Here is a 62100-nt window from a genome sequence, read left to right on the forward strand (position 1 = left end):
CTATTTAGAAGTATGTTTTTAAAAGTTTCTTTGAGGAGAAGAATCTGGGCTCAGCCCCGGATGATTAACGGTCCAGCTAACGCCCCTGGGTGTACCTAATAAACTGCCAACTAGGTGTTTATAAAACAAGTTACATATTTACATGTTAACCCTTTCTAATCCCAGTAAAAATGTATATTCTTATAAACTCGTGCTCAGACCAGCATCTTCTAAAACAACCTCGATTCATGACGCTGGTCCTGACAGCTCAAGGCAACACTCCTGGAGATTTCACATGCATGGAATAGATTACACACCTCACCTGTAATAGGCTTAAAGCTTTAGGCTAAACACCTGTGTGTGTGTGTGTTTATGGGTGTGTGTGGAAGCAAGAGAACCAGCACAACCGCACCTGACACAGGTGGGGCCCTGATGCCTGTCCACAAGCCTGTTTCATAGCTAATGTAGTTTCAGTAAAGAAAGGAAGGCAGTGAGTCAACACAGAGCTATTCTAATCTGAAGACTGTGGAATCCTTTATTGCCAAATTTTCATCCTGTTGATCTGAAACTTGTGCAATCATGTAGGACAGACATGACATTGATGTTTCACAATTGATACAAAGAGGAAAATACAGTCCATGTGCTTGCATTATTATTATTATTATTATTATTATTATTATTATTATTATTATTATTATTATTATTATTATTTAGTAATTAATTAATAATTATTACTTAGTAACTATAATATTTTGTTATGTTGTTTTTTTCCCCTTCACCTTCCACTTTTTTGCCACTTAGGTATTAATTTAATGTTTGGCTAATATAATGCAGTAATATAAAATATAAAACATATTACAATGATTATAATGATTAAATTACAACAGTGTAAATTAATCCCAAAAAAAGGTTACCAAAAGTTACCAAATGTTTTGGAAATAAAGTTTTGTTTGATGAAGGTGCCTACTAATATCAAAAAATCCAAATGAGTCTACAGCAATTCAAGCCTAACTAAAGACCCTTGAGACTACCTAATTGTCTGAAGTGAGAACGCCTTAAAATCCAGAATAATCCAGATTATATATGTGCAATAGTTGGGACAAAAGCATTGAGAAGGCCTGCGCCATATCCACTTGTCAATGGCATCTATAGGCTTCTCTCTCTGACAACCAGCACAATGCGTGCTAGAGAACACAAGGCTTTCCATCCTGGGAGACCGACACTGGAATAAGAACAGATTTGAGGAATTAATCTTAGCGCGGGACTGAGGAGGACGCAGGCATTGTCCTCCTCCAGCACTCCTCACACTGAATAGAGCTCTGTGAAGGGAAAACAGCTGCTACCACTATGCTCATCTCTAGCTTCAGGGCTGTTCAGAGTACAGGCCATGGGTCAGCTATATGTTTTTGCCCTCAGTAAGTGAGAACTGTGTTAACAAGCAGAGAGCCAGAGTTCATGCTGGTTCATGAGAACTAACACAAATTCCAATACACAATGAACACAAATGCTATGCAGAAAAACATCCTGGAAATCTGACCATTGTAAACCATGGCTGTAACTGGCTATGAAGACAAGTTTTGTTGTTGTTGTTAACCCAATAATCAGGGAAGATTGGTTCTCTCCCATTGTGTATAGCTTTTAAGAGATGCTACGCTAACAGACAATATCTTGTTGAGAGATATTCAATGCACATCTGACATATAATATCAATGTTTGAGTTGGTAAGGATAAATGGCAGTTGGCAAAATGCACCCCTAACATTTTTTTTTTTTTTTTGCCATATGCCCTCATACAGCGCCATTTACATTTATACATCTGAGTAGTTGGGGGCCTTGTTCAAGGACCCAACAGAGGCTGTTTGGAGGTGCTGGGGTTTGAACTCGTGCTTTTCCCAGCAGTAGGCCAATGTCTTAACCACTGAGCTACCACTGCCACAGCGTGTTTGCTGTGGTAATGTTAGCTTTGGGAACATGTCAGTATACACTGAGGAGAAGAATTATCCTGGTTATGGATCTTTTTTTTTAGAAACAATATAGGTAGAATAATTGATTTTTAAGATGTTCTTAAATACCCAAAAGCTACAAAAATATCATAGGAACATCTCTTCACTCTTATCTTAATTAAAAAAGAGACTGGATTGGAATTTAATATATGATTGACTACACTATTTGGTAACATCCGTATGTCCTCCTGTCATTCCACCTAGCCGGCTAATAAACTGCTAGTAAACTAGCCTGCATTATCACAGGTACACGGAAATTGCATTTCACTGTATGGGTGGATTTTCACTGTTAGTTTCTCAATAAATTAACAGTATCTAAAAGCAATTTCTTTAGCAAACTTGTCAATCAATCACAGTTTTCCTCATCACTATCATTAGCTGCATTTACTAGTTAGCCAGCTAGCTTAATATGCAGGTCCTGTGATTAAAAGCTTACAACTTGAATCATTTGCATATCAGATGGGATTCAAAATCGTGAATTTAAAGCTGTGCTAACAAAAATAATTCAGCTGTAAGAATAAGACTATGTATTGAGTTCAAGGGTTCTTTGTTGTCTGATGTTATTCGTAATGTTCGTAATGTCTTTAACTGACATGGTTTGACTCAATAAACACATTTATTGGGGGTTTTTTTAGGGCTATTTCTATCCCGATATGAGTGGTCTCTTCCAGGATGACTCTACCCAATCTTCAGCACACAACGGCTCACTGAATGGTTTGATGAGCATAAAAAAGATGTGAATAATATGTTAGGATCACCAACTCTCAACCCAATTGAACACATCAATCCCTCCAGTACAGTTCCAGTGATTTGTAGAATCTACGTTAAGTTGCATTAAAGGTGATTTGGCAGCTTCGGTGGTGACTCAGACCTGACTAAGGTGTTGTTTTTTTTCCTTTATTTTGTCAGCCTCTGTAAATACATGTTGTGTGTTGAATCCTTGTCTGCACCTGAGCTATATTAGACATGTTTTATCATCCTGTACACCTGAGTAAAATGGAAACTGAAGTCAAATGAACTTGCAGGTGCAACACAAATTCGCCTGCCTCTTAAAGATACAGGCCACTGCGAAACAAGTAGAGTAGCAAGATGTCAGCAGGAATGGGAACATTTGCTTTACCACTTATATCGTACTACATAACACAATGATAAAATAAAATGCATATGCTGTTTAAGCTACTCTCGGAGTCAGAGATGGGGAAAGCAGAAAGCTGTGTGGGGAATTTAGCCTCTGTATCCTTCCCCGCTGGTCGTGACAGCTGCCTGGTAGCAGAGGTCTTTCCCTCCAAAACTTAGCCATTATGCCCCAGCTGTGAGCAGCTGGTCTCCACACACACACACACACACACACACACACACACACAAATACACATACACAGAGCCCTGTCCTCTGTTCATTCAGTCATACAATGGCAATGTGATGTAAATTAGTGAGAAACAAGAGGATTCACGTCATTCACCTTTTTGTAAAAAACAAAACAAAAAAACAAGTATGAATCACAGTTTATGTAAACAAATCAAGAGATTTATGCACAAGTCCACTATTATTCCACCATCTGGAACACTCAATAGATATTCATCACAGTGCAATAAATGAGTTTTGAAAAATAAGCCGCCTTATCTTTTACCCGACAACATCTCTCACATCTGCTCCTCTTAATATAGATATGAAAACATTTCATTCATTGGCATAGACTCTCAAAAAGCTAATGAGTAATTCTGTAGCTCCTCTCCAACCAGCTGTGAGGGTGTAAACACAGCCCGCTCTGTGATAGTGTTTATGACCCTCGCTCACACACTAATTACACACTCCAAACAGGCAGTTCCCATCCCAGAGGATGATGCACTCGCAGATTAACTATTAACTTCAAGAGGAAGAAAACTTGCCAGTGAGTCTGAGAAAGAACTAACGGATGAGAGCAGTGTTGGTAGGGGGCGGGGGTGGGGGGGGGGGGGCGGAAGAAAAGACTCCCGCATTATTAGATTTGCAACAAGCTGAAACACTGTCTCTCATTCATGTCCCCCGTCCACCCCACCCTATTTGTCCTCTCCCCTCCAAACGGTTTCTCTCCAGCCGAGTGGAAACTATCCGGCAGCACAATGGCCACTCTCTGAATGGAGCTCTGGCGTGCCACTGGTGCTCTGTCACCAGCAGATTGGGAGCTAATTAGAAGCCATTAAGAACCTTTGATAGTACGTGGGAGCCGGGCAAGAGGGGCTTGGAGAGTTATCTGTGTGTATGTAAGTGTAATGTGTGTGTGTGTGTGGGAAGCTGGCCTAGGGAAAGGCCACCGCTGGCAAGCTGTTGCTTATGTGAGAGCTCATAGGAGGGTCAGGTGGTTTGCTTTGGATGCACCAATATAGTAGAACCTTTATGTACTGTTACAGAGACTTTGATTGTCTTCTAGTGTTTGTGTTGTGTGAATGAAATGCAGTGAAAATGCTGGATCCAACATTGGATGACAGTTGAAAGACGAATTGGAAGACTGGACATGAGGCAGGAATTGCATAGAGCAGTTATTGGAAGAATAAATGAGATTCATATGAGCTCCTGGTCGTTCCGTTCTATTAAAATGACTGCTTGCAGTAACTATGAGCCAAAAGGATCCAGTTATCCACGTTATATTGTTGAGTGTTGATATATTGCTTATCAAAAAAACAAACAAAACTGTTTATTAATATAAATGAGACACACATGTAAAAATGTAGGTTTTTGCTAGGGTTATAACTAAATAGCAGTTTCTTAATTCATAAGATTAAGAAGAACATATTTACCAGCACCTCACACAAACTCAAATGAATAACTAATTAACTAAAAATGAAAATGAAAAAAACCCCCACCCCATTTCCAAAGCCCTCCATATCCACTTTAAACAGACATTCCTCCACTCAAGCACTGATTTGTATGCATGTTAGAGATGACACAGATCTGAACACTATTGCCTCTCACACTGAACGATGGGAACAGAGACGTCACTTTCCTGAACCAGTCAAAGAAGCAATGTGAGGTGTGGATTGCAAGGGTTTGACACAATAAACAATATTTCATTACTGATGTCTATCAAAGATGGAAGATGCACTGTCACGAACGTGACATTTATAGACAGTTATATAGCAGTGACTACTGTATGAATGACGCTTAAAGTCTCATAACTGAATTGTATCCCGTTACCACTGTATGTTTATGGTTTTATATGAGGTAGCTAGATACCTACTATAAATGTGCCAGATTTAATCAAATATTTCATCAATCAAAACACGGATACATGTACTTTATCATAAAGTATACCAGTACTTCTCAGAAGGAATACATAAAACTTCCTGGGGTTTTTTTTTGTTGGGTTTTTTTGTGCAACATTGCCCGATTAATTTTTATTTATTATCATTTCTTTAGATCTATAGACAGTTATATGACAGAGACTACTGTATGAATGATGGTAGAAGTCTCTCAACTGAATTTTACCACTGTAGGTTTACAATTTTATATGACATACCTTTATATTCCTTTAAATGTGCAATTATACTCCTCAAATATAAACCAATATTTCATCCATCAAAACAACTATGCATGTACAGGATCATAAATGATACCATTAAACTATTATATACTCAAAGGGAAAATTGAAACTTGCTGTTTTCTGTAACGTATCTATCTGAAAGTGTCTTGTGTGATAAAGTTTTACACGGTTCATATGTGTGAGGGGCATCAGCACTTCCATGCAATATGTTTCACTTTTTCTTTCTCCCCTCCCCTTGCCTTGATGTGGGGTAAACAGGCTCTGCCCAGTTCAGGCCAGCTGTGAAGGCTTATTGTTGGCTGTCGGTAGGAAGTGCTGATAGCTTGTGCAGCTGAACAAAAGGCTGACTGAGCGAGTGGAGGAGTGCTCCAGACTTGCCGGCTCCAGCACAGATTTCTCAAGCTGTGGTTCATCCTGTGTACTTGTGCTCTAACTAGAGTGCTCAGGCTGTAACTGGTCAGATCCCAAACCGTTAGCACGCCTCTGACAAAAAAATAAAAACCTTGTTGCATACTTGGAGAACGGCAAAATTCTAGTGCAACAATACACACAGCCTGAGTTTTCCTTCCTTTGCCCAGAATTCCATTAACTGGTATTTAGACTGTCAAGGAAGTAACATGCAGAAGAGCTGGTTACAATTATGATCAACTGATTATATCAGGCTATTGAATTAATTTAGCCCACCTAACGGTGTTACATGAGAAAAAAAAATTTTTGTGTAATGTTTACATGCATTTTATAGCTTCTTTAATTAGTCACCAGCATGTCCAATACATGTAACAGTTAAGTGAAAGAAAAACAACATCAATGATTGCCAGATGTGTAATCCGGTAAATTGTGTTTTTGCATGCTGATACAGTAGGTTAATACATTATACTCCGTCCATGTGCTATATACAGTCTATGGATGTTGTTGTTGTTGTTGTTGTTGTTTTGTCACTTTAGCTTCATAGGGAGTAGAGCATGGGCATGATCACTTCTGAATGGAAGCTCTCATTTCTATTGTAGTGCGCCTCCTCCCTGTGACCCAGCCTGTGACTCCTTCTGAGTGCTGCAGGCAAAAGAGAGAGAGAGAGAGAGAGAGAGAGAGAGAGAGAGAGAGAGAGAGAAGAAGAAGAAAAAAAGTTTTTCAAGAATTAATTTGGTGTTCTGCAAAAGCCAAGCAGTTATGCCTTCATGCATGCACAGTAACTACTTTAAGATTTGCTTTTGTTTTCTAATAAAGTTTTAAAATGATGCACGATAATAATAATAATAATAATAATAATAATAATAATAATAATAATAATAAAGCAATAAAAACAAACTATTTAAATTGCACTGGTTACATAGATTGCAAATTTATTTCAAATGTGGGTTTTTTTTAGGAAAAAACTAAAACTTTATATTAAGTGCGAGCAGAATGCAACATTGTGTGACGGAATGCAAAGAGCTGCACTTAACAAAGCATCTAAGCAGTTTTGAATGCATGATACTACTTGAAACTTCTTGCATGCATGAAACTACATTTTTTTCAGCCTATAAATGACATTTTCAGAAATTTTTATTTAAACAAAAAAACACACGCAGAGACTTTAAAACAGCTAAAATGTTTACTTAGTTTGCATGTGTATTCAAAAGTTCATTTATAAATGTAAAACGTTTTTAAAAACAACAACAAAAAAAAAAAACAATACTAAGCTTGTACAGAATCTTGTGTATCTTGTGTGGATGTCGAATGGAAATGTGCAAAGCATCTAAGCAATCACAATTTACATACGATAACTTTATAACATGCTACTTTTCCGAAAACGTATAAACTGCAATGGTTACTTAGCTTGCAGATTGATTTCAAAGTTATTTTAAAAAGCAAAAACTTTATACCAGGCTTGCACAGATGGAAGCCTTGTGTGATGGAATGCAAAGAGATCTCCTTATGAAAGCATCTAAACATTCATGCATGCATGATAACTTTATAATAAGCATATTATATAACTATTATTTATAATTTTGCACAAAAGCAACCTGTGAGAATTATGACAAATGGTTTTATTAAAAAATACTAAGCTCGTGCAGGATGCAACCTTGAACTGCCATGCATGCATAATAAATTTGTAATAAGATCATTTTCATGCAAGTTCAACTGCATTGGATAAAGGTTATTTTTAAAAGTAAAAACGTTATAGTAAGCTCGCGCAGAATGCAACCTGGTGTGATGGAATGCAAGATGTACTTATCAAAACAAAACAAAAAAAGACAAATGGGCAATTTTTTTTTTTTTTTTTTTTTTTGCTTCATTTGCTTCAAAGGTGCACTTTAGTGTTCTTTTCAGACTCGAAACTCTGCCTGTCTTCTTTTTTTCCGCACTGAAAGAGGCTCTTGAAGCGCTCAGGCCACAATGGCCGTTTTGCAGGTGCGCTGCGCGGTAATCGCATCAGAGGCTTTGGGTGATAAATGCTCACAGCCGGCTTGTTCTCAGGCTCGGCGCAGTGCAGGTGAATGGAGCGCGGCGGAGGGGGGGCGCGCCCCCGGTGTTTAGAGTCACTATGGAGACCGCCCGCGCGGCGCCAGCCTGACAGGCGTCAGAGAACGAATGAATGGGTGACGTCACGGGGCTGGCGCCCGGCAGTCTGCGGTGGCTTGTTTGGACAATCTGAGGAGAGAGAGAGAGAGAGAGAGAGAGAGAGAGAGAGAGAGAGAGAGGTGCCATATCACCGAGTACAGCCGGGCGCTCAAGGCGAAACACATGCAGGAACAGTGTGTGAAGGAATTTAAAGAGCTGTATCCAGGATTTTGGAACACAGATTTCAGTGTCCTACAAATTGAAATTCATGCAACCTTCCAATAGTTAACTGTATAACTATACTTGAGACAAAAATTAATTGATGCATAATAATAATAATAATAATAATAATAATAATAATAATAATGGTGGCTTAGTGGTTAGCACATTCACCTCACACTTCCAGGGTTTGGGGTTCGGTTCCCGTTGCTGCCCTGTGTGTGCGCGGAGTTTGCATGTTCTCCCTGTGCTGCGGGGGTTTCCTCTGTGTACTCCGGTTTCCTCCCCCAGTCCAAAGACATGCATGGTAGGCTGATTGGCATGTCCAAAGTGTCCGTAGTGTATGAATGGGTGTGTGAATGTGTATGTGATTGTGTGCCCTGCGATGGATTGGCACCCTGTCCAGGGTGTACCCAGCCTTGTGCCCGATGCTCCCTGGGATACGCTCCAGCTTCCCAGCGACCTAGTAGGATAAGCAGTATAGAAAATGGATGGATGGATGGTTAATAATAGTAGTAATAATAATAATACATTTTATTTATACTGCACTTTTCATTTGAAGCAAATGAAAGTGCTAGAATGTGTGTCGATGAATCAAAGGTGCATCTTTGTGTCTTGAGTATGTATTTAATTTTTATTTATTCATTTATTTATTTTACCTAGAAACGTGATTCTAAAATATATAATTGGACCTTAAAGGACTTTGTTGTAAAACCTAATTAAAGAAACACCACATCATGCACCTTCCCAGGTAAAAGATATTAAACATAGGCAACTGGTGGTCCAAAAAAATAAGTACCCTGAATGACACCACAAGATAAAATACAGTTTGGTACCTTTATTTCTGAGAGTGTATGAGCAATACATTACTCAGAGATATCAGTGATTTGGGTTAAGGATTGTTCTACCAAGGCCTGTTTCTAGACTGGCAGCTGTCTTTACATGTTATTGACATGTGTGCATACATATTAAACTGTAGCATGATCAGATGCATTGAACTAAAAAAAAAAGAGTCCCATCTATAAATTGAAATTATAGAAAGAAATCAAGAACTCTATCAATACCAATATCAATATCAATATATCATAGCGCATTAAGATTCACTGAGATCATGAAAAATCATGCAAAAGAGGAAAATTAACTATTTTATAAACAGGATGATTTTGTGTTATGTAGGCTATCTTTCAACAATTTGTAACAATATCTAGGATGGTTTCGTGTGAAAGTGTTGATGTTTGGTGGTAAAGTGAGCCCTCTGTACATTCTCATTCTCTCTCTCTCTCTCTCTCTCTCTCTCTCTCTCTACACCTGCAGAGTCTCGGGGCCACGGACAGCTGGATTTCCACACATCATCCGTAAAAGACACACATTTGTTTCCATTTGTAACACCATCCCTCCCCCCTCAAAACAGATTGTAAACTCGATAACCAGCGCCGCTCTGTGATTGGTCAGAAGAGCTGTAGACCTGACTTCCTATTAGTCCGCTGCTCAAAACACGCGCGTTGTGGCCACGCCCCGACGCGCTGGAACTGGATAAAAACCGGGCGGCGTCGCGCAAAGCGGCATGTGACGAACTGTCATCCTCGAAGATACTCTTCCCAACACTCTTAACCGAAAGGACTTACCAAGCAGCGAGAATGAAAGTTGTGGGACCTACATGCGCTCTGAAGAGCAAGGTCGGCGGAGACGAGGTAGTGCGCTGCCTGTCGGATCAGAGCCTGAGCATCTCCAAGTGCAAGCTGCCGCTGCTGGATGAGCACATGAGCGTCTTTCTGCAGGACATGAACAGCTGCTACAGCAAGCTCAAGGAGCTGGTGCCCACGCTGCCCGCCAACAAGAAGGCCAGCAAGGTGGAGATCCTTCAGCATGTCATCGACTACATCTGGGATCTTCAGGTGGAGCTGAACGAGCCAGGAAAGAAGAGCTCCACTCCGCGCAGCCCCCTCACGACTCTTAACGCAGAGCTCGGCAGCATCTCTGTCGAGGTACATATTCCACACGAGCTTTCATTGTAGTGTGGCTCATGTAATATATTAAGGAATTCAAACTTGTCTAATGAGAAGAAGGCAAAATGTCTAATCTTAAGTGTGTTTCCTTGCAGAATGGCTGCTCTGATGACAGAATTGCGTGCCGTTAAGAAGGAACACGCACCAGACCAACTCCAACTCCGGGTATCCACTTGGTGCACGTTAGAGCATCCCTGACCAAGCAAGAACCAAGAGTCCTGCTTCACTCCTGACGCACTGAACTATGTGTGGTGTATGGTGACTCACCCGGTGTACAGCAGACTGTGGTCAAATCTACGAGGACATTCCTCGGTCAAATCAGATATGAAATATGTCATGATCATAGATTCGTCATGTCTCATGTGGGGCTGCAACTTCAGCACAGATGGCTGTCTGCTGTGGAATCCACGGCACCGTTAACAACACGCAGCCAGATCCCCATGTCTGATGTTGTTGCAGTTTTCTTTTCTATTCTTTCGAGTTTTCTCTCCAATGCTTTTTATACGGTCACACCTTTAGAAAGTTTTATATTGTGTTTATAAAGCGTTGATTTTCTCAGATTGCTGAGCAAAAAACTAAAAAAACCCAGAATGTATTGTATATTACAATGGACGTCTTATTGTGTTTTTTACAATGTATATCTATCTGATGTTTTTTTTATTAAAACAAGACCAAAAAACCTTATTTCTGACTCGTGAATCGTTGTGTGTGTGTGTGTGTGTGTGTGTGTGTGTGTGTGTGTGTGTTCGGTAGAAATGATTAGGCTTAATAAGGTGTAATATGGACACTGATGACGTCATCCATTAGAAATGGTTATAAATCAGTTCTCAAGACTTTCCCTCACACACTAAACACACTTGTTTGTACGTCCACAGCGTTCAATGTTAAAAAAAAAATAGACTCAACCTTTAATCGAATGAAAAGAATGACAGCAATGAAGGGAAAGTCATTTTCATGCTGATCATACTCTACGATCAGACAAATGGCTGTCAAGTACAGCCTAAATGACGCAGAATCAGGGCATATAATATTGATTATTAAAAAGGAAATTGATGGTTGATTAATTACATTTCACGTGGATTAAAACCTATTTTCACACATTTTAATGATGATCTCAGTGTTACTGGTTAATCCTGTCGCTTTTACTATTTAAGGATGTTTTGGGGTCCGGGAGCGCGCGGGTTAAATGGGTTTCAGAGCGCAAAAGCGGATCGTTCTAAGATTTATTCGGTCTCCTCGGTGCAGTGTTTTCCCTCATTTCCCTGCGCAGCTGCACGCCTCGCCAGTGTGTGTGTGTGTGTGTGTGTGTGTGTGATTGTGTGATAGCTGTGTGCCAAGCGCAGGGAGGGAGGGGGGAGCGCGCAGACTGAGCGGCGCCGCGGCGCACCTGGGGAGCTTCAGGTTAAAGCGCGCCACATTCCAGCGCACACAGCTGATTGAAACATTAACAAACAGTAAAATCCACAAGAGCCCCGCGGCCGCAGATGCGCCAGGAAGACGGCCAAAAGGAGCTCTCAATCCCCCTCTGGACACTTTCTCACACACGACTATACAACGGATCTTTAAAAAAAAAAAAATTAAAAAAAAAAATAAAAAATATATATATATATATATATATATATATATATATATATATATATATATATATATATATATATATTCTATAAGTCGGCCTATTGTTTATTATTAATGCACCAGATGCACAGGCTAAATTCGACTCATTTGACCTCATCTAGAAGGCACGTGCATCTCCTAAATGAAATAATTTTTACTCCATACACACATCACTCCATACACTCTATAGGAAACAAAAGAGTTCTTTAAATGTTCATAGCTTGGAGCTCTCTCTCTCGCTCTCTCTCTCTCGCTCTCTCTCGCTCTCTCTCGCTCTCTCTCGCTCTCTCTCTCGCTCTCTCTCTGAGATAGGGGAAAACATTGTTTTAGCAACAAACCAGAGTTTTAACTTTTCTTCTGTGCACACAGACTTTATTAACCAAATAAAGATTTAAAGGGGGGGGGGGTCTAGGATTGTAGGGATGTACATAGAACCTTTAATGCTTCCAGCAGTGGAAGAGAGTACCCTTTAAAGGAAGACAATTTAATGGCTTGTTCACACAGGGGGAACAAATCATTAAAATGTTCATTGTATAATTAAGGGTTCTACTTCAAACTCTTTCTGCGTAGGCTTCAACAAGAACCTTAGAAGAAGCCTAGAAGAGGGTTTCCCTATCAGAAAGAGTTCTAAGTAAAACCTTTAATTATCCAATAAACATTTAAAGAAGATCTTCTAACACTAAACAAACCATTAACATGTCTTAACATAAGGGTCTTTAAATGTTTATTGGATAATTAAGGGTTCTACTCAGAACTCCTTATGATAGGGAAACACTCTTGTAGGCTTCTAACCTTTATTGGTTCCAGCAGAGGAAGAAAGTACCCTTTAAAATAAAACAATTTAATGGCTTGTTCACATTCAGGGAGGAAAAAAATAAGTCCTTTAAATGTTCATTGGAAAATTAAGGGTTCTACTTCTCTTTCTGGGTAGGCTACAAGAACCTTTAAGGTTTCTCTTATGTACAAGCTTACAAGAGTGTTTCCCGATCAGAATGCGTTCTAAGTAAAACCTTTAATTATTCTATCAAAAATTTAATGAATATCTTCTTCAAACACTGAACAAACCATTAAAAGGTCTTTTAAAGCGTCTTTTAATATTTATTGGATAATCAAGGGGTCTACTCAGAACCCTATATGATAGGCAAACACTCTTGTAGGCTTCTACATAGAATTTTTATGGGTTCCCCTAGAGGAACAGCTTAAGAACCCTTAAGTGGTCTAAATGTTCCAAGAATGCTGGTTTATCTCTTAGAAAACCCTCGAAAGTTCCATGTAGAAAACGACGACATGCCATTTCCTATCAACGAGGGTTCCAAGAAAAAACACTTTAGGAAGCTAAGAATCCTTAAGCACCCAAAGAAAGAGATGTAGTCATTTTAAGAATGTTAAATGTCTAATAGTTCACACATTTTCCCCAAATGATAACAATAATCATCCTTATGTACATGAAAAGTTGTATGCTACAATAGAAATTATGCTTTTGGTTTGTTTTTGGCGCCACCATGTGGCCATACACAAAAATTGACACACTTCCAACGCTGCAGTCAATGAATCATGTTTAAATATAAATTTTATTTACAACAATATCAACATCGAGGAAAAGAATAAATTGTATTGCGATTTACATCCGGTAAAACATCAGCTTATTCGCTCCCTTGTCCACATAAATTAATCAGAACATTGTGATTTCTCATTTCCAAATATTTAATTATGATCCAATGTATTCTACTTGAAAATAAAAGACAAAATAAATCAAAGATTTTCTGCCCAAAAATTTTTTTAGAATGATTGGAGAGAAAAGACTGATATGTTGAATGTTTGTCTGTTTTTTTTGTTTTTTTTTTGTTTTGTTTTTTGTTTTTTAAATCTCTATGAACTGGCCTTGAAATTAAAGAATTACATTGGTTGGGAACAGCATGTACAAAATCATAATGATAAGCTTATATGATATGTACCTTACACTCTGTTCATTCACACAGAAAGCCTACTGGTAAGGTTAAAATTTCAGCAAAGCAATGAAATATCTATATCTTTGGATTGTGCAATTTTTTTTAAAGGTAGATTTATGAAGACCCAGAGCTTAAAAGTGAAACCATAAAGGATAGTAACAGCTAGCTCACAGAGAAAGGCTGAGCAAATAACCGTCTTACTCAATTTCACCAACATGTCCATAAAATGTACAGATAAAAACACAAACATAAACCATGATGTCTTCTTAAATGTAACTGCTTAATCAGATACGATTTCTCCGGTTCATTTCCACAGAAAAGAAAAAAAGTGCCCTCCAAGAAAAAAACCAAACAAACAAAAAAACCAAATGGCTGTCATCACTGCAATACTGTAAAGAAAACGCGGCTAGATCAGAAAAAGATAAAAAATCTTTTAAAAATGTTTTCCCTTTGAGAAAGTTAAAATAGAATTAACACCCAAAGCAATATTGACCTAAAATATAATATGCTGGACCTCACGTGGGCCAAATCTGTGCAAAAATGTACAGTATATAATAAGGGCACATATGATACATTTGGAGCGTACAGCATGTACAAGTCGGTTCTTATTCACATATAAAACAAAAAGCCCAGTTAATACTGCAGTACCTTTTGCTCTGTTATTTTAATGGTGCACCATTTTAACATATATGGCATAGAGGAGAAGATTATTGCTCATAGCTGCATATAGTGTGGAATTGGAGCAGTCTGTCCTGAAAGCAAGGTTTCTGCTAAAACAGGTCTTGTCACCATGAAGGTCTTTTCTGAACATATACAGTCTTTAAATAAGGCTAGAATGAGCAAGACATATTGCAGATATTCTTTTCCTTATTAGACTTGTGATAAAGTGCATCCCCACCCAGCACCTGGGCAGTTCAACAGCGAGAGAAAATCACACCCTCTGGTGGTGAAGTACGGCATTACACTCACACAGCTTTGTATAAGAGCACGAGTTTGGCTGCAGTTCGACGGAGCGCTGCACGCAAACTCTATTTAGGGGTCACGCACGCACGCACGCTTCAGAGAGTATTAAAACACAGTGACGTGGACGAGTCCTCTGTCTCATGTCCAGGTTTTCCATTAGCTGGGCGGTGCCGTGTGTCTGCTCTTGGGGTTTGCTCAGAGTAATATGACTCTGCTCTGCTTTCCTCTCTCGCTGAAAAGGTGCCCTGCTTCAGTACTTCTGCAAAACATGCAATACAAAATCCAAGTTTGGTTAAGAATATAAAAAGGTGTCATACATTATTATTTTTGCTTGTTTGCTGAATATTTACTTTTAAATTCTACTACCATGGGCTATAATGAAAAATAAACTGGATAAAACACTCTCTCTCAATTAAAACTAAACAACTAAAAGGCTAATAATGCACACTGCTACTACTGTGTACCTGATCAGGACCCAATGGCATGCGACCCATGCCCACGGGGTTCATTCCCATCTGCCCTTGCATCGGCATCATCTGTCCTGGCCCATTCACTCCTCCCTGCATGGTTCCATTCATCATCATGCCCCCATACTGCGCTGGTGCCCCCTGCTGGGAGAACTGCTGCTGCTGCTGCTGAGGGTATGAACTAAAAAACAAAAACAACAAAAAAGTAAGGCAGGGAATTTATTTTAAGAGCTATATAGCTGTACTATCATATCAAATAATATATTGTTATTATAGCTTGCAAAGTGTTTAAGTTATTTAAAGAAATAAAAAATAAATGATTTTTATTTAAACAACAAACTGCAACTTTATATTACATAACAATAACATTACAATACAAAGAGAAAACAATTAGAGATAAAAGCTAAGCAAAAATACTATAGTTTGACAAAAATGATTAAAAATAAAACCAAATAACCAGACAAAGAAAAACAATTATATAAGTAGATCAGTAATATAAATAAAATTAGATAAAAACATTACACTAGAAAATAATAAATAAACATAGCTGTTATTAATATATACAGTTAAAAACATGTTAAACAAAATTAAAAGAAAAAAGTAACTTAAAACAAAAATATTATATCAGAAAAGAATTTCAAGATTAGAATCCAATTCTAAGATTGCTGTTATTGCTTTATTACTGCTATTCTTCTTCTTATTATTACTACTACTACTAATCATTATCAGAAGCAACTTAATGCAACAAAAAGGGGGGGGGGGGCAGACCCACATCATACACACAAAATATGTTTATTTTGTTATATTTTGCCACTCACTTGTTCATGGGCATGCCACCCTGCCCCCATCCCTTTATATCTGCTGCCTGGTACATGGGCCCACTCTGAGGGTGCTGTTGCATCATGGGATTCTGGGGGCCCCCGATACGTCCGGCCATCATATTAGGTGGGCTGTTGCCTGTGGCCATGAATGAAGGGTCACCCTGCTGGCCCATAGCTGTAATCACACCACAGAGGTGTTAATCAGTTTACACCACTCAAAAGAATATTAACATTATTTGGGTTTTCCAATAATTCACTTAGTTGTATAATAAAATCACAGTTAGGAACCATTTTCTTTTTAAAAAAAAAAATTGGTGTAACGATGCTGGATGTTAACTCACCATAGTTTCCTCCGTAGTTAAATGGCTGTTGGCCTGGCTGGTTCATGGCTGTTCCTCCCATGGGGCTGTCCATGCCAGTGGGAGCAGTGACATTGGGAGGGGGGCTGAAGCCTCCAGCTGCAGCTTGCTGCTGCTGCTGCTGCATCATCATCATCATCTGCCGCCTTCTCAGAGTAATCACCTCTCGATTTCGCTGAGCCACCATCTGAGCGTTCAGAAAACTAGTCTGAGAGAGAGAGAGAAGCAGTCAGTAAGTCAAACTTCAAGTCCATGTGTGTTTTTTTGTTTGTTTTTTTTTACTCTTAAGATTGTGTGTCTTGATGTGAATTTGTTTGGTGGGTGAGCAGTGAAATACCTGTCCTCCCATGCCAGGTTGCATCCCAGGCTGCATGCCAGACCTCACTCCAGGGTTTGCCACTGGTGCAGTCTCCATTTTCATCTGTATGACCTGTCGGCTCTGGTTCATAAACTGTACAATGACAATACAATGTCACTCAGGCATAATTCAACCTAATTCAGGCTAATTCTTGTGTTTAGAAGTTTGAGTAACCTGCCAGAACTAACTCGGGTATTGTGTTTCAGGAGATTTTTTTTTTTCTTTCATGGCAGTGTACAACACCGATACCAGCATGAGCTTGGCTGTGTTATAAACTTATAGCTTTAAACATTATTGCTTATAAACAATTATGATTATTACAAGACAGGTGTCTCGCTTTAAAATAGTTCAGAAAGAGATGCACAATATCTCGTATTCTCACCTGCTGTCCCTGAAGCCTCTGCTGAAGATGCAATCTGAGTGGCTGCTTAGCGTTCACCATGCGTGGACGCATCATGGGAGCACGAGGGTTAATTCCCATCATCCCACCCATCTGCTGCATCATCGGGTTAAATCCCGGTCCTGGATGGCCCTGTATGGGACCCGGGCCTGGGCCGGGACCAGGATTGGGACCAGGATTGGGACCAGGGCCGGGCCCATAGCCTCCCTGCATGCCCATGGAAGGTGGACCAGGATAACCTGCTCCATACAGGACCTTAGGATCCATACCCATGGACGAATCAGGAGATGGGCCTGGGAAAGCATCTGTAGGAGTTGCTGGTTGCTCTGTGCTTTGGCCCTGTGGGAAGAAAAGATTGAAGATTGCATTACATTTAAAATGCATCCTAAAAAGGATTCAGTGTTAACAAAACAGTATCAAATGTCTTGGGGTACATTCCAAAAATAGGGCAGAAGTGTAAACTAGAGCTGTGTGCTTATTTTAGTGTCTTAAACTATGTGGTGACACTGCCTATCAACCTATCAGAATGAGTCCATATAAAATGAATCTATTTCTGTTGTAACACAACAGATATGTAATGTCATTCCAACATCCCCCATTTCCGCCCAGTACATATCTACAAAACGGCATTCTTGTCAGACCTGGCCAACGAGGTCTGGGATCCCAAGTGCTCGGTCGATCTCCTCCAGGCCGAGGTTGTCTGTGTTGTTGAGGAGGGAGTCGAGCTGGTCAAGCAGAGCTCGCTCGTCACTCTGCCCTTCAGTGGTGGATGGAGGAGCAAGTAGGTCGTCCAGGGGGTTGCCAAACGGCAAGCTGAACACGTACATAAAAAAATTAAAAAAAACCTCACTGAATATAAGCGACGTGTACGTATACTAACGTACATGTACATATCCACAAGAGAAATACAGCTCATGTAGAAAGTAGTAGTTTAAGTAGATAGTGTTGTTACAGTACAGAAAGAACAACCTATAACACAGTTCATTAAGTTCATGCTTAGCCTCAGATACTTAACCCTTAAAGACTTAGATCTCTCCTGTATTTTGTTTTGTTTTTCTAACTTATTCTAGCACTCGGCATCAAGTGCCATATAACATTTTAAACAGGAGAACTTGAATTTTCAAATCTAGCTCATTTAAAGTCCCAATTTAAATTTTTTTGGTTGAGAATGGATGAATTATCCAGAATGTTTAGAAAAATTTTGGTGGTTTTTTTTTTTAGTTTTTTTTTTTTTATTGTGAACTCAAAAAAAAAAAAAAAAACCTCCTGAAGTTTGGATGTTTTTTCCTTTAGAAAGTTATACCTGGATGTTTCAAGACTTCCAAATGAAATTTTGTCTTCATCTAATATTCCATTAGCAAGTTATAGCCACTTATTACAATAATATTCTGCAGAACATGACAGAGTAACCATGTCATAACCGCATTCACTATGGAGCACCTGAACGTCCAACTGAGATAAAATGTGATATGACTGAAAAGCTGAGAATCTCCACTTTACGGGACATTTTAAAGCATACAGATTGGATTAGCGGTTCAGAAATTATTAAACATTTTAAAACAACAGTTATTTTTAGCCACGGGCAGTGGTTTCGGTCTTTGAGGGTTAAGGATCATTTCATGTACTAGTAATTGTACACATAGTTGAAAACATCAGGACAAACAGCATTTATATGGTCATCGGTTTAGACTAAAAAGTTTGTTTTCAGGAGTTCAGATCAGTTGGATGGTTCTTGGTTACATTGAGTGATGAGAATTACCAGACCGGAGTTCAAGACTAACGCAGTAACTAGTCCAAAATGCTCTATATGGATAACTGATAAAAGCTTCACCTGTTTGCATTAGGGGGTCCCTCCATGCCCATGCCACAGTCTGGCCATGATGGAGACTGAGGAGGATGTGGCTGTCCTCTGAATGTGTTCATCCCCACCTCATTTTGACCTACACACACACAAACAAAACACAAACATTCAATACACAGAATAACTCTATACAGATACTTATAATACAATATTATATAATTATATAATAGATCATTAATAGATAATTACAATAATTATATTCACTAGCCCACAGATGTTATACAATGCACAGATACTGTATATAAGCTTAACGACATACCCATATCCATTAATTGCTGCTGTAGCATGGATCTGGGTGTTGGTACACTATTTGACCTGTTCATCATGGGACCTCCCATCATTCCCTTGGGATTTGGATCCATGCCTGGACAACCCATACCGGGGTGCCCGTTAGAGCCCCCTGGACTGCCAACGGAGCCTGGCATCCTCCAATCACCTGGTCCCATCATAGGTGGCATCTGGTTCATGCCCATTTGCCTGTTAGGACCTCCTGTGGAAAGAGCAAACGATCAGGAGATGATGAGAAAAGACTTTCATGAAGCAAAAAGATATCAAGATATTGATATTAATATTAAATAACAAGATATTGATATTAAGATATCAAAATACTTAGTATTATTAAATCTTAGTAAAAGATAGGTAACCCTCTATTTAATGCGGAATTTCTCTCCTCACCCATGCCTATGTGGCTGTCCAAGCTCTCCTGTTTAATGAGAGATGAGGGGGCACTTCTCCTCCCTGTTCCTCTTGCCCCACTAAATGGTTTACTGTCCACAGATATTGCTCTCTGGAAGGGCACTCGAGGCCCGGGGCCCATCCCTACACCCTCACGATCTACAACAGTGAAAAGAAAAAAAAAATTAAATAAATGAGTTGGGTCAATCTGTGTACTGTTGAATACTTCAGACCTTCCAGTATTATTAACATCTCTTGTGGTTATCCGTTGTACACAGTGATACTGCAGAGCCAAGATCAGGTCTTACCATGTGCAGTATTGTTGGGTCCATTTCCTTTCTTATTCTCTCCATCTTTGCTTCCGGAATCAGGAAACATCCCAGAACCAGGTTTCAAGCCTCCTAGAATGCTCTCCAGGCTTTGCAACTGGAAGAACATAAACATTCAATGTATCTGTAAATATCATCAATGAATCAGCAATTGCTGTAAATATACAAGCTGCAATTAGATTAGTGTGTCAGGGCTGGGATCATGTGAAAGCCATTAAAAAGTTGTTCAGATATGAAGCATGCAGGGTCAGGTTAATTAATATGGCAGCGCATTGGATGAGGCAGGGTTCTGGCATGGTTTACCACTTCAGGTGTAAATTGGGCAGTAATTTATCATACATTTATCGATCATCACTGCATGTCACATACCTCATCAGGTGGCTCGATTTTGATCTTGCTATCCAGACTGCTGGAGTCCGTAGTTGTGGCTCCTACCGCACCAACCCCACGACCCTCCAGCTCATCCAGTCCTGGTTTGCCCTCAGTGCCAGTCTCCTTGGTATCGTCCTTGTTCAAAAGATAGTGGAGCAGAGCGTTCGGCTTCTTTGGACTGTGCTGCTCCTGTTTAACCTCCGACCCTACGCCCTCTGAGCCCTGGTGTTCTGAAGCAAGGCTAACCTTCCCCGTGGCCTCAGCTGTGATGCGCGCCACCTCGTCCGGCGTGTTGCCGTTCTGCAGGAGCTTGTGGAGGATCTTGTGTTTCTCCTGCAGCGAATGAGACGAGAGATGGCTACCCATGCAGCCCGTAGATGACACGCATCCTGAACCATGTTGCGCTGTCATGCCTCCTGATGAAGCAGATGATGATGAAGATACACCAGTGGAAGACGGGCTCATCATGCAACCTCCAGCCTCTTTTGAGTCAGCACCGATAGGAGTTGAAGCACGTCCAGGAGGGGGTGCGCCAGTTCCCATGGCAAGCTCTTCCGGTGGAGATGTAAGCAGCTGGAGTAGCTTCTTATGGCCCTTTCCTTCTGGACCCTTCCGCTGCACATCAGCTCCAGTCTGGCCATCTTTGTTGCACTGACTATCTGGCTTATCTGTTGAAGTTTCGGACACGTTCGCATGTTGCTGGTCCGTCCCTGTGCTAGGAGTACTAGCAGGGCTCTTTATTTCACCCGTATTAGGCCCTTTACTGGCGCCAGACTGGTTTGGTTGACCAGGCTGAGTGGTGTTGATGCTGGGTGAGCTGTCTGATTTGTGAGAAGGTGAGGTGAGAGTGGAGGGGAGGGAGGAGCCTACTCCCTCACTGATGGCCTGCAGGGCATTGAGGGAGCTGCTTGAGAAAGTGCTGCCACCAGAGGAGCTACTACTGCCAGTCATTCCAACAGGCCCCATAGGAGAATGCATACCTGTTAAAGATATATAGTAATACAAATAGCATAAGAAAATGTAATACTAGTAAAAAGCGCAATTCTCTTATTTAGTGGCAGTTGTAACTACATGATAAATACGGGAGACAGAGATGTGCATACATGTACTTGTAAAGCTCATACCTCCTGGTGAGAAGGGGCTAGCTCCCATCTTGGGGCTTCCTCGTATCCGTGGAGATCCCATGATGCTCTGCTGAGACGGGTTCATACCTGGGCTACCATGGGATGGACTGGTCATGCCCAGGCTATACCCTCCACTATGGAAGTGCTGTGGGTGCTGATTCATTCCGGGATGCCCCATCTGATTCATTTGACTCATAGGGTTAAGCTGATTCATCTGATTCATGGGGTTCATCTGGGTCATCTGATTCAATGAACCCATCTGATTCATTTGATTCATAGGAGTCATCTGATTCATTTGGTTCATCGGATTCATCGCATTCATCTGGTTCATCTGATTCATAGAGTTCAACTGGTTCATTTGATTCATCTGGTGCACTGAGTTCATCTGATTCATTCTGTTCCCAGGGCCATACATGGGGCCTCCTCTGGGTCCCATATGCCCCGGGTCATTCATGCCATAGCCTCTGGCATTGCCCATGCCTATCTGCCCACCAGGAGTCATATTCACTTGGGAATTATGGTTGGCACCACCCATTCCTTGGGAACGCATTACAGCTTGGTTTGGCCGGTAACCATTCTGTTCCCTAAAAGAGAAGGGGAAAAAAAAAAAAAAGAGTGGATGAGTAAGACCAGAGCAGGGTCTCAGTATGGGAACTACTGAACATAACAGCTATAAATCAATGCAGATCTGAATAAATTTGTACACCATCTATAATATGTCCAGTGAGTTAAGTGTATATTCCAGACGTACCCTAAAGTATGGGATCAATGGACAAGACACTAATGGAGGCTCTAATAAAGCTGCTGGCAAATAAATGGGCACAAGAGATATTAAGAGTAATCGTGTAAGAGGAAAGTGAACACTAAAGGCATGAGCTTCTCTAATATAGGAATGAAAGTGAAGTACACTGATGTCTGTACTAAAGGAATAAGGGAGGGGTAGCAATGAAGTACTTGAAGTCGCGCAAATAGCGTTTTAAATAATAAAATAAAATAAAAAAAGAAGCAATACCACTGCATTGACAATTTATGCACTCAAATGATTAATTCACCTAAACTAAAACAATTTAACCATTTAAAGGTTATGTCAGCAGAAGTGCACAAAAATGATCTATAAGAAATTACAATAAAGGAAATAAAGAGTGCAAACCTCTGCAGTAGGTGAGTAGAGAGGTAGCTGTGAGGATTGTTGGTATTTGGGTTTCGGCAGAGCTCGCTGCGTGTCTGCGCAGTTACTGGAGTTCCGTCAGAAAGGGAAAAGTGGTACAGTGGAGTCTCTGCTCGACCACGTATGCAAGCTAGAGAGAGAAATTCAGAGAATTAGTCATGATTCCAAGACAGGTAGGTTTGATACTTTCTACAGGGAACGCCAAGACAGTTCCTGTATGATGCATCAAATATCTAAAAATGCTACATCTTTAACTATACTTGGACCATGCAAAACATCTACTGAATACCCTTATACGTCAGCTACTTCCTGCTCTTAATGTTCATGTTTAAATGCAACTCTTGCACTGCAAAAGGTGAGAGGTTCTGAAAGATGTGCACTTACCCTCCTGGTAGTGTCGTTTACAGGACCAAGGCTGGCCTTCACTGTGATGTAAGAACATCTGCAAACACCTACGCACCAGATCCTCCCATCCGGGACGCATGGTGGTGTGTAAGGAGCTTTGCTGCTCGATCTCAATTAGCTTACCTGTTATTAAAAAAAAATACACATATAGATTTACGAGCAAAGCCATAACCTGATCCACGTGCCAATAACCACAGTTATGATACTGATACACATGAGAATACTGCAGCACCTTAAATTATACATGAATTACAGTAAGACCAGACATATGCTCACCCGAGAGCTCGTGCCTGGTGCTGAATCTCTCTGTGCGCTCCACTGCGGTCACTCTCCGTGCCACACAGATCATACAAGACTGCAGATCTGCACACACGACATGTACACTTAATCAGTTATCACTCAACGTACAGGACTGTGAGAAAGCGGACACTAAAAGTGCAGCCAATCGAGTAAATGTAAATGCTACAGGACCAGAGTAGTCTCCCTAACTCATTTAATTCATCTTGGAAACACTGGGAGTGGGAACACTCCATGAATGGAGTCACATGGTTTGTTTGAATGTACGATTTGTATTGTATTAGCAGAGATGATATTTAACATCATATGTGATCAACTGTATAGTTGTGATTTTGTGCGAGTCGTTAGGTGAATGTGTAGGTGTCTGAGTGGAGACGAACTGCACCTTCACCCTCCTCCATCATGGCTTTAGGCTGGGTAAGTGCAAAACATTGCATGGTCTCGTAACGTGGCCTTCCTGCTCCATCCTCTGCTCCAGGGCCTCCATAGCCAAACTTCACCAGCATCCGACAATTAAAGGTGTGGCTTTTCTGACGAGTGGCATCTCCAGTCCATGAAACACCATTCACACCTATACTCACACACACACGGAACATTATTCTGCATGGAAATTTCAAAGCTAAAAGTATATCAGTAAATGGAAAGATGTGTACCACTGGCTTTGGGCAGGTTTTTCTGCAGCTCTTCACGGTCCTCCTGATGCAGGATGTTATAGACACTGGTGTTGATCAGCTCCTCCTGCTTGTACTGCAGATACTGAGTCACATTGTCGGACACAAACACGATGCTTCCCTCTCGGTTCACCACAAAAAGGAAGCCATCCAATGCCTGAAAGAGAAAGAGGTTGAGGCAAAAAGGACATAAAAAGAGCCAAAAACATGTTAAGTAAATGTTCCAGTGATCTTGCTAACCTGCAACAGCAGAGGGCCCAGATGGTCTTTGTCGATGACCCCTTGACCCGTAGAGGACACGTCTGCCTTTTGGACATCATCATCGCCACATGAACCCTTTCCTGCAAAGAATCAGTACATATAACAATGAGCATGGTCAAGCAGCTGGTCATATCAATACATCATGAAAAGACCAAAAAATAAATAAATACTGTCATGCTCATTAACAGCAGCTCTATAATTAATTATAGACTCTGAGTTGGTTTGTTGGTGCTACGTGTATTTTCAAATGTTATCAATTCATTCATTACAAGATGATGAACCAATGTTCGAATCAAAATCCAAGCACTTGTATTTTTCCAAAAAATGATGTACTTTTACTGTCATCAATGTGATTGACATGCATCTGTTGCATGAAGTTGGTGTTGTACAACCACCACCAGATGGCAGCACTTTACAAAAACACTCACTAGGCTTTCAAGCCTTTTTTCCAGCAATTATCATGAAGAAAAAAAAAAACAACAAAAACAAATTAGTAATCAAAAGCATAGTGATCTACAGCTGCAGCAGAGTTGCCCTACCTTGCTCTTTAATCTGCCGGATCTGGCGTACTGTCTCTTTAAGGATGGCGCATTTGTCCGGTTTGACGTTGAAGTTATCGATGTCACTAAGGTTAGCTGAGATCAGCTCTGCAAGCTCCTCAATGTATTTACACTCCTGCTCTCTCCGACGCTTATCACACCTGGATAAAGACGTACATGTGCATTCAAAAAATTTATAAGATTGGTGTGATATTTTAGCTCATCACCACAAATTCTGATTCTCACACACACACACACACACACACACACACACTCTTACCCTAGTCCTGGTGTGTCACAAGTGGAGAGTTTACGTTTCCGGTCGTAGCCCAATGACTCCAGAGTTCTCTCCCCTGGTCCACTCATCTTCAACACATATCAGCACCTGGATACACACACACACACACACACACACACACACACACACACACACACACATTTAATTGTAAATTTGGAATGTAAATACTCAACAGAATTAACTCAGAATTAAGGAATCAAGGAAATGATCTAAGCGCATCAGTGTATGTGTGTGTGAATTAGGCAGCTTAGGTTTAAGTATTCCCACATTTAGCTGAAAGTAAGGAATGTTCCAGCTGAGCAAGACACCGCGCAAGCGTGTGTGTGTATACACTGATGATGACTGAATGAAGCAGGGCCCCAGGAGAAATGGGTCATCCCTCGTTCAGTGTGTGTGTGTGTGTGTGTGTGTGTGTGTGTGTGTGTGTGTGTGTGTTTGTTTCTCTGCAGTACCGACTCTCACAGAGGGTCAATACTCTCCCTCCGGAAGCTAGAGCACAGTGTGGATTCTCATAATGAGGCAAAGTCGAAGGGATCGATATCATTTAAAAGGTTTTGTGAAAGAAAGAAAAAACCAGGAACTGATGCTAAAGTGTGTATTTCAGGAGCCAAAAAAGGTTCGCAATTTTTCCAGTCTAAGGAAATGATATACACTAAAGCTTTTATTCTGTTTAACAGCTCGAAAAAGCACTGCAAGACCACACGCCTGCAAGATCACCGCACAGGCTCGTATTACACATACACACTCTGATTCCCCGATTCTGTTGTTTACTACTGTTCTCATCACACACGTCTTTTTCCCTCCCTCCATCTCACTATTGCGCACAATTCTCCCTCTGCTCTTTTTCTCTCACCTGCACATCTTCACTTCCCACTGCAGAATCTTTCTGACAACAGCTCATTCTCTTGCTTTATATTGTCCTCAATCTGCTCTTTGTATTAGGGTCATCAGCACAAATTTCAGTACTTGATAAAATTATAAGAAACGCCTAATATTTAGATTTCACGTTTGCTGTGGAAAACAGACATACATTATTTACTATTATTTACTATCAATTAAATATACTTTCTGTGGTTCAAACTGAAATAGTGCTTTATTTTGCATATACACTAGGCAGGTTCTACACTTTCATTATGTTATACCCTTTGTAGTTAGCACATACAGCAAATTGGAATTCAGCCTGTCTTAGAGAGGTCACATTCTTCCTGGAGTTGCATAACAACTGAAAAATCCAGCTACGCATCAGTGATAAGGAAACGTTAATGTGGATAATTTTTTTTTTTTTTATTGAATTTGAAACCTTTTATAAATAATAAAACTCTGATTTTTGCCTATGTGACTAAAGCGACTTTCGCAGTTTGGTTACTGCTTCATTAAAGTCCCCGTGACGTACCCTGAAACCCGCAGCATTATTCGATGTGTTCACGTAATTTCCACTGAAACAGGATGTCAGGGCGGGACATATCGAGTGGCTCCTCCCTCATTTAAAATAGCCAATAGCGTTTATCTTACCCCACAGCTGGGGCTAAGCCGTTGTAGACAGTACCATGGATTTTTATAACCGGGGGGGGGGGCGGGGCGCACTTCTAGAGATTGTAGAGAGCATTTGATTAGACAGAAAATCTGATGAGAAGCTGAAGTGCAGAATGATGTCATCAAAATTGCTGATCCGTATTGGTGATGGAGAGAGACTGTACATTTCGAATGCCTATATCTTCTAGATGTGAATTTTGTCATTGTTTTGGAGCACACTAGGTTATAGATAACCTTAAGGTTGACATATTCATACTAAAACTCATAACTCAATATTGATTTCATTGAGACTTTAATATTCAAATACTAAATATTGTAAGCAATTTATGAAAGGAATCTGACAGTCCCTAGTCTATATCCATTCATCCTTCTCTCGCTATCTAGCCTGGCTTTTTGTGTGTGTGTGTGTGTGTGTGTGTGTGTGTGTGTGTGTGTGTATATATATGTGTGTTAGCATAGCCTTGCCTCGTGAATGACCCCCCTCCGAGTTCAGCGGAAACCTCTGAGAACAGGCCATCAGGTCACACTCTCTTCCCCTTGGCCTCGCACACATACACACAGACGCACACCCGCCCTTCCCCTTCCCTTCCACACAAACAGAGCCACGCATTCCTGCATGAGCTCATCATTCCTGAGTTGAGCTGCGGGACGAAACGGCGACTTTATGCAACTTGCTGCAGTGCCTGCCCAGGCATGTGCAATACACCACCACACACTTTATATCACACAACAAACTCCTCTCAGTCGTTCCCCCCTCCCACCATCCCCCTCGCTTTCTCTATCTTTCCCTGCATTCTGTCTCCTGATCCATCCGTTTTCATCCCGTTCCTCGCCCCCTCCTCCTTTTTCCTCACCTTTGCAGCAGTGGAGAATGATGACATCCACTCCGTTCCACCTCACATCCTGCAAAACACAAGCTGAGTGTCAGTGGACGGATATAATTTCAGCGAGAACGCAAAGTCTTTTCAACACAATTACAAGTGCTGCTAAGGGCTTATTTCAGATCCCATGCTCAAATGATCAATAAAGAATTAGAGTGTTATATAACCTGTTTCTAGAGCAGCTTTGCTCTGACAGAGATCAGCACATTAAAGCACAAAGCCTGATCCCAGATCAGCATTATAAACATTTCAGGGATTACTGCTTTTAGAAGCATCATCACACTTTCACTTACCTTTGAGTGACAATGCGGAAGCTCTGATTAAAGACCCAGGCACAAAGGAAATCTACAGTTTCAGCAAGGCCACCACTGCTCCAGAGACAGAAAAGACAGAGAAAGAAAGAGAGAGAGAGAGAGAGAGAGAGAGAGAGAGACATATTACACTATAATCAATAACTACTGAAAGTCAGTTTTTGTTTCTTAACATCTTTTGATGGAATTTCACTTTTTCTTAAAATGAATGGACACTTTCCCTCCTTTTTTAGACTGTAGTTGTGTCCCAAATGACATACTATACATTATGTGCACTTACACTATGCAACATGTACCCTACCATCTAGTGTATGAATTTTAAACTAATGGTTTAAAACAAATTATTGTTGAAAACTAATGGCTTTTTAAACTTAGTGGAATTATAAGCCACTTCCTAGTCCATGGCACATAACGTCAAAACGTACGTACTGCGGCGCCAATAACTTTAGCAGAATAAACCAAAGTCAACGAAAAAGAACTTCATTTATTGTTTATGTCAATGTTACCTTTTATGCCTAACATGACCTCAGTAGCCATCAGTCGCAGGCAGAATCATCTCCACAGGCAAATTTTGCTCGCACAATCCAAAATCAACATAGTAAGTTGTGGTTGTGGCTGCTGGCAATGTAAACTTTTAAGAAACGTAGGGCCCCACAAAGGCAAAAATGTAGTAATTACCCCTTGATTTAGTGTGTATTTTGTATTTGCTGAAGTCTTCACTTTTTTTTCCAGAGCAAAGTGAGTTTTAAGTGTCCTCCCAAGTTGTTGAGGCATTAAAATTTAAACCTTTTTTCCCCAGCTCAGACCTAAAAAGAGGAACACCACACACCCATATATAACTAGTTTGGCTGACTTTGAAAATCGTTTAAATGCAGTTATTTTATCTCAAGAAAGTTCTCTCATCTCTGCATTCTTCCTACCCAGTGAGCTATAACTAACCCAAACGACCTTAGGCTGGTTTGAAGCATTTGCAAATTGAATAATTCATTTTTATTCACAGGTCCCTGCATGAACTAGCTTGCATTTGTCACACGTAGACACAAGGGAGTTTCAGCAAAAGTCTTGAATTGCAAAAACAATATAGAGTCTGTTTGCTAATTAGCTAGCAAGATGGTTAGTCATTCTTTAAAAAAAATGAAACCTGTCAGTGTTGGCAAATTGCGGTGGTAGGACATGATATTACTGGAAAAGCATAAACGACAGGGCTGTGTGAGAATTTTTCCTCCATGCCTGTATAAACTTCTTGCACCTTCTCATAGAGCAGTCTGAGCTCAATTTGTTCCGTCTAAGTTCGCTGTAGCTTTAATTATAGCAGAAAGGTATACAATCCAAAGCAGGACTGCACTCTCTCAGCCAACTAAACTGTGAGTATGGTAAGGAGAGAGTTAAAAATGAAACATGCCTCAAGTTAACTCACCACTTTGCGAGGATGTTGTGAAGCTAAATTATGCTTAAAAGTGGAGTTTGATGGCGTGTGCCAGCTGTAAACAGTCAAAGTGTCACTTTACACAGCTTAGCACACGGCAGCAGCAGCTCATGGCTTAATGCTTTGTGTCATTTTGCGTGCATGTTCAAACATTAGCATTAGTATTCAAATAATGCAGTGAAAAATTTGAATATTAAGCGTGCCTGAAACACCCACCCCTATATGACAATGCTACAAGAAAGTATGTCCAACCTGACAAAATATACTTTATAATGAAGAATTTATTAAGAACATTATCCATGTTAGTTAGCAGATCCACAAGCCTAGCATAAAAGCTCTGGGGCTTGAATTTACATGTTCCACGTCACCCTCTTATCTCTGACGTGTTTCGTACGAGCCGTGTAGAGATTACTTTGTGTTATCACGAACTGAGCCAAAACTCTTGCTCACCAAGCCAGTTTACAGCAGTACTGAGAACCTGTTATAAATGTAAAAATATTAACATTACAAATAAATGCCAAGTTAGCTAATTTGACCCAAACTAAAACTTAAGAGTATTTAACTATTTCAAATCACATTCCTAAATTCAGGTGTACTTTAAAGTGTTCTTTAAAGAAAAAATGCTTGATGTGCTATAAAAAGTATTCAAAAATACAAAAAAAACAACTCAGTATTAAAGTCAAAATAAACAGGATTTATATTCAACACCACAATGCACCTTCACAAAGCCTAGTGCTCACGTTAATTAACGTTTGTGATGGATACTAAAATTAAAATACAAATTATAATTGTAGAATGCAAACAGTTTCACTTTTTCCATTAAAGCTTCATATAAAGTGCAGCTGCCTTTGTGGGAGAACTATCTAGAACGTCCGAAACAGGAAGAAGTAAAAGCAAGCATCCTGTTTGTGTCCTCTTCACACTCACTGCTCAGACACACACACCTTCGCGTCATCACTTCCTTCTTCTATTAAAAGCGCGTGAGCTGCGTAGACAGCTGTGTTAACATACTGAGCTGCACAACTGTCTGATGTATTCGTTCCATTTCTGGTTCATGTTTCTTTTCTCTCTGTCTGTAGGCTACATATTCACAAACTGCTCAATGTAGAGTTAGGAAATTTAAGGTCGCTTCATTTCAGCGAAGACCAGGCTGTGACATGCCTGGGGTACGGCTTGCGTTGCCTCGTTTTACGTCTTCATTTCCCATCATTCCCCTGTCCCATACCGAGTGTACCTGCATTATTTATGGAGCTGCTTCCTGTCATTATGCTAACACACGCAGCCCTAGATGCCTCAGGGAGCTTCCGTGAGCAGATTGCTGCGGCACTCCAACAGGCCACGCACAGTCAGCCAACACCGAGTTAAAGGCTAAGCTGCGTTACTGAGAAGACACAAGCTGAAACTCACTCACCTGAGCGGTAGACTGAATATGTATGCAAACATGGATGAAATATGTAAATAAAGTGTATGTGGCTCGAGTGTGCAATTTTAGCTCTGATACTTAAATATAAATAGGAAAAAGGAGAAATAAATGTTGATGCTTTTTTGTTTAGCATGAATGTACTAAAAACTGTTTAGTATGTTTAAAACCCAAGAAGCTATTAAAATAGTTTAATTATTTTATATATATATATATATATATATATATATATATATATATATATATATATATATATATATATATATATATATATATACACACACACACACACACATACATACATACATACATACATACATACACACACACACATATATATGAATATACATGATGTGTTGATCAAAACCAACACTATGTTCTCATCCTGTCAGAAACAGCTAACTGGCTAGTTAGCGCCTTGCAAAATTACCACCCATTTTTGTTACAAGTGGTCTTAACTGACAATTATTCTCGGTGGTTTATCTAAAAGGTAGCGAAATCCATCAAAATGTTGCATAAAAAAACAATTTTGTTCAACACTGATCACAGGCAAGTTAGCTAGCTGTCTAGCTTACTTACATTAGCTAAGTTTCCATTCTTAGCCAGCTAGATAAGGACCAGGAAATCATCAGTAGAGAACAAAATCATGGTTTTTATGGAGTATTTTGAACATATTAGATAAATCACTCGTGTCAGAAGCAGACACTGCTTAGATAGAACATGTGAAACTAAAGGCACATTGACATGGCATACATCTTTTTTTTAGTTAACTGGGTCACTCTTTCAGTGTTGACGCATGATCTTAACATTTCACTCTTTATACCTTTTGTTGTAATATTAATCATTTGCAGATTGCAATTAACAATGTGTTAACAGTTAAGCATAAGAAGTAGGTCATGTCGATTAATCATGAGAGGAAAGTTGTGTGAAGGGAACTTGATCTGAATTTTCCTTTTCAGAGACTGAGTGTGTGGAAATGTAATAGTTCAACACCATGTGGGGCTGCTGTCCTATAACACTGACTGCTTTAAAGCACATATTGTACTTTCGGTTAGATGAGAAGTAGACAAATGATGATGTGCGGTTGTAACGACGCGTTCTCAGTTAACAAATTATGTCGTTGTCATGTCATCGTGATGAGTGGTGCGATTTTAAATCGGCTTCCTACCGTGACTAGGGCTGCACGATTATGGCCAAAATGATAATCCCGATTATTTTGATAAATAATCGAGATCTCAATATTGATCACGATTATTCATTGATTTTAGTGACAGCATATTTTTATTGCACTTTCATATTTAAATAAACAGACCGCTGCTTTCACCTCCATGTTGTGCTGCATTCCTGCTAATGTACAAATCTTTGCATCAAATTAGACTGATCCTTAAAGTGCACCATCTCGTAGAAGCAAAATATAAATAAAATTGTACCCAAAATATAGGATAAGTAAAAATAAATAATAAATAGGCGTATGCAGAAAAGGCAATAACAGTGTTTACAAGAGAGACACAAGACAATTTCTTTAATAATAATTACAAAAATTTAGGAGCACAGTTGAAGTTCAGGGTTTTTTTTTTTTTTTTTTTTTTTAGAGATGGTATCATTAATGTGCCACAATATAACCCACAAGTGGGCATAAGAAAACTTGAGCTTGTCAATTATGACAGAATTTAGGAACATAGTGTGAACCATGACTAATTAATTTACCTTCTGATAAACAAAATTTAATATTTTCAGTTAATTTTACAGACTGTATGCAAAAAACAACTGTTAACCTGTTCCACCTTGTAAACAAATACGTAATCATCAGTGCTCAGTCTTTGAAGTCTGCTATATTTAAAGCTACCCTATTAGACATTTTCCGCTGTCATGGTTCTGGGCTGGAGTCAGTTCTCAAACCACTCTGTGTATATTGTGTATATATCTGAATAAGCTCATATGGGATGTTATTGGGTGAGTTCATTTTTCCATCAGATGCAAAGCACTTCAGTGTAATGGTGTTCATTACCGATGCTCCGATCAGGATTTTTACGACCGAAACCAATCCAGATACCAATCTTTTTTTGTTTAAACTTTAATCAGGAGGTCATAAACAGTTAAATGTAAGCTCTCTGTTCATGGTCACTGTTAACTGAATTAAAATAATAGCAATGAGAAATACTATTGGTTAATTGATAAATAAACAAGCATAAATATTTATTTTTAAATAGCTTAAACAATAAAGAGTCCTAATTAAAAGTAGATTAACACAAACATGATCCATATTAGGAAAAAGGCTAATAGCTTTCTAAGGAGATAGCGAACTAAGCTTAATGTCAAACTGATATTTAATGCAACCCATAGTAATTAAACATTATTTCATTTTTTCATTTTATTTATATTTTATGAAGTTATTATAATATCTATTTTTTATATTAAATGATTTATTTATAACTAAGCAGATTTTCTATCTTTACATTTTATTAGTTTTCTGTTTGTTTGTTTATCAGTTGTTCCTTTTAGATAGGTTCCCCAGTACATCTGCTGATAATATTATTTTTTGGGGGACTAAATCAAAACATGGAAACTGGAGTTGACTTTTCTGATCATATCTGCCAACCTTAAGTTTATTTGACACATGGGTGTAACCACGCATTCTTTGGGGGGGGTCATGTTCCCCCCAGTGTTGAGGAAATACCAATCTGTCCCCCCCAATATACAGTACAAAGTATTTTCTATATGTCCCCATTTAATGAACCCTGCTGACGGATCTGTCTTTTGTTCATCTATTCTATTTATTTATGTCTATTCCTTTTTAATATATTTCCATTTGTTAAGGAAAATAGGTGTGTGCCCCCCCTCTAATTGTACACTTGGTTGCGCCCATACTCAACGCAAGTTTGTTGATATATTTTAGCAGCTCAGTCTGTAAGAAATGGAGACAGCAGCCGAGCGCAGAAAAGTGCAGCAGAACATACAAGCTTTTTTTTCAGACAGTAAGTAACTAGATACCTAAATAGTAGGTAACCTTAGCTTAGTATAGAAGACATCATACTATGGCTTGGTTTGTTCTTAAGAACGTCAATTAACTTTTGATATTTGCACACCCACGAAATAGGCTAGGCTAACATCAGTTCCAGTTTTTGACCATTAACGTTACATTCACTTGCATATCCTCCCGCCAAGTTCGTTGGACCCCCCCAATGTCCACACCATGGTTACGCCCTTGAAATGACGACTACGCTACGTATTTGACTTGGTGAAGAGCATGAAGGAGAGCAGCAGTGTACTCCTTCTGAACAGTTGCTAATCTTGATTATTAAATAATTCCTCACCAATCATAAAGAAGTTTGAATTAAACCCACCTTGTAGAGTTAGCATTATTATGAATTTACTCCGCCCGAAGCCGCTGTGTCTACACAAGCAGGTGAAAGTTCAGGTCATTTTGCGGGATCAATAAAAGATGGCGGTTGTGAGATTGGGAAGTTGAGAGAAGCAGATGATGTTCAGTGTTACTCTTGTCATCATAAAGGCTCCTCTGCAGTATTTCCACACTTGTTCGGTTGACTGGGGTGATGAAAAGCCGTGTGAAAGTGTTGTTCGGTGTAAATGCATTTTGGACTTCCTGTAGTTTTTATTCCGATTGTATTATACAACTCCGAACAGGTCAGTCACACCGATGCAAAAAAACATTTATTCGCAGTTGCACAAAGTACTTTTCAGTCGCAAACGCGAGTGAAATGGTTGCACTGTATAGCCCTGAGTTTATCTGCAAAGTTTTTTCTTGTTTGGCGTGATGATGTTTAATGTCCCCGACAACCTCTGTAGTGCCTTTTAGCATCGTCCTAGTGTCACGATTTCCCCTCGCGCAAGCGATGGGGCTCACAGCGAAACTGGTAGCTCGAGCGCTAAAATGCTAACACCGTTTCCAGGTTTTGTCATTACAAAATGATGTCATTCCTACGCCACTCTATGGTGATTGGCTGCAAATTTAGGAAGCGCTTGATTTGATCTGTAGTGGAGTTTTCTATGAGTGGAGGACGAACTTTAAACGGCAATATCGCAGTCGATCATGTTCATTTAATCGTGGACAGTCAAAATCGTAATCGCGATTGATATTCGATTAATTGTGCAGCCCTAACCGTGACCCAAAAGTGTAAAACACGCTTAAAAAAACAAACAAACAAAGAAACAAACAACAACAACAAAAAAACCAATAACAAACAACAAATTCAGGAACACGAAAGTAAAACCAAAAACATGAACTGAGCCTGTAAATGGCATCTCCGTACTGAACATCACATGCCCCCTGATGACTGGACACAGTGTGTTTGATTGATGCATGCTGTAGCCAATCAGCAGCAACCATACTATGTTCAATAAGATCCTACCATTTTTGTTTTGCATTTATACTGTTGGGGGTTTTGTTGTGCGATTTTGATTTGCTAGTGTGTTTTCAGGGGGTGGGAACTTACAAGTCACAGCAGGAAGCAAATTAAACTCTCAACAACGTCACAACAAGATCATGTGCTACCTGAGATGTCATTACAACGGTAGGTGCGTCGTTTGGCTACTTTCAGTAAATACAACGTGCGATTTAAAACAAGTTGCATTCCTGGATGTGCTATTGTGTTTTGGTTTTGCTGTTGTGTTTTTGGTTTGTTCATGTGCTGCACACTTATGGACCACCGTAGCATCCTCATAATCTTAGCAATTTATTGAAAAGTGGTCAATTGTGCACAAATCTACCATAACACCACGGTTTTGTCCACAAACACTAACTAATCTATTTAACTAATGCCTCAGATTTTCAGAATATCTTGTACTCGAATAATCTGAATTTTGGATGTGATCTTTGTGCGTTTGCAAACTAAGCTCATACTTGACATTTAATCTGAGTAAAAATTTATTTATTTATTTATTTTTTACAAAAACACTGATAACGTCACTGTTGCAATCGGAAAAAATGCTAATCGAGTTAACCAATCTTAACCCAAGCACCAATTCATTTAACCAAAATCAGACATCCAGAAGAAGTTAACCAGTCGAAAGTCACATTCTTGAGTTTAGGGGCACTTTAAACAATTACATGTTTTGAGCATGTGCTAAACATACATACTTTTGAATTAACGATAAAGTGGAGAACAAATGAGGACCAGAAACTGCAGGGCATCATAAAACATTGATTTTTAGACCGCTTTTTTATGGACGAAAGTTACCACACTGCATGTAACTGCATGGAGCGAACAAAAGTTGTAAGCACGCTACTCACGTCTAGTCCGTCCGACCACTTGAGTGTAATGCACCATTACAAGCCGTCATCTTATAGGCCTTAGTATTACTGTCGTATGGTGTAAATCATACATCAAATATACCGAATATTAACATGAGCAGCACATGCTTACCACATGTGAGGGATCATTCTTGTGATGAACTCATGAAAAAGACATCATGAGTGAATAATTCAAAGTGAGAGGAATCAGATGGAGGAGAAAGAAGGAGAAAATGTTCGTGTCGCTCTGTGCGTGTGCGCGCGTGTCCTGCTGTGGTGTGGAGTAGTGGCTCATTGAAGCCCAGAATAACTGGGACATTCTGGCAGAGCCTGAAATACTGCATGAAATGTGAGCCGAGGCACACTCTCCGAACAACAAACATCTCTCACACTTACGAACACACACACACACACATATATATACACGAGAACACGCACACAAAAAAACTGCAATCCTCAGGCAAAACCTCTGGAAACAATGTTCTGTCTTTTTCCGTCTCAAACAAAACGGAGAGGGCGATAAACAAGTGGTTGAAAAATAGGAACTAGTTTGGCACACACATTGGACACCTAATCAAATTTCACTCAATATGCCCTGTCATCACTCGTCCCCATCAAAAAGAATGGAAAATGGAAGGAGGGAGGTGTAAAAAATGATCAAATAGGTAACGAAAAAGACAACGGATTGTACTCCTGCAAGCCGACATGTGCCAAGCATGTGTGTACATGAGTAGCTTGTAAAATGGCTCTATTACTGAAACTACAGAACACACACACACATACACACACAAAGTACAACTAGAGACTATAAAAAAGTGCAGGAAAGTTTCAAATTCAATGAAATGATTCAATGAAATAAACTATTGGAGATGCAATAACTTTTTTTGTTCAAAAAATACTATATTATCACAAGGAAATGTTAAACTGCCAAAATACCATTACCTAGGTGTACTAGGGTTCTGAAAAAGTACTGATTCGTAAATGCATCGCAAATCTCTAAAGATTTATTAATAAACGGCTGTTCATTTTAGGTCCACCATATGTAATACATTTATTCTAATATGCTATTGCTCATAGTAACAACCTGCACAGGGACTTGCATGAAAAATGTGTGTAACTACCGATATAGAAATGTTAATTTACTTTATTTTATATATGGATGTAGTTTTTATATCTTATTAAATCAGTCATTCCAGGATTTTACAATAGCGCAAATCAACGCAAAATCAAGCAAACTCCGCAATATTCTTAGGTGCTAGCAATCTTTCAAAATTACCATAGATTTTCTGCAGATTTGGGCCAAGACGCGTCATGTGACATCATTACAACACGCATTCAGCCAAAGCCCTCTTCGATTCATGTGCGTCGAACATGAGTACAGTTATAAAGTCTCATTTACCAACAAACATCACTGGGAAAGACCGTGCAAAACAATTTCGTGCAATTGCCATTTCGCCAATTCAAGTCGTTTTCTGCAACAAAAAAAAAAGCGCAAAAAAAAAACACTGCAAATTGCATCGAAAAATTTTTTTTTTAAAAGCTGCCTCAAAATCAATCATTTTTGGCTGCAAGAGTCACAAAAAAAACTCCTGTACATACTGATTATAGTACAGACTGAAGAGAGAGGTCAGTGAGGGAGCTAGTGTTTAAAGCCACTATAACATAAGTGGTAAGAGGAACTAGCTTGTTTTGTGGACGTTCCACAAAATTAAACGTAACTACAAAGGAATAAATAGTATGTGTCATTCTTTAATAAAGAATAAATTGTTAGCATTGCCAATTTGCTGGGGTAGAATTATAATACAACATGCTGTTATAGGAAAATAATTAATGTTTTGTGCTGGGCCATGACACACCATGACATCACTGATTATTATGTTTTATTCCTTACATGAAGGCGGCAAACATTTCGGATGGAAAAAACCCCCCACACGTTTGAGGCCACAGCTCATTATTTTAACTTCTTATTTACTGTTCAAATATTATTCCATTAACACTGATTAAAATAACATACAATGCCCTCCACTAATATTGAAATATAATACTAATATACCCTTGGTAAATATGAGCAAAGAAGGATGTGAAAAACTGTCTTTATTGTTTAACCTTTCGATATTTTGTTAAAAAAAATTCATAAAATACTCTGCTCTCATGGATATCAATCAATTGCGACCAAAACACAGGTTTATCCCAAAAAAAAACCCCAAAAAAATCTTTGTTAAATATAGGTGTGCAACAATTAATGGCACCCCTATGAACTCTCATGAAAAAAAATATTTGAAGTACATTCCCCATTGATATTTTACATTTTTAAGTACACCTGGGTGACTAGGAACAGGAAATTGTTCAACCATGACTTCCTGTTTCACAGGGGTATAAATATGAAGTAACATATAGACTACGTTTACATGGACAGCAGTAATCTAATTATTGACCTTATTCTGAGTAGGATAATAATGTGATTAAGGTGTTTACATGAGTCGCTTTTAGAATACTCCTTTCATGTACCTGTTTTACATGTTATAGAACATAATTACATTAACGGCACACCTCATTACGTCACCGCGCCACGCCGTCCGACGTCCCTTTTTTTTACGAACACTTTAAGTGTAGTTAATTATTTGTCATGCTGTACGTGCAAATAGATGACTGCTTGAAGCCGTGGGCTGCGTCCCAAACCGTGTACTTACCGTCTATATAGTAGCCGTGATACATGTATTATCCCCACTACAGGCCTATAGTAGGCAAGTATGTAGTTTGGGAAGCAGCCATAGTCTCTTGTTCGCCGTAAAATGTTGAGCACTACCGTGTGTGATCGTGTCCTGTCGCAAAAGTCGGTGAAAACCCTCAGACAACGTTAATAATGTGATTAAGGTGTTTACATGTCTGTAATACACGTCGATAATGCGACTTAAACAGGAATACTCCACATGTCTTTATTCGATTAGTGTTTACTTCGAGTATGACCTTAATCAGATTAAGGTAATTAAAAATTGCTGTTTACATGGTAGTTTCTTAATCACAGTATTGTCTTAATCGGGTTAATAGTGGATTATTGTTGTCCATGTAAACGCACTGATATAGGCCAAATTCCCTTAGTCATTCATAACAATGGGTAAGACCAAGGAATATAGCTGTGATGTGTGGCAAAAAGTTGTTGAGCTTCACAAAATGGGAAGTGGCTATAAGGAAATAGCACAAGCAATCAGGGCAATAATTAAGAAGTTCCAGTCTACTGGAAATGTTGTGAATCAATTTGGAATTGGACGTGTGTCTGTACTGTCTTAACGCACTGTGAAGAGGATGGTTCGAGTGGCGAAAAGAATCTCCAAGGATCACAGCTGGAGAATTGCAGAAGCTAGTTGTGTCTTGGGGTCAGAAAGTCTCCAAAACTACAATCTGAAGTCACCTACATCACCACAAGTTGTTTGGAAGGGTTTCAAGAAAAAAGCCTCTACTCTCATCCAAAAACAAACTCAAGCATCTTCAGTTTGCCAGACACTACTGGAACTTCAAATGGGATCGGCTTCTATGGTCAGATGAAACCAAAATAAAGCTTTTTGGCGATGAACACCAGAGGTGGTTTTGGTGCACACAGAGAGGTAGCCATATGGAAAAGTACCTCATGTCCACGGTTAAATATGGACGTGGCTCTTTAATGTTTTGGGGCTGTTTTACTGCCAGAGAACCTGGACATTTTGTTAGGATACATGGCCTCTATCAAATATCAACAGATATTAAATGAAAACCTGACTGCTTCTGCCAGAAAGCTTCAAATGGGCCGTGGTTGTATCTTCCAGCAGGACAATGATCCAAAACATACATCAAAATCAACACAAAAATGGTTTACTGACCACAAAATCAAGGTCCTGCCATGGCCATCCCAGTCCCGACTTGAACCCCATAGAAAACCTGTGGGGTGAACTGAAGAGGAGAGTCCACCAGCATGGACCTCGAAATTTGAAGGATCTGGAGAGATTCTGTAAGGAGGAATGGTCTCAGATCCCTTGCCATGTATTCTCAAACCTCATCAGGCATTATAGGAGAAGACTCAAAGCTGTTACCTTGGCAAAGGGAGCTAGCACAAAGTATGCCTAAAGGGTGCCAATAATTGTTGCACACCTATATTTAAGAAAGATTTTTTTCTGATAAACCAGTGTTTTGTTTGCAATTGCTTGATATCCAGAATTTTTATTTTAAACAAAAAAAATCAAAAGGTTAAACAATAAAGACAATTTTTCCACAGCCTTCTTTGCTCATATTTACCAAATGTGCCAATAATAGGGCACTGTAGTTACTTTTTGAATACATAAAAATTTGCGTACAATTTCATACAGCCACAGACGGAAAAAACATTAGCAGTAGTTACACTATGCTTTCGTCTCAATCCACAGATAATAACAGATCGTAAAGTTCTAACAATCCATCATCTTACAACCGGATGCTGTTTCAAAATCTACCTACTGCACTATAGCTCAACAGAGATTCAGAACAATGGTGACATCGAGTACACAGAGTCTTCTTCATGATGGATGAAAATGATAATGTGTTTTTAAAAGCAGCAAGTGGTGATATTGAAAAAAGAATTCCTAATATAGATTCTAGGAAAAAAAATAATCAAAACTGAATCAAATTGTGGGGTGTCTAGAGATTCGCACCTCTAATTTCTAGTTATAGTGACTGCAATATGTTGTGCGATATATTAAAAACATACTGATGAATCCCTGATGTGACAGAGCTACAGATTGGCCTGTGTTATACTGCAAACTTATTTCCAGTTGTTGGCTCATGTGATTCGTTAAAACCAGTAAACACTAATGTGGAGGGTCTGAGCCTGGTCAGGATTCTTGTGGAAAACAATAAACCGATGTAGTTACAGGGTTCCTTTGCACATTGCAACCTTATGTGATACGAGTCCTGCAAAGGCCAATTATGTGATAACGATTAAGTATGGAATAAAACCCTTGGGGGCGTGTTGCTATTGGAAAATTTTCAAAGATTGGGTGGTGTGCTGCAGCCGGAGATGACACAGAGATACAAAAAAAAATTTTATTACTTAAATGTACTTAAACGACACATGCTTTTTGTCTGTTTATTGATACGTTTCATGTTGTGGAACGTCCACAAAACAACTTACATCATGTTATCAATTACTGTTATTATAACAGCTATAAACAGTTGTTCCCTGACCAGCCTCTCCTCTTTTCTCCCTCATGAACTTAATAATAATAATAATAAAAAATGCAAAGCCTGTCCATCCTGAGGAGTTTCCCACATTGAAAAAAAGTAAATTACAGCTATACCTCAGAGTATATAACAGTCCTTACAGGATTTTGTGGAGTTTTTTGTGATTGTTGCACCCGAAAATGCTCGATTTTGCTGCAACTGTTTTTTTTTTTACTACTGCAAGAAATTGTTTTACACAGTGATATTTGTTGGTAAATGAGACCTTTTAGCTGTACTCAAGTTTGACACATGTGAATGAAATGCATTGACTTAATGCACGCTGTGATGATGTCACATGACACGTCTTGGCCCAGATCTGTATAAAATCTGTGGTAATTCAGAAAAATGTAAAGCTCCTCCGAATACGCGCAGTTTGCTTGATTTTGCGTTGACTTCTGCGATCGCAAAATCATGGAGGGACTGATAAAGCTCTGAGACTGGAGACAACTTCCATAAACATTGAATAAACATATCACAGAAAGCTATACCATAATCAACAATTCCCAAATACGAGTCCCTGTATACAGACACTATAACGTATCAGCTCGAGTGCAGTAATATAAACCTGTGATTTGCTTTGTAGCCTACTGTCCAAGCTACTTTTGTAGAAAAGGAATCAACACCTTCTGACCAATCAGATTTGAGTATTCAACAGTGCTGTGTTTATAACAAATTATATACTGCATAGACTGCTGAACACACTCACACATGACTCAAAGTGTAAAGTAGTGTGTAAAAAATGTAGAAAATACACATCCAGAGGTCTGCATCATGAGGAAGAAGGAAGTAAACATTTCACATCCATATTTTCCCTTGTAATGATTGGTCCTGCATAAAAAGCAAGTTTGAACACCAACCACCTCCTCTTCTCTCTCTCTCTCCCTCCCTGTTGAAAAGCCACATGCTGGCCTCTCCTCCCTCCACCTCCTAGCCAAGCTAAAACTGCAGACTGCAAGTTTAAAAAAAAAAAAAAAAAAAAAAAAAAAAAAAAAGAGAGAGAGAGAGTGAGAGAGAAGCAACCCTAGTATAATCACCTCTGCATGAGAGAGGGAGGAATAGACTAATAAAGAGAGGGGGGGAGGCAAAAGGCAAGAGTCTATTTTATGCAGATTCATTCATTAATCTATGACAGAGGCTGCTTTCATCAGGCTGACAGGAGAAAGAATCAAGGGGGAGAAAAGGGGAGAGAGAGAGAGAGAGAGAGAGAGAGAGAGAGAGAGAGAATGAGAGGGAGGGAGGGAGAGAGAGAGAGAGGGTGAAGGAATGGGAAAAGGCAGAAAGCCGAAAAAAGAAAAAGAAAGTGGAAAGAAGGGAAAAAAACTAGGGGAATGATGCATTAAAAAGAGCAAGCTTACCGCCTTGCTTCAGTTTTACCCAGTGAGCTAATGTAGCATTACCTCTTTTACACACACACACACACACACACACACACACACACACACACACACACACACACACACACACACACACACGTTGGCAAGCAAATGGAAAAGGCAGAGGGTGGGCCTCATTTTCCTCATAAAAAGCCCATTTTAAGAGCTTTGCTTCACTCGGAAAAACATCCATGGCTTTTTGAACCCGTTGAGGAGAGCGGGAGGGAGAGAGAGAGCGAGAGAGAGAGAACAACTGAGTGGTTGGGGGGGAGTGAGAACGGCACAGAGGTTATAATGCGAATTAAAAATACTGCATTTCTCCCCTCTCTTCCTATATCCCAAGCCCCCCCCCCCCCCAACCAATGTTGACGGATCCGGTGCTGAAAGGTTCTTATTCATTTCAGAACGTAGTTGTGCTGATTCCTCTCCCTCCCTCCGTCTCTCTCTCTCTCTCTCTCTCCCTCTGTCGTACGGAGCGTGGCCTTGGCTCCTCGCTGGCGCTGGGCGTTCCTGCATGCCTCCTGCAGGGTCAAAAGTTTACCGTGGTTTTAATTTCACCTTTCCTCAGCCAATAGCAGCGAGGCAGCCAACCTTTGACCCTTGGAAAAGAATTCAACTGGCAGGAAGAGTGTGCTTTCTCTCCCCTTCTCCCTCTTTCATTCTTCCCTCCTTCCCACCCACCACTGCCTTTACCTTTTCTTTTAACACTTTGTTTCTTTCTCTTGCTCAAGGTCACATTTGTTTTGAAGCAACTAGAAAGGGAGGGACTAGAAAAAGCGGTTCCGCCACATGACCGCGACTTAAAATAAATAAATAAGATTTTTTTTAAAGAAACTAATTACTTTGCTTGCATTATGACAGCATGAAACAGTGACTTATTTATCGAGTCCAGTGACTGATACATGATTTCTGATTAATGGTCACCTTACACTGATGGCATCATCTGTAACTTTTTATTAAAAACTTTTTTCTTTCTTTTTAAAAAAAATCCCATATCCCATTTGTAAGATTCATAACATGATCACCATGAATATGATCACCAGGATCATATTCATCTTATTCCCCATTGGGTTTGTTTTCTTATCTCATTCAGCAGCTGCTCCAACCAAGTGCTTTCAACCTCTATCTTCCCTATTCACAAATCGAATTATATAGTTTTCATAGCGAAGTGAGCCGAACGCCCTTCGCTGACCCTGTGGGAGTGACCTCAAGCCCGTAACCCCCCTCTGTTCGCAGGCCCGAACGCAGGCTAACACTATTAAAAGCGTGTTTAAATGACTTATGAACGCTGAGTGAACAGAAGGGTCGCGAGGGGCAGGAGCCCTCGGGAACACCAGTGACAGACCCACAGCTTCCGAAAACACAGATACGGCGACTAACAATCAACCAAATCGAGTTTACACCACCAATATGGTCGGAAATGTTTTAAACGGTTTCTTTAAACCTTTTAAGGGTGCGTTTAGTTCCTGCTTGGAAATTAATTGAGCCATGAGGAAGCAGTCAGCTGGCACAAAGCTATGCAAAGTGCACCTCCAGAAACCAGTGGGGAATTTGTAATTCTCTTATCATATGGCCGTAATGTGTTCGAGAGGGGGGGGTTAAGTAAAGGTTAACACGCTGCACTGGTCACGTGTGTGCACACACGCAAACTACTGTTGTGTAACTCGCTATACTACTCAAAAACAGCTGACACAAACCTTCATGATAACACAAATGGCTGTAACTGCAAAGGCTTTTACACACCTGAAAAATGTTGAACATTCATTTTAATAGTACAGCTAGTGTACATTAAATTTCTTTCCTATAGATTAATAAATATATTTTAGAAACTGTATAATCTATGAGCAGCCCCTTATATTACCACTAATGGCTCAACTCACCAAGTTTTACATATTATTTGTGGTTTAGACTAGTTTTGCTTAAACTGAAAACATATAAATATTACAATATCGATTACAATATCGACTACTGTACTACACTACATAGCGCGTTTTACCCGCCAGACTAAAGGATACGTGAAAGTCTTCTTAGTCTTGAGGCAATGGAAATGAACGGATCTTTCATCAAATATGAAAAGTACACTGAAAAAAATAAATAGTGAAGCAAAAACATTTCCAATACAGGCAAATATATCTAATTTCTCATTATGAGATTATCATAAAACAATTATAAGTGGATTCGACTTATTTCTAGATGTTGATCTTTAAACTAAAATTACTAATATTTACTATTTATAATTACAGAAACAAGCTAAAATGAAGCTTTACTCCTTAACTACATGAAAACTTGTCCTGTGATTGAGCTCTTTCCTAACCACCCATTTTGCTAGTTGCATAACTGCATGATTTGTTTGAGTTCTCAGAAGAACGGCAGAGCTTTCCGAAGCTAACAGAAGCTGTAACGTGACAGCCACTGCTCAGCACAATCTGGCAAGATAATGAAGCGGGTTAAAGGGCGAGTGGTTTTGTTGGGTTTTTTTTGGCTCTTCTTTGAGATAACCCCTGACCCATGGTGGAGACACACGCTGCTGACGGTGCAGGGTTGGAGGCACACTGAAGTGAGCTGTGGCACTGATTGGCAGATCGAGACAAGCCCAGGTAAAGGGTCAGGAGGTCAGATGCCACCGGTGCGGACATCACTTTTGTTCCGATTTTTAATGGATCACCTTTATAAGGAAGAAAGCGTTCCGAGATGATGAGTGAAGAGGAACATTAGTGAGAATGTAAACACCAATTAAGCATGTGCCGGTAATCTGTTATATGATATATTGCAATAATGTCAGTCTATAGGTGATAAGGTATGAGTATTTTAACTTTCTTTAACTGGCTACACTAACAAGGGAATACATTTGTGTTGAATAAAAACAGATTTAAAATGTTAGTGTTTTATACTGACCTCACTGTGTAGATCTTTAACCAAAGATGCTTATAGTAAATAACATGACAAATAGCCTAAATACAAAACTCTGTTGCGTCTGTAATATCTCGAATAGTCTAAATAAAAGACTGCTTAAGAATGCAAATATACAAACAAAAACGTAGCCCAAGGTGGCTTTTCCATCTAACAAACATCTAACAAAGTGTCCTGTTAATCCAACCGTTGTTTAAGAATATAAGAACGGCCACATGTTCAGGTTTAAAACAAATATACTATTAAACTAGTCAGGCTGTAGGTGCTAAAATCTATCCATATAGAGCTCCATTTAGAAGCAGTCTCGTTGATTGGTATTAGTCGCATGTTTACTGAAATTCTTTGTTCTATGTCATTGCCCTGTCAAAACATCTTAACAATTACATTCTAACAATAATTATGAATAATAAATATTGTCAAAATAATTATAAGGATACACAATTTTTCATTTTCATTCCACGTTACATATATAGTATATGCAGTAATTGAATAGGTAAATAATGAGTTTGGATGGGGATATTTAAATAACTACATGTATCTCTAAGCTACCTGGTTTTTCTGAACCCACAATAAAAGCCAGGTAGTGTTCTTATCTAAGCTGAAAAGCTAATGAGTGACAGAGTAAACAAACGTCACGTACACAGGGTACTAGCCATGATGTGCAACAACGCACGGTTACAGAATCCCTGATGCTGGTTCCTCTTTCTTTGAACTGCTGTACAACAAGAAAATATACTGTTCAGTCAAAATACTGTTGTTTTTTTAATACATTATCTTATAGCTATAATAATATACTTAACGTTTGGGTTGGGAGTCACAGATCATTTTTAACACAATTATCAATACCAACAACAGAGCTCCAAATCCAAAATAATGACTTTTGTCCATTTAACATTCTGAAATGCTTTTTATGAGGTGTTTCTGGAAAGAGGAATATATGTTCAGCTTTAACATATTAAGCAATTAGCGTGACTTGACTACAAATGCAGCAGTTCAAACCAACATCTATAACTTCTATATCATGCAGAATGGGCCTTGTTTATCAAGGTTTTATTCCACCCCTGCCTAATTTGTTTTGTCCACTTCCCATCCACCAGGCAGGTCTCACCTATAAAACGACAACTAACCAACCAGGGAGGGCAAAACCGTTAGCTTTCTCCAAGTCCCACGTCTTTTCAAACTGCTGCTCATCTTGCATCACGTGGCCAGGTAACACACTCGGAGGACAGTGTTATTTGCCACCTTCTGCATGCATGAACTCACAGTTGCCCACCCCTCCTACCCAGAGAGCACGGCCAACTTTGCTCGCTTGGACTCAGATAGTTGTGGCATTGTCGAGAAGGAGGAAAAAGAAAATGAAAAAATCCTGCCAACTTTACAGAAGTTTCCGTAATACTGATTTCCTATGTACTCATGCGCATAAATTAATAAATCACCCATAAATGACCAAGCATGTTCATGGCTCAACTTTCACGTTAAGTGACACAGACAAATCTCCATAAATGGCAAAGCTCACCGAGAGCTGAAAACATGACAGCTAAACCGTGAAAGAGTGCCTCCTAAGCATAACATGCACCAAATATTCCACCAAGCTTGCGTACAAGCTCCCGCAAATGATTTACAGATAAACGTGTTCATATCCAGTTTGTTAAATAAGGTCCGATCTCATGTGAGTTGTTTTGTTTCAAAGAAAACACAGTGGGTTTTCCTGCTTTTATTGTTCACATAGTACCGATTTGAACAAAAGTCCAAAACCTGGCAACGCAGTTACAACCTTTATCGAAAGACTTTGCAATATTAGGCAAAACGTAGAGAGAATAGGTTGGCAGTAATTCTCAAAATAAGACATCCTCATGTTTTTAAGCACTCGCTGTGCTTGGTATCATGACCGTACCTCATTAGTAATTACATCAAAGAGCAATATTTAACGTTATGTATATTGAGGTCATTTAGAGTACAATGTGCAAAGCAAACCTGGTGATTACTCTCAATACCAGACACCTGAAAATCTGCAAGGCTGTCTGGCTGTTAATTATACTCAAGAATCTCTTCAATGGTTTGTTAACAAAAAAAAGTCCCACCCTAACTTTTTTCAGAACCCTTTTCAAAACACACGGGCATTACATTTAGATTGCCACCTTGTTTTTATCCCCTTAATCACACTTCTCAGAACAGCGACTTCTATGAAAATGTCCAACACCCCTACAGAAGGAGGGTAAATCACACAGAGTTCTATCAACCTCAACCATTTTTGATCATCTGGAAATCAACACCTGGTAATGGATATGTTGTTTGTTGACATTTTTTTTGTGCTACCATGTTTCGATTAGACAGGAATTCAGAAGGAGGAGGCTGATGGTTGTACTTCTTTTCTTTTAATTAACATCACAGAGCACAGTGCACCGTCTGCTTCGCTGTCTTGACAACAGACCACAAACACGATTGACATCATGGAGCCATGTCGACGCAACAGAGACATTAGACCAGGAAGCAGTCTCATTTACCACAGTGCAACCTGTCAGATGGGCTGCGTGGGTTATTCTTAGCAGCCAGGCTCATGATGATGGCTTAGCAGAATCACAATCAGACCATGATGTGCAGTATAGTCGTTACTTGCATAGAGCACTCACATACTATTAAACAACACTGAACATATTAAGTCACTGTGTTGAAAACAGAAGTAATAAATACCATTTATGACATTTAATTTAAGTGGCTTTAATTATTTATGGAAATTTCTCTACAACTCATAATTTAGCCTTAACATAACCTTTAATAATGGCTACAGAAACACATTTCAAGTCGTTAAAGTTTCAATTAGACAGTAATTCAGAAGGAGGATCGTTATACTTCCTTTCTTTTAATTTTCAAGCGAAACAAATGTTTTTGAAGTTGAAAAATACTCAGACTGGGACATAATATGCGCCGGTCTATAAATAACAAGTACCATTAAATATTCATGGAAATTTCTTGACCACTCCTAATTTAGATCAAACATTCAATAAAGGTGACAGAAACCTACATAACAGTGGCTGCATTTCGGTATGCATGATAAGGAAGAACTGAAAGTATCATCATGAGGAAACTGCCTGGTAAAACTTGCCATTGTATACCCCGCACTTCCTGGAACAACACAACCACATTCAGTGTGTGTGTAGGTATGTGTGTGTGTCGCTCAATATTGACCCAATGACACACATCACCGTATGAGGAGTTTGAGAATGAGATCCGATGTCCGAATGTCCGACTTCAAGCCAATAGCTTACCATGAATCTCTGGTACAACAGTAATTACAGAGAAAGAAACGACGAGTTCCTGTGAATTTCTGAAAACAAGAGATGGAAGGGGCAGCATGGAAAAAAGTATTCACAGTATCAAAAGTGTCAAGAGGATGACAAGATCCCCCACCCCACCCACACAAAAACATTAAATGACCTGATCAGGATTGTTTGAGGCGACTGTGATTGATCATTAGATCCCACAATTACTCTGTATGTGTGTGTTGTTTTTAGTGCCTACATATACTTATACATTACATTTTATATTATATACTGTATAATTATACAGTACTGTTAAAATGCTTTAGCCACCCTATTTTTTAGTACAAACTTTGTTATAGATTTTTATTTTATTACTTCTACATTATCGAGTCAGTACAAAAACATTTTAGATTTCCAAACATTAGTTTTCCAGCACAGAATTAAATGTTACAGAAACATGTTTGTGTATCAGTAAAGAAAGCAGCATATTAAGTGGTAAGAGACACTTTTCAGACAAAAAACACAATGAAGGCTGCTGGGTTTTGCTGCAAAAAAATAAGAAGCAAGTGTGACAGCCAAAGTCTCCAGAAGACCCGTGACTGGTCCTTCAAGATGCTCAATAAAACTTACAGCTCATTTCCTTAAAAAACCGCACTAATTCTACCTTTAAACAAAGGGTCGTCACACCAAATATTGCCTTTGTTTAATTTATTACTGTTGACTGCTCTTTGTAGTATTTATTTTTAATGGAGAAACATTTAATTTTATTATTTTTGAAGGCATCTTTACTCTACAGCATTTCTTTGCATGTGCCTAAGACTGTGCCTATTGCACAGTACTGTATAACTAAAATAAAGAACCCACCTTATTTTAACCATTCTCTGATCTATGAAATATTTGCAGATACGTTTTGTCATTGAACAACAATATTTATTGCAGTTATAACTTTTGAAAAATGTGCTGTAGATGGCAAAGTTTAATATACTTAGCGTAGAATATTTTCAGTCTTGGCAAAATTATATTGTTTATTGTCCAACTATTTCTTTATTTCTGTAATTGCTTTTATATACTTTATTCAGTTGTAGCTTGTTTTTATATTTTATCTTAGAATACACACTACGTCTTTTTTTGTTCTTGTTCGTTTCAGTCTGTGAAAGGGAAACAGAAACTTAACGTAGCTAAAAGGTATTTTAGTCAGCATTGATCACCTTTATGAAGATGGTGTAAGTGTTAAAGTCAACAGAAAAGACAAATTGTTATCTGCGATTATACAGTATGCATGATTATTCAGAGTTACTAACACTGCTAACAAGGATGTCAGTGGACAAGAAAGCTAATTTTTTATTTGTATTCTTTACGAATACAAGTAAACAGAGAGGCAAAAACTTGGTATGACTGCTACGTACTAATTAGCAGCTCGAACAATTTTACCAACCAAAGAAAACTGTCCTGCTTTCTTGGTTCTACTGGACTCTCAAGACCAAGACTTGTGAATTCACAGGTCTCAGTTCACCTACATAAGAAGTCAGCGCGACACGAAAGTAAACGCTACCAAAAGCATATCATGTGTCTATCGTGTCCTGCGTCCTTTCCCCTTCAGTGGATTAGGAGTTCTGCTGAGTGAATTGGATTTGTGTTTGGTCTAGCTGAAAACGCTAAGCAGTGTTCAGACATCTAAAAATAATAATAATAAATAAACGCTAGTTAAAAAAATGGTCCAGCTAAACCAGCACCGTTGGCACTTCTGACTATTAATTGCCAAAGGGTGAAAATGTGCAAAACTATTTCAACAACCATAATACAGTTCTTTTGTCTTTAGAAAAGTGTTACTTTTCACAACTCTCAGATATGATAAATTCAAGACTTTTAAGACTTTTAAACCAACTTGCACTTCCAAAAGCTACCTAAAACTCCTACTACTACTTTCCAAACCGGGATTAGAGGAACTGAGGTTTTTACAGAGTGAAATTCAAAGCCTGTCGGAGCACCAGGAAGGGGGTGGGGAAAGCTGGCAGAATGAAAACAAGGTGGCTACTAAGCAGTTCAGAAGTTCACCAAGAGTTGACGCTCTCTCTCTCTCTTTCTTTCCATGCACACTGATTGACAAAGAAAGCATCTGGTAACGTTTAGGCTGCTACTCCAAGCTTTTCTCTCCTTCTATACTAGGAGGCCCGTAACATAACACAAACACACAGCTACCTTTTTACAGCAGTAACAGGAGTGGACCCCTCCTAGGGACTCATTCAGGTAAACTCGGTTTACGAGCATTCTTCAGCAGAGCAAGAGAAAGCAGAAAATGAGCGAGCGAGAGAGAGAGTGAGAGAGAGAAAGCAAGAAAGAATGGGGGATTGTTCACTTCTCACTCCACTTTCCAGAGTTTAACACAACGCGGTTTAGAACATAAACAACAAACTGTTGTGCTTGATATTGACCAAAACATGATATTTATTCTAAGAAAAATGCCCCGATCTTGAGAAACTCGCTGGTTCCATCGCGTTTTTGTGTTTGCGGTTTTTGTCTGCACTAAACAACACGGCACATGAAGAATACATCAGGGCTTAATCTACAACAGCTGAACCTGACAATGATTCTTCAGACACTCAAACAAAATGCAAAATATCTGCACATATAAACGTTTTTTTTGCAACCCTGTTTACACACATGACCAAAATAGTAAAATTCACATTTCTAACCATTTCCGGTTCCATGTGTGTGAGAGCTGCATTAATAATAATGCCAATGAAGGGTCCTCACAAGGATAGCACGACAAACATGTCTGCGCACGTGTGTGTGTGCGTGCGCGTGCATGTGTGTGTGTGTGTGATGCGTCATCAGACCTATCCAGTTCATCATCACAAACCTGATGACCTTGAGTTGTGCGCAGGAGCGTCGCCACGGCAACGGGGCTTTACACAAGCAACCGCAGCTGGACGCAACGTACACATTCCTCTTAAATTTGAGCCTGCGCTGTTGTGCGCTAAGGAGAGCCGTAAACTTTTGCACACACACTCGCAAATACAGATTCCACGCGGCGCCTCCGTGACTCATAAATTTCCAGCCAATTTTAGCCAGTTATATATATTTAATAATGAAGTGTAAACTTTTGCCATGTCAAAAATGCTAGTAGTCATGTCTCATTAGCGTGCTTACTAAAACATCAGTCATTCTTTATGAGGCGCTCTAGAGGCCAGATCACAGAATCGGTTCTAACAAGATTCAATAGTATTTTTTTTCTCTTTCAGTGTAGGCTCAGTGACCCAATGACCCTTTGTACTACCCATAATCCAGTGCAAGAACATTAGTTTTTATCACTTTGAACTGTCCTAGAGGTGATTAGCATAAAGCTAAGCTTTAACCAGTTATGCAATGAAACCGAATAGCTATGCTATTCCTGTAGAACGTGTCCCCGTTCTTTGAGTCAGCTCTCAGCTTAATGTTGATTTATGCATAGTTGATGTTTGGTTTCTTGCACACTAACCACTAATTATCCCATTGACTACCACACTGTTCCTTCTACACCTTCATTTGTGCTGAAGCTAGCAAGCAGAGGGTGGAATTAGGACGCTGCGTTTACTAGTGACTCTTTTTTGTCACGCAACATCTAATGACCTGCTATTTAAGCTTCTCTCAATGATTGGACAAATCCTAACAAGAAGTCTATCCAAGAAGCAACATTTGAGATTCAAATGCAGATTTACTCAAGAACTAAATCATAAAGACACTGACGATCATAGTAAAACAGGACCGTTTGACCACTATCTGGTGTCACTCAGAAGAAGATGGATTCCCTTTCGAGTCTTGTTCCTCTCAAGGTTTCTTCCTCATTTCCTCTCCTTGCAATTTTTTTCCTCTAGGCTTTTCATTAGGGACCTGAATCTACAGTCTGGAATTCTGTAAAGCTGCTTCGGGTCAAATACGATCGCGAAAGGCACTATATAAATAAAACTATACTAAATTCAAATGGAATGAAGTCAAAGAACTGATGCATAACATTAAAACTGTAAATTTATACAAAACTATAAAGGGTGTCCTTCTCTTAAATCCAACACTGAAAATGCCATGTGAATGCCAGCACACATCTTGATCATAAGTAGCAATAATAAAAATGCTAATTAACATAAAAGTGTTATATTATAAAGTATATTATACTTCAGCCATTTTGATCATATATAGATTTTAGGTTTATTGAGTGTAATAAATCAGTTTGGCACGCACCTATCTGCGCACAGATAAGCAACAAATAGGAAGAGAGCCCCTGCATCAGCCAAGCACTACCAAGGAAACCATGGCAACCACCAGACCAATCAAAGCAAAAACGCCTACTATTGACAAACGCATATCATTTTGGGTGACATGAGATGGAGAAATAAAATTGCTGCTAAGTGAATGTGTTTTGGTATGCTTGATGCTTCCTTACCTACAACTAAACCAATTATCTACTGTGATTGAATATTTTTGACATAGTCTTTAAGAATTCATAGAAGTCATGATTACTTTGATAACCAGTATTATAGCTATACAAGCTTTAGTTGTCTTCAATCGTCTCCCCCGGAATCAGGAAGTGCTTCACAAAAAAAAAAAAAAAAAGGAAAACGATTAAAATCCAGAACTTTCCGTACCCTGGTTGATAACCAGTGTTCATTTCCAGTTGCATAACTGTACCTGTGAATGTGGGTGGAGTTTACTGCAGCCTGTTTCTCACGCAACGCTAGTGTTAAGAGTAAACACTGATAATAGCAGCAGCAATAACAGAGGAGCTTTTCACAGTATTTGTTATGTGTAGAGAAATAAAGCAGGCAAGCAAATAGAACTTTGAGGTTTTTTTCCATTGTACTCAATAAGAATGTGATCAAAATCCAACCACTGAAGAGTGTTGTGTCTAACTGTGTGGTAGAAAAGTGATTCTAGCTAGTATCTTTTTAAATTTTCAAGATGTGTCTTTATACCGTATACCTGATTTTTGTCACAATAACCCTGTTGTAGACAAAAGTCACAAATAATGAACATTTCTTGGCTGTGGATTAAAATCAGTGGTCTTAGGTTGATTAATGATGTGTTCACCAGCACTCAATTTACCGTCTTTGTGATCAAAAAGCATGGATGAACATGTGTCTGAAAGAGACCTTGGCGGACCTTGTCCAGATGTGGACCCAGCAAGGTATTTCATCAGATCGAACCAAACACTCCAAAAAAAATTTATTTGAACGAATCAGTGTATGAAACGTTTAGTTTTCACAAGTTTTTGTGCCTTCTGTAGTAGAGCCTCTGCTGCAGCCAATCACATGCATTTAGGTAAAACCTGAATGAATGGATAACATGGCATGCAAAAAAAAAAAAAACACTAAATAAACGTCAATGATGAGAACAGAATGTTAAACAGTTGCGATCGCAGAAATAAACGCAAACTCCGCGATATTCGGAGGAGCTTGCAATTTTACCGCAGATTTGGGCCATTCAGCCGAAGCCCTCTTCGATTCACATGCGTACAGCTAAAAGGTCTCATTTACCAAAGAACATCACTGTGAAAAACTGTGAAAAACAATTTAGTGAAATTGCGATTTCGCCAATTTAAGTGGTTTGCCACAAAAAAAACTCTGCAAGTTATATACACAAGTTATATACGCAAATAAGTTATATACGCAAATTTTTTAAAAAGCCGAGGCAAACTCGAGCGTTTTTGGCTGCAACGAACACACACAAAAAAACAAAACAGTGAAATCCTGTATAGGCTGGTTGAAAGACAATTAGATGGAGACGTATGCATAAATTCTCCACTTTAAAGAATCTGTATCTGTTCAGAGTCTATGGCTCTAGTCAAAAGTCGTAATGTAATATATATAGCTGTGAAGTAAGTACTAACGGTTAAGCATTAAAAGGTAACTTTCACTACCATTCAGTTACATTATTTGTTTATCCAGTCCTTTGTAAAGAAGGAAATTTACATAGCCGGACCTTAACAAAACGAACACCCCTGGTCTAAAATGTCACCATTAGTAGCAATATTGCATTGTGAAAGCATCGTAATGGTACAACCATTACAGCATATAAGTAAGATTTAACTAACATCATCTCGTACAATCCGAAGCTGTTATCCCGCCTTTATCTATTCATTCATTCAGTCATTCATTCATTCATTCATTCAACTGACGATTTCTGTGCAATTGTGTTTGGAAGAAGTCTATACTAACTCAAGCTTCACCCACATGTGATTCCTTATTTGTTGTCCAGGCAGGAAGTGTAACCAAATTCAGAACAGGAACTTGGTTAAAGGAAAAAGGCTGGATTTTTAAACATACCCGGCCGTACGGCACATAACGCTCTAAAAGGAAGTGATTTGATTTCATATTGATGGGTGTTGAGTATATTCAGTGATAAAATTGCATGTGTGATGCGCATCACTGAAGACAACATTCAAATGAGTGCAGAGCAGGAAAATTGTTCCAGTCAAGTTATAAGATTATACACACTGCTTATCAGGTCTGAAGCTGACATGAATATAATAATAATAATAATAACAACAACAACAACAATAACAACAACATTGGGGGAATACTGCGCTAATGCATTAGTGCTGTAGTAAAGTCTCTGAAAGCAATTATGCAATGTAGAAGCGTATGAGAGATTTTTTAATTATTATTTTTATTTTGAAATGCAGTGGAAGCGTGCACTGAATAAGTTTTTTTGAGAAAATGATACTGGATAAATGATAAATGTCTTTAAAAAAGGGGGGGCCTAAGTGGTCGAGATCAAAACACTGGAAGAGTTAGAAGAGCCACAGCGCTCTTCAACACCTTTAACTAGCCTAAGGCAAAAAGCTACCACCAAGGCCAAGGTATCAGATTTCAATTGGGGCAACAATCAAGCTGTTGTTTCAGCACACTGTCATCAGCAGCCCTCCCATAGCCACACTGCACACCCTAATTTTAACACACACACACACACACACACACACACACACACACACACACACCCCTAATATTCCCTCCTCTCTAGAAGCAATTGTCTCACATGCACACTATTTTCTCTCATTCTCTTTCGCTCACTCACACACTCACAAAAACACACACACGAAAACAAGCTCTGACTCCACACAGAAAGAATGCCACCAATTCAAGCTCTCGACCGGCACTGGCGGAAAAAACGCGTACGTCGACAAAAAGACAGCGTGCCAAAGAGAGGTGATGAGACATCCACTTTTCGCACTGCACTCTTGACCACAATCCCGATATCAGCAGGGCTACACACACTCCAGAATATCTCGTCCTGAGAACTCCTAACACACAAAATTAGCTGCAAGTCACCCAACACCACAGGAAAGCACAGAACCTACAGGCTCTCTGTGCTCCGTTTCGAGTGGGCATGTCCCTGCCGTGTTGACGCAACACCGAAAAACTGGTCCGTCTGCTGCAAGCTGAAACTACCACAGAAACCTACGAAGTCCCTGGAGAGAGGCGCAGCGTTAATGAGTGACAGAACGCACGGTAAAGCGCGCAGAGAGTGGAGGAGGCCGCTGCATCCACGAAACGCCCTCGGCCACCGACCCCCAGCTACAGTCAAAGAGTCTGACACAAGATTGATTCATAGTTAATGCAGCCTGACACCCCTGCGAGTGTGAGAGGGACAGAGAGAAAAGAGGAGATAAAGGGGAGAGAAAGAGGGAGGAGGGGACTCTGCTTGCGGTCAGTGCGAGGAAGAGTTCAGAGGGTCTTTTCCCACACACCAAGAGAAGAGCATGGTTCACTGTGTGTACGCGTGTGTATTTGTGCATATGTGGACAGATACTCACAATTCCTTTTCTTCCCATCCTTCAGATTTGATCTCAACAACAATATCAAGAAATAACAAAATTGTGAAAACACATTCGCAGGACTGAACGTAGCACTTATAATAAACTTCTTATATGAGAGGCAAGATGCTAACTATGTAAATGCAGCACACTGGAAAATCAACTCTTCCTATAGGGGCAAGCATGACCTGGTTGGGTTTTTTTTCTCTTCTTTTACCTCCCTATAGGTGACAAATATATCCATATTAGTCAACTATCTATTCGAATACTTACTTTGTAATCCTGAAAACCAAAGTGAATCAGCGATATCTATAAAGGATGGCATGTACAAAAAAACTGCCAGTCCCGTACATCTTCCTGACAGTGCTTATGTCAGGACAGAAGCGAGGCGTCATCTATCTGCACCTCCATGTGTCACTGATAAGACAGGCAATCACATGGAGAGAGAGAGAGACAGAGAGAGAGAGACAGAGAGAAAGACAGACTGGTGTATCAGCACCACACTGTGTGTTACGTTACAGATGTTACCAAGTTCCACCTACATCAGAGAGTCTATTGGTAACTGCCCGTCACTGTTTATTACTAATTACTGAATCTCAATCCCTATTTATAATTGGAATGACTAAATTGAATATAACGAGGATGAGGACGAAGTTGTTGTCAACAGAAACTCATGACACATTCGAAGGATGCTAGCGTGAACAAAGCTCAGTTTCTGGACCAGGTTTTTTTTTTTTTTTTTTTAAAAGATCAAGAGTCTAAATAAATAAGTGTTCTATTTTACATAGTTAGGATTTTAAAGCTACCTACACACACAAACACACTTTTCTTACCCATCTCTCACATGCCTTTATGATCACACAATACAAAAACAAAATATCTAGTGTAGCAATCTAGTAAAGTCTATTGATACATTTGCTTGCATGTGTGTATAGAGATTTACAGCTCGATACAGGAAGTCCTGTTCAATCTACATTTATTTAAACATAATATATTTATACTTAAAGGTTCCTTTCAATGTTCTAATCAAATATTAACCTTAATGAAAGTCTATTTATTTTTATTATTTTTTTAAAGAGAGAGAGAGGAGTCAGGTTTAAAAGCCTGATCACAGCACAATGTGCTGCTCACAACTTTAACTTCATCCTGCTTGTTTGAGTCTCTGTGTGTGTGTGTTTTAAATCGCTTTAAAACAACAACTTCCTGGTTGAGATACAACACATTTCACTATCGATTGAGGAAATCTAAAGCTCTAGTAAAGTCAGAGGGGGAATAAAGAAATAAAAGTAAATACAGTCTCGATGAGCTCAAGGGAACAGAAAGAGCGTGTTAGTGTTTTGGTGAATTTTCAGGAAATTAAAGAAGCTCGTAAATAAACGTGCACCAAAAACATGAGTGAAGTTCGTAAAAGCGTTGTTTTCTAGTGCTTTTTCACTTTTCCTGTAAAAACGGGCAATCTAAAAATGCAGTGATAATACATAATAATACACACACACACACTGGGAAAAGAAGAAGAAACAAGTACATTGTGTTAATCGCATACTAGTGCGATTTTTGCGAGTGAAGAGCTCGCGCGCGGATGGGAAGCGACATTTTTGTTTTTTTTTTTTTTAAATCAACTGCAAGGCGTGAATAAACACATGCACCCGCGAGAGTTTTTCAACAGCTGAAAATCCGAACTGTTCGCAAGCACTTACCGGATTAATATGTGTCCACTTCAAACACGGCAGTTTCCTTTAAGCCACTTCGAAACGCTCCGCCATCTTCCGCGCGAGCTGTGTTTGTTTTAAATGGGAAACACTCCCAGAGCGCAGAGACAAGCCTAGCACGGAGTGTGAGCCGCGAGCTGCATTCTGGGTAATGAGGTTCTCCAGCGCGTGGAGTCTACGCACAGCCTCAGGAGGGTAAACTACAAGTTCACGAGCTGCGCTCATATCATAAACAGCCACTAGGAGATGGGAAGTTGTAGAGATATTAGAAAAAAATTATATAGTACGTTTATTTTTAGCACACACCCCGAGGAGCACGTAGGCCCAGGCTGTCCCTTTAGAGTGTGTGTGTGTGTGTGTGTGTGTTTTGTTGTTGTTGTTGTTGTTGAACTTGTATATGTTGAATTTTAATTAAGCATTTCATTTGCATATTTTTTCTCTTTGTTTTCTCTTCTTTACATGGTCTCTCAGTTTGGAATTGAAATATAGCAAGTGATAAATAACATGCAACTATAAATAACAAGTCCATCAATCATTTTTTTTGTTTTGTTTTAATGCACGTTATGAGTGTTTGTTAAGGCCTCTTTGAATCCAGTATCCAAGCTTATCAAAGAAAAGAAAAAAATCAATCAACCATCAGAAATTATAAGCACATGTTGTGAGAAGTGGTGGAGGGGTGAAATCTGTCTATCCAGGGCCCTACAGATGCTGTAGGTGCCCTCTGAAGACCAGAGACGGAAGATAGCAGTGGCCTCGTCTCCATGGTGACCTCGCAAGGCATACCAGTGTAGGATTTCAACTGTTGGAGAAGGAGACAGTGCTAAAGAGGGAGGAAGGGAGAGAGAGAGAAAGAGAGAGAGTGTGTGTGGATGGAGGACACACACAGAAGGGGGAAGGGAAAGAATGGAGTGAGAGGGAGAAAGAGAAAGGGGTGGGTAGGTGGATGGGTGGGGGGGGGGTTGTAATTAGCTCATTGCTTGCTGTTTCCTGTCATGACTGCAACACCGGCTTCTAATCACATCCCAACGAGGATGTGTGGACATGCAAATGGCACACTGATGTGACCTGAAATTCTGGAAAATGCCATATTCAGGGCTTAATATGTGTTTGATTGACCCTCTAAACCTATGACATGAACCAGTTATGAATACTTTAACCCTTCTGTTCTCTATGAGTCTAAATATATATGTATATATAATATGTGCTTGATGTAGTTGTGCTATGAAATTACAAGAAAATGAGCTGTTTGTGTGTGTGTGTGTGTATATATATATATATATATATATATATATATATATATATATATATATATATATATATATATATATATATAATTGGCATATTTCCTCATTTTGCCTTGAACAATGTAACAAGGTAAATTAAAAGTGAATCGAAGTGAACTGAGTGGTAAATAGAAAAGAAAAAAAAAACTATGGCACCAAGGGCGATCCCCAAACATGTGATGATTGTTCATATCAATACTGTTTATATAATGGTGATGAGATTAAAAAAAAAAAAAAAGAATAATAAAATTTCAACCATTTATACATTTAGACTGCTGTCAAATCAGAATAGGTGACATGAGACAGTTTGATGTTCTAGGTCAAACCTAGAACCCTAGAATTGTGTTGTAGTTGTAGGAGTCTATAACAATGTTTCCTTATCAGAAAGGATTCCAAAGTAGAACCCTTTTAAGAAGCTGAGAACCCTTAAATATACCAAGGAATCTTGAAGAACACTTTTTCTAAGAGGATAGGGAATGTGTGATGCAGAATAATAGGTAGCCTCACATACTCATACTTTTGAAACATACAAAATATGAGTGAGTGTGCCTGTGTGTGTGTGTGTGTGTATGTGTGTGTGTGTGTGTGTGTGAGAGAGAGAGAGAGAGAGAGAGAGAGAGAGAGAAACACATCAATAACATTCCTCAGACACCCAGCAGAGGCCCATAGACCTGTTTGTACCCTTCCCCCATGTTCCAGCAAAAAAAGACCCTTAGCAAACCCCCCTTGTGAGTGAGAGATGCGTTCCATGTAGACCCCCCCCCCCACACACACATTTCTTTCTGCAGCCTTTGAAAAGGACAACAGAATGGGGTTTGAAAGGACAGGAGATAGCCCCTAATCGTGTGTGTGTCTATAGATCGTCTACCTGCAAGCATCCAATCACCCATCTTCTTCATCTCAACACCCCCCCCCCCCCCAGACTCCGGCTGAAGGTTTGAGAGTTTCACATCTAACCCTGATAGATACGTAGAATAGATTTGTGCATCCAGTGGGTAGTAGAGGATTATTGTAGGAAATAAAAGTTCACTGCCTGTGTGTATGTGTGTGTGTGTGTGTGTGTGTGTGTGTGTGTGTGTGTGTGTACATGGAATTTTGTAACCATCATCCTCTGTATAATTTTATGAGAGCCATGCCAAAACATTTGGCCACCTGAGATATTTGACAGGGTCTAACAGAATTGCACTTGTCCTTCCTTTTAAATGGCAAAGATTTAACATTATTGATATCTAGAAAAATGACTTCTTCAGACAACACTTGATGTCATGATGTCATTTTTAATGTAGAGGTAGGCAAAACGAATATTTCATTTATCTGTATCCCTGGTATAGAGTCTTCCTGTGTGTGTGTGTGTGTGTGTGTGTGTGTGTGTGTGTGTGTGTGTGTGTGTGTGTTTTGATTTATTAATGCAGCAGGGAGTCTCATAGACAGCTGTCCTCTGCAAACGCCACGCTGACAGAGCCGACAAGGTGAACAGCTTCCTCTAGTGGTCAGCTTATAATATGAGCAGTCCCTCAAGCACAAATCTAGGCTGTTGTGTAGTAAAATTGGATGAGATTCATTGTGAAACATGTATATAAATGTGCTTGTCATGATCAGCATGCAGATATAAAGAGAAAATAGTGGACTGATATCTTTATGTAGAGGAAACAACAGCTGTTAATGGCTGAATAAAATTCATGTGATAGGATCACACGGCCTACACAAATGTTTCCTAGTGCTGCACAACTTGACAGGGAGACACCATCAGGTCAATGTTTAATTGTAGTAATTGTGTTAATAATTGTTTAAAAAAAAACCTTAACTGAAATAGAGTTTGAGCAAATTCATTATAATATCTCAATAACCATGATACCCATTATTTTGCCAAACCATGGTTATACCTTGGTTATTATGGTGTCGTAGTTTTATGGCTATGACTATAGTCACAATTCAAGACTTAAAGGTAAGTAATGATTGCAGTTGCCTAAATGTATAAATCTTTCATTTATATTTTAATCTTGCAACACAAAGTACATTATATATTTGAACAATGGTACATATTTAAAACAGAACATATTTGTAGCAAGTTAGCCAAAAATATGTTAAACATTCTTATAAACATGGTAGAAATGTGAAAAATTATGGTAAATATGTTTCTGTGTCCTCAGTATACTAACTCAATATCTAACGATGTCTTTCAACAGCAGCCTATGGTATGTCATCATAATAATAACAATACTATAACAGTTAACATGGGAACCACAGTAAAAGCATGCCAATATCACGGTCAATAATATAGTTATGATATTAAATTTGATAACTGTGTCAGTATTGTAGCTAAATATATAATAAACAGTTACAGTGCCCTCCACTAATATTGGCAGCCTTGGTAAATATGAGCAAAGAAGACTGTGAAAAACTGTCTTTATTGTTTAACCTTTTGATATTTTGTTAAAAAAAATTCACAAAATACTCTGCTCTCATGGATGTCAAACAATTGTAAACACAAAGCAGGTTTATAAAAAAAAAAGTCTTTGTTAAATGTAGGTGTTC

General features: G+C 39.2%; 2 protein-coding genes across 2 annotated transcripts; one reads left to right on the forward strand and one right to left on the reverse strand.

Annotated features, from left to right (window-relative positions):
* The first annotated feature begins 9812 nt into the window (after positions 1-9812).
* Positions 9813-10949, forward strand: LOC128625286 (DNA-binding protein inhibitor ID-1). Its single transcript, XM_053653485.1, has 2 exons — positions 9813-10244; positions 10361-10949. Exons 1-2 carry the CDS (start codon positions 9897-9899, stop codon positions 10394-10396), a joined length of 384 nt encoding a protein of 127 aa, XP_053509460.1. The 5' UTR covers positions 9813-9896; the 3' UTR covers positions 10397-10949.
* A 2482-nt stretch (positions 10950-13431) lies between these two features.
* Positions 13432-58386, reverse strand: ncoa3 (nuclear receptor coactivator 3). Its single transcript, XM_053652614.1, has 24 exons — positions 58271-58386; positions 27904-27978; positions 27584-27632; positions 25179-25283; positions 24899-25059; positions 24339-24439; positions 24081-24255; positions 23813-23998; positions 23407-23493; positions 23110-23253; positions 22708-22855; positions 21558-22141; positions 20431-21413; positions 20041-20158; positions 19733-19891; positions 19317-19547; positions 19028-19136; positions 17838-18009; positions 17179-17535; positions 16776-16889; positions 16421-16646; positions 16077-16254; positions 15256-15439; positions 13432-15050 (listed from the first exon to the last, which is right to left on the reverse strand). Exons 4-24 carry the CDS (start codon positions 25262-25264, stop codon positions 15042-15044), a joined length of 4512 nt encoding a protein of 1503 aa, XP_053508589.1. The 5' UTR covers positions 25265-25283; positions 27584-27632; positions 27904-27978; positions 58271-58386; the 3' UTR covers positions 13432-15041.
* Positions 58387-62100: the final 3714 nt, after the last annotated feature.

Source organism: Ictalurus furcatus, chromosome 21 (assembly GCF_023375685.1).
Source record: "Ictalurus furcatus strain D&B chromosome 21, Billie_1.0, whole genome shotgun sequence".
Taxonomy (NCBI): Eukaryota; Metazoa; Chordata; class Actinopteri; order Siluriformes; family Ictaluridae; genus Ictalurus; species Ictalurus furcatus.

Coding starts and splice junctions, on each gene's coding strand:
- LOC128625286 (XM_053653485.1), top strand. CDS start 9,897: ATGAAAGTTGTGGGACCTACATGCGCTCTGAAGAGCAAGGTCGGCGGA. Junction 10,245..10,360: donor TCGGCAGCATCTCTGTCGAG/GTACATATTCCA, acceptor GTTTCCTTGCAG/AATGGCTGCTCTGATGACAG.
- ncoa3 (XM_053652614.1), bottom strand. CDS start 25,264: ATGAGTGGACCAGGGGAGAGAACTCTGGAGTCATTGGGCTACGACCGG. Junction 23,999..24,080: donor AAACCTGCCCAAAGCCAGTG/GTACACATCTTT, acceptor GTGTGAGTATAG/GTGTGAATGGTGTTTCATGG. Junction 21,414..21,557: donor TAGCCCCTTCTCACCAGGAG/GTATGAGCTTTA, acceptor TATCTTTAACAG/GTATGCATTCTCCTATGGGG.